Raw genomic sequence first — 66,868 nt, forward strand, 5'->3', positions numbered from 1 at the left:
AAAGATATTTTGAGTCCCGAAAAAGAACAAAGGATACATTTTTATGTTTTGCGCGTAAACTATTCAATCTATTTTGATGGAATTTGGTATGGAGATACTTTGAGTCTCGGGAAAGGACAAGGAATATATACTAATTTTGTCCCGGAAAATGTACGGTTCCCGCACAATAAACTTATATGATTATCGCCTAAACTATTCAATCTATTTTGATGAAATTTGGTATGGCAATACTTTCAGTCTCGGGAAAGGACAAGGGATACTTTTTATCCCGGAAAATATACGGTTCCCGCACAATCAACATTTATGATTCTCGTCTAAACTATTAAATCTATTTTGATGAAATTTGGCATGGAGATTGGAGATACTAATTTGAATCTGGGATAAGGAATGTTTTTTGTCCCGTAAAAATGTGCGGTTCCCACACAATATAATTTTCTTATTTGCGCGTAAACGACTAAATCGATTTACGGGAACAACGGTAAACTAAAGTCCACGCAGACGAAGACGAAGAACAGCTAGTCTATACTAATATTATAAAGCGGAAGAGTTTGTTAGTTAGTTTGTTTGTTTGAACGCGCTAATCTCAGGAACTACTGGTCTGATTTAAAAAGTTATATCAGTGTTAGAGCCCATCTTTTATCGAGGAACGCTATAGACGATATTATTTTACCACACTAATACTAATAGGAGCGAAGAAATACATTCTCACACTATGGCCGCGATCCCGCGAATGAATGACCAAAAAAATAAAAATAATAGTTTTTGTTATATCGATCGAGGAAATGGCAAAAACCGGTTAAAACCGTTTTAAGGATCAAAAACGAAAATATCATAATGTTCTCAAATAGTGTTCCGAATAGCGTTCCGTTCCGAACGAAACCGAAATATAATGTTCTTTAGGTATTTAAGGCGATAACGTTTCGAAAAATATAACGTTTTTCGAGCCCTGCCTAGGAGACAAGTGGCAAGCGATTATCGTTAACGCTAACAAAACGTAATGCGATTTGACATTTAAGTATATAAGCCATCGCTTCGCTAGCGAATACTAATGTCAAATCCCATACATTTTGTTGGCGTTTACGATAATCGCTAGACACTTTACTTGTTTGTTTACGTGTGAACTGACATTCATAATATTATTATCTTAAGACTATTGTGTAGTGCCGCGAGCGTAGAATTAGGTATTTGGAAAACCATTCTCTGTCGCCACAGCGCTCGGCCCCCGCGCAAACGTGCGATAGAGAGAGTTGCAGTTTGGCTGTGATTCTGGGTATTTTTAGACAAAAATCGCGTTTCGGGGCATAACGTTTTGCATCCCCTACACTGTACTAAAACTAATATTTTTTGGTATTAATCTTTTCAGCAGAATCTAATCTACGCTTGTACGTTTGGCTTTGTTTGAAATTTTAAGTTATTTTTCAAATACAAACCATTTAAAATGAGAAAGATTTGAGCCTAAAAACCTAGATTTCAGAAGCTCGTAACTTTCAAACTAACAAAAATTTTGATAAAAGGATGAAGCATAGTTTTCACTAGAGGCAATAACATAGTGAAAAATCGTTGAAATCGGATAAGTTTTAGGGGTAGCAAAACATTATGGCTTTTTGTATGGAGATGGAGCCGGTAGTCGATCCTCTTAAATTCTAATTAAATACAACACGAGTGTAAATTGATTTATTTTAATTTTTTATTAAAAAAAGTACAATAATACCCAAATTCTCATAAGATACAACTAGTACGAATCTATCTACGATTCTACTTACGTTACGCTACAATCTACGTGTTCGTGTAGCCCGTAACTTTGTGGGAGTTTAAGCACATACCACAGAAACATAATTTATTTTTCTGTAAAAAGTAGTTCTTGAGTGCAGCTTTTTCCAACTAGACTAGCTAGACGACTCTACGACTGTGCTTAATTTGATCAAAGTCAGTCTAGTAAAGTAAAGTAGACATTTAACAAGACAACACCTACCACACCCACTCAAAAAGTATTCCTATTTTCTGGCTAATCACAATTCGTAACTTTTAAACAGACAGGACAACATACGCAACGCCTGCTGCTGCAGGTCTCATACTTTTATTACAAACTGCGATAAATTGGATAAAATCCATAAATTTGCTTCATAATAGGTTGGGAAAAAGTCTTTTCGCATTATAGTATATCTATGAACTTTTCATAAAATCTCTTGGGCTGGATTACCAATTGTATCTGGCTGATTTTGGTACCTATCATTAAAAAGTTTTAATTTTACAGAAGACAGTTCCAAATTAAAAATTATAATAGTTTTTCTTATACGAGAGTCGAGATATACGGCCTTTACACTCGCGCTTCGTCCCTCGCCTTGTGGCTCGCCTCGTGCCTGCGAGGCTCGTGTTGATCGATGGTTAATAAGTTGCCTGTTTACACTCGCGTGCCGAGTTCAGTCGTCTTTGAGCTAGCAACAATGGAGGACGTCGAAGTTTTAGCAGCAACAAGTTTGTGCGTACTTCGCTTATACTGCTACGTGACTAATTTAAATAAAAGGAAGCTAACTTTTTGGCTGTTCTTGTGGCATTTATGTTTTGGGTCCCAAATTATTCGTTCTTCTTGAAATAGTTCTATAAACTTAAATGTTTCGTCTTCCGACCAATCCATTATTATTTGACGACCTCTGTGGCTCAGTGGGTGGGCTGTCGGTAGCTCAAGCCGGGGGTCGCGGGTTCGAATCCCGCCGACGGAACAAAAAGTTTTCAAAGTTCCTGGGTCATGGTTGTGTATTAAATATGTGTATCATATAATAAAAATATATTATGTATAGTATAAAAGTATTAAATGTATTTCCGTTGTCTGGTACCCGTAACACAAGTCCTTCAGGTACTTAGCACGGTACCAGACTGACGTGGTGTGAAGCGTCCATAGATATTATTATTATTATAATACGATGCATTTTTGTTTTTGCGTATTTAAAACTAAACACAACCTGCGCGGCACGATGTAGAAGCCAGAATAAAGCGGGAGGGCGAATGTAAACACCCACTCGCGTGCGACGCGAGGTCCTTTGACTCGTGCCCCAAAAACCGCTCCGGACGCGAGCGCCGCGAGGGACGAGGCGAGCCACGAGCTTCTGTTCACACTCGCACCTCGCCCCTTGCCTCGTCCCTCGCTTCGCGACTCGTACGCGAATGTAAATGGGCTATTATTGTTAAAATGAGTGATTCCAATGAAGAAATTATGCAACACAAGCCGCGAAAAACAATTATGATGTTTATGGACCTAATGCAGTATCGATGAGAGTAGCGCAAAGGTTTAAAATTTTTTCAATCCAGAAATTTTGATATCAAAGATGCACGTGGCTCTGATCATCCTGTTACGGACAAAACTGATGCCATTTTTGAAAAAGTGGAGCAAGATCGGCATATTAGTAGTTACAATGTAGCTGAAGAACTGGGGATTGACCACAAAACGGTTTTGGCGCATTTGAAAAAAGCTGGGTACACAAAAAAGCTCGATATTTGGGTGCCTCATGAGCTTACTGAAAGAAACCTAATGAACCGTGTACTCATTTGTGATTCTTTAATACGACGTAATAAAACCGAACTATTTTTGAAGTAAATGATAACTGGTGATGAAAAGTGGATAACGTACGACAAGAACGTGCAAAAAATATCGTGGTCAAAGGCCGGTCAGGCTTCACAAACTGTGGCGAAACCCGGGTTAACTCGCAACAAGGTGATGCTGTGTGTGTGGTGGGATTGGAAGAGCATTATTCATTATGAGCTGTTACCGCCGCCATCGATTCTGAACTTTACAGCGAACAACTGATGAGATTAAAGCAAGAAGTTGAGAGAAAATGGCCGGAATTAATCAACAGAAGGGGTGTGGTTTTCACCATGATAAAGCTAGACCTCACACATATTTAACCACTTAGCAAACATTACGGGAGTTCGGCTGGGAGGTGTTAATGCGTTCGCCGTATAGTCCTGACCTTGCACCTTCAGATTTCCACCTGTTTCGGTCGCTGCAGAATTCCTTAGGCAGTGTCAGGTTGACATCACAAGAGGACTGCCAAAACCACTTGTCGCAGTTTTTTCATCAGAAGCCCCAAAACTTTTGTAGCAATGGGAACATGTCCCTACCAACAAAATTAGATAAGCTAAAAGTTATCGAACAAAATGCCACCTATATAGTATATACTTTGGTCAATTGTAAATAAACGTTTATGAAAGAATGTTTTGTATTTTTTTATAAAATGCGAAGAAACTTTTTCCCCAACCTAATATTATTGACAGTAATAACAAATATAATATTTAACAAAGTGCCGTACCACGGAAACAACGCAGGGTTTATCTGTGATCCAGCGTTAATTTAGCAGTTAATTGTTTAACTCCATCATTAATTTTAAAAATTAATCTTATATCTTTAAAAGAGCAATATTTCCATACTAATATTATAAATGCGAAAGTGTGTATGTCTGTCTGTCTATCTGTTACCTCTTCACGCTCTAACCGCTGAACCGATTTTGCTGAAATTTGGCATGGAGATAGTTTGAGTCCCGGGAAAGGACATAGGATGGTTTTTATCCCGAAAAAATGTACGGTTCCCGCGCGATAAACTAATTTTGGCGCAACAGAGTTGCGAGCGTCATCTAGTAATATATATATAATTGGAATTTATATATATATATATATATATATATATATATATATATATATATATATATATATATATATATATATATATATATATATATATATATATATATATATATATATATATATATATATATATATATATATATATATATATATATGTATATATATATATATACATAAAATATTGGAACTTCGGAATCGGCGGCTCCAACGATTTTCATGGAATTTAGTATATAGAGGGGTTTCGGGGCCGATTACTCCATCTATCTAGGAATTGTTTTTAGAAAATGTCATTTTATTCGTGTTTTATCGAATACCGAGCAAAGCTCGTAAAAATAGTCAAATAGCTAGTAAAAATTAAAAGAGGAAGGGACAAAGAAACTGCCTTGTGGTAGTCTCTTTGCCCCCCACTACTTTAAATCTTTACAATGGTTCTGTTTGTAAATAATATTTTTAAGATTCAGCAATAATAAGCTTAGACCTTGACTATTGTTAGATGCTGCTTGAAATAACAACAGGAATCATGAAATTATTCGGACTTTTGAGGAAGTTTTAACAGGTTCTCATTTACTTATATTTTCACACATTCAAATATTTTTTTCATATAGTGCCAAATAATATTTGTTGTTTTTTTATATTTTAGTATATTGAAAAGTTGAAGGCAATTATTCGCCTTTAGATGTTTATTCATGTTTTTCGTTTGTATATAGTCAATATACAGTGTATTGTATATCTATGTTCTATGCTACGAATAATAAAATGTAAGGAAGAGTAACTGTGTCAAAAAAATTGTTCCACGACTCTACAAAATGAGACCCGAATACATGCATACTTTATGCATGAATTCGGGTAATATTTTGTGTAGCGTGTCATACATTCAAAGATCTCTCTTAAGCCAATGAATATAATATTATACAAGTGACAATTATTGTCAACGGCTTTGTTTCGGAGAGTGTACGTTTATTTCGTAGAGTATCTCGTTGCTATTGTCACCTATTGTAATATTTTAGTGTGCGAAAAGGAACCAAATTCAAAACGGTTGAAGTAGTTACTTTTTGTTTATTTATTTATTTATTTAAGTGAGGCATCTTGGCCCATATTATAAATACCTTATAGACTAACATACATACAATTATACTAAAGCTAACACAAACACTAAACACGTATTGTCTGCGACTTGGGGCACGACGTGTTCGGAATTCGTCATCGGAACCTCCTGTAGACGACTCCAATCGGCCAAAATTCCTCCTTCTCGAAGGTCGGTAGATGATGCGTCGGAACCCTCACCACAAAAGAGCTAAAATTCACTTTGTGGCGGTTCTCGGCGGCCTCAAGTTGAAGTGGGTCTTGCTCCTGATGTAGTCCACGATCTGCTCGGCCGTCGTTACGTAAAATTCCGTTTCCTTAGTTTTTATTATTCGAAGGTTCTATGCCTTAGATGTGTGGTAACTGCACAAGACATGGGGGAACTAAAAATTATTTATTTCTTCCTCTTTTCAAACCTTGCTGTATTTTTTTTAAAGTTTAGATTAGGAATGTTTTAATTTCATTTTAGAAGCTGCAATCCAATATGGCCGGTGATCTTCCAGAATATTCCAGGGAGCGATATTAATTGTCTCCATTGGTTCCATTGAGTTGGGCGACTTCTGACACGGCCAATTATTTATTGTTGGCGCGCGACCGCTCGCACCGCAAATTGATGTTAGCAACAACGCGAACGTAAAGTCCATTCAGTTGTAAACAAATATTTAGTGAAAATTTCATATTTCTGACTGCATTCGAATGAAAAATCTTATAAAGACGATCGATCTCCTCTAATGTGATGATGTTGATCCTACTCAATCCTCGGATAATATTATTGTCTATTGAAATAACTAAAGTTTTAGGAAATTAAACGTTAATACTGTCCGTATAAACCTGGATTGGAATTGTATGCATAAATTGGTTTATTTAATAATTTGGTTTATATATTTGCACCTTTCTGCAACTAGCTTCCGATTGCATCTACGGTCGTACAATTTTTAAAAGTGTAAAGCTAATATATAAAGCTAAGTAGGTATACTGTATTATTCTATGCACACACTTTTGATGATGATATTTATCCCGAATTTTTTTTAGCATTCTATGTGTAAATTCAAGGCCCCAAGCACTAACATAAAGTTTAATAAATTATGAAAACGTGGTGAGTAAAATATATTTATATATATTTTACCTTGAAAAATCATATTTCATATTAAAAATATTTATAATATTGTTAGGATATAAATATAAACCTAGACTGAAAACTGTAGCACTAATGGTAATATACTAATAAACTTATAAGGCAAGGACGGAACTGACATAACCGACTTTATAAGAACAGTAATGGAGATCAGTAGACCTACGTTAAAATAGTTTCCTCAGAGTGAAGCAACAACAATTTAATTAAGAAATGTCTAGAATGGTGATTCAAATTATAAGATTGTCTAGCCCTAGTATAGGTACACCTACGTGAAAATAGAGTAGAATAAAAGTTTATTAATAATCTAATCCTGAGAGAAAATTGATTATCATATCTAAGATGTGGGAGCTAAGTCTTAAACCCCCAAATCACAAACCACTAACGGGCTGCTGATGACGAATTATATATAGTAAATTTCAGTTACGTCAGCTATAATTTTATTTATACCATGTCAAAATTAGTTCATTTGTTTTAGAAGTAGACAGATAATTCCTTTTATTCTGTTAAAGGGTTAACATTTCCTTTCAGGTTTCGGCAAGTTCAACGTGGTGCTGACGCTGGCGACGATAAGTGTGATCCTGAGCATGACCTTCGAGATCTTCTCCGTGTCCTACCTGGTGCCCGCTAGCGCCTGCGAGCTGAAGACGTCAGTGCCGCAGCAGGGGCTCATGGCCGCTGTTCCCATGTTAGGTATTTATAACGACGAAATATGAGACCGCTCTAGGCGATACTAGCACACAGTCAAGTATTCTTTGTATGAACGCCGCACCGAAGGTGAAGAGTACGTGACACTTCATCTTCGGTTCGTTCACGTTCCGTTGCTGCATAGTGTCACCCAGTGTGGTCTCGTCTTAAAGGGACTTAGAATACCTAATATGAAACCAATTCCTCTTTTAGCAAAATTATAGTGGGACCAGAGAATAATCAGTGTATGTTTCGCAATGCTTACCAATATTTATACACTTGTAGACCCGTACAGACCCGTATAAATACTGCTTAGTATTATAATTTATACGATATGTATTTGCATACCGTCGAGATAAAACGGTAAAATTTATATGAAATAGCACTATAGTAAAATCTGTCGACTTTATACTCAAAAAATCCACTGATCAATCATCATAGGAAATCTCAGTACGAAGTAAATATATTACTATGATTACACTTCAAAATGAATTTAAAATCTATTAAATTCAAAGATGTGACTTGTAACTTTAAAATATTATTATGTAAGTAGATTCAAAGGTTAATATTAAATATTATATGTAATACCAATATTACTTTTAGGTATAATCGCCACGTCACACATTTGGGGATATTTAGCGGACACCAGAGGAAGAACGACAGTTCTCGCCTGGTGCATGACATTAAGTTTCATCTTTGGATCTCTTAACACATTGGCACCTAATTGGATAGTTTTTAGTGTTTTGAAGTTCTTCTCATCATGTGCGTAAGTAAATTTTTAACCTGTATGAAGTACTGCATTAATCTTTTGTCAGTAATTTTAATAATTTATTTACTTTCAGCATCGCTGGAACATATGCCTTAGCTATAACCTTGCTCAGTGAATGCACTTTAGAGTCTTGGAGATCTAAAATGGTGGCACTAACAAGCACCGTCTTCTTGGGAAGCACAGCGACTATGGCAAGTAAGACCTTTAATATGACTAAACTGAATGCTTTAGCATTAGATGTGATTATGATGGTTTTGTTCTTATGAAGTCTATTTAGCCTTTAATTAAACTTTCCTGTGGTTCGTCGTTTACTGCTATGATCTTCATTCAAATTATCTTTTTTTGGCATTGTTTTAGTACTCTCCGTCCCAGTTCTTCAGTTGAACTTCTCTTACGACATACCAGCTCTGGGCATAACCTTTAACTCTTGGCGTCTACTCAACCTGGTGTACGCTTTACCATGTGCCATAGGGACCCTCTGTATGTACCTGTCCTATGAGAGTCCACGGTACTTGGTGATGGTTGGAGAAGAAGAAAAAGCTCTGGAGGTGCTGAGAGGAATATTTTCAATAAATACTGGAAAACCGAAAGAGGAATATAAGGTAGGTTATAATGGTTAATTAGTTTTAAAGTCTTAAAATAGCATTAGAAACTGACATATTTTTAGCCAGGCCTTCCAATGAAGTTTGTAAACTGAATCAAACAGTGATTGGTGCAGAAAAGATGAATAATTTTTAAAACTAAACTTTCAGGTTGAGTCAGTAGCTCTAGGTGAAGAATCTGGCAAACCCACCAAAGGACTCATAGCATCGATCATATCCCAGACCGTGCCACTATTGAAGCCTCCTTTACTCAAGAAAACTATCCTACTCTCGATCATGTTCATCATAGTTTATTTCGGGTAAGTAGTTACGTTTTTGTCGTACTCTAGTTTTTGTTAATCGTCATTAGCAAATATAGTTTTTACTGTCCCAGCATTTAATTGAAATTAACTGTCGAGACAGTCTCAAATTACGCATAATTGCAAACATAATGTGTGTTCGTATTCTTTCTGCTGAACAGTTGAACAGTATAACACAGTATATCTAAATCTGGTATATCATTATGTTTATTGTATTGTAATTTATAGATGAAACTAGTATTTTGTATAGCTACTACTAGTATTTTGATTTCATAATTAATTAATATGCATAATATTTGAATTATTATTTATGCCGCGATTATGGCTTTCAGGATAAATCCTTTCATTGTGTGGCTGCCATTCATAGCCGATGCCATTATGACGTCCATAAGGAATGGTGATAAGGATTTCAAGATGTGTGACATGATACGATCGTCACAGAATGCTACTGCTGTTGCAGTTGAGGCTGAAGTAAGTAAAAGAGGATAATAGAGTCCATTCAGACCGCAACGCGACGCTTAAATGCATTTATTTTGTATGGATTTGACAGACTTGTATGTTGTCTCTCCCAATTGAAAAATGCATCTAAAAGTCGCGTTGTGGTCTGAATTGACCCCAAAGGTATAAATACTTTAAATTATTTATATTCTAAAATATCAAGAAATGTATTTAATAATCTATGTAATATGAGCAATAAAACGTTAGTAGTTTACTTATGTATGTACTTTACGTATGACCAATATCGACAAAAATGAAAACACAATATTACATTTTGAAGAATTCACTGATGACCCAAATAGGCAGCGTGGCTTTTAAATTTTCTTTTACGCAATTTATGACGTAAATTACGATAGAAGTATTATAATTTAAATACCGCAGAATAATTACAGTTAGATATGCTATCTGACATAATAAATTCAATTGCAAAGTGTAATGGAGATATAACTGCTCTTCATGTTTGGTTTGGTTAATATCACAGTAAACACGAGTATTATTATGTAGGTATATCTGTATTTCGAATTATATTATAATAATGTAATTTAATAACTCCTGTTATCTATCTAATAATAAATTCTTAATTTCAAATCCCTGATTTTATGGTTCCATATTGTGTGGAGTCCAAAGAGTTAGATATAAGTATTATGTTATTATTTAACGGCCATTTTAACTAAACCAATTATTATTTTATTTTCAGAATCAAGACTGTAGTTTAGACTCGTACGCAATGATGGCCGTCTTCGGGACCAACACTATATTGGCTACCTTGAATATTGGTCTCAGTTCGCTCATAAACGTCGTCGGAAGGAAAAGAATGTTAATTGCTATTCAGGTCTACCTAATAATTAATTTACCTATTTACTTTCTTTCTTTAATTTTTTTTTTAATATTTTCGTTACGTTTACACAATTTATCTGTTCATCAATATTTTAGCGAAACGCAACAAACCTATTTTTAAGCGTCTTGCCAACTGGCCGTCCTCTTTTAGGAGGCATATCGTAAATCTACGAGCCTATAGATTTCGCCTCATATTTAAATAGCAACATAATTCAGTTTTTTGCAGGTGCAGCGGGTCTGTGCATCAACTTGAGCTCTATCTGGCAGCTCAACGCCGTCCTGTTGGTCGGCTACGTCCTCGGTGTTCTCAACTTCGGATACATATCCACCATCTGCGTCGAAGTCTTCCCAACATACGTAAAGTAAGTCTTCAACTTCACTTTTATATCTGTTTAGTCAAGTTTTTCATTACTGCTTTAATTGGATGATATTCTATAACACTTACAGACGTTAAGTTAACCTTATCAATTTCCTCACTAATGTTTTAAATACGGAAGTTTTTGGAACGAAGTTCCTTATCGCGTGTTGAGAAAGGGGCTAGACCAAAAAAGTTGTAACGACATGACACACAAGTGTCGGTTTATTACAACTAGAGCAAAAATGCTATAGTTGTAAACCGTGCGGTAGCGCGTGTCTCTCTCTCTTTTTTTCGTTTTTTTTGTATAAATTCGTTTCATCCGGGTGTCCCTTGACACCTCTCATGTTTTTTTTGAGTGTAAGTATACAATTCAATTCAATTCAATTCGTTTATTTGCTATAAAAGTGGTGAATACAGTAGGTGGTAATGATTATTTTCTTAAGATCTAACACTTTTAGCTATGTATAAAATAGCATGCAAATATATATTTAAATTATAATCATGTACAAAAATATGTTTTACACTAAAAATATTCAAATCAATTTTATACATAAGTTATCAATCATCATTAATAATAGTAATAATTAAACATATTATCATAAAGTTATAATATAAGTAATTATAATCATACAAAATATATTTTACGCTAACAATACCTATTCAAATCAATTTTTACATACTTAGTAATAATTAAACATGTCATGAGAGTAATGAGAAATCTATATATTTATGTCAAGAAATTAAATAAAGTAAAAATGTCAATTAATTTAAAAACTATTGTCATAAAATAAAATAAGTTAATGTCAACTGTCTAAGAATTCCTTTACATCATAATAAGATTCATTTATTAGCATTCTTTTTAGTTCTCTAATAGACTGTTTACTGTGACTGGTGACTGTTACAAGTTTTTTGTACATAAGAAATAACTTGGTTCCATCCGGGTGTCCCTTGACACCTCTCAAGTTTTTTCTATCTGTCTCCAGCGGGGCTAAAATGGTCGCTTTGAAGAATCATGATATGAATCATAATATGATTCATTTTTCTAAGATCGCAAAATGCATTTCTGCTTGCAATTCATTTCTGTATTTTTGTACTGATTTGACATTTGACAGTTTGACAGTTTTGACAATTCATTTGCTGAATTGATTGAGAGGAATTGCTAAATGTGACCATTTTAGCCCAGCTGTTCCTCTTCACACTTAACTTAAGCGACTGAATAGAGACGGAGAGAGACTGAGAGACGGGAAGTGTCATAGTTTTTGTTAGATTATTTAATAAATGGACGATAGATACTTATTTACATAACTTATTTTTCAGGGCTATGGCAGTGTGCCTGACTCTCATGGTGGGTCGAGGCAGTTCGGTGCTGGGCATCAACGTTCTAAAGAACATGATGGTGTCCAATTGTGAAGCAGCCTTGTACATGTTTCCCTCTCTAACTTTTGGTACGTTTTTGTTTAACTAACTTATATTGTTAAAATGGACACTGCATTATGCAGTTATTACTATGCAGTATGCATTTAACATTTTACCTAACTATGTTGTAAGTGTACCCCAGGCCTCTTCAGGAGATAATATATATATAATAATAAGAAACGAAGTAGACTGCAGTATGATTGAGTAACCTAATAACTGGAATTTTCTTTATTATTATTGTAATTTTTTAATTGTTTCAGCCGGTGGTATATTCGCATTTTGCCTTCCTGGGGACAACGAAAAACCACAGAAAAAAGTTGATGACGCCGAAACATGAAAAGCAGTGGCTGTCATAATATTAGGCATTTGTTCATAGACGTAGGCGTAGGAAATACTCAAAATTATTTACAGTTCTCATAGCTGATCTCAAGGCAAGCGTTGTCTTGATAAATGTGACTACATTATCCTTTAAATAGTATTATTAGTAGAATTATTAAATATAGGATAGTTATATTATCATTCCAAGTATTTATATTGTAAACTCTGTACTAAAATAAACTTAGGGACAGCTAATGCTTTACGCATGCTGTCTTTACCTGTCTTGAGTTTTAAATGGAAAACATATAACATGAAAGATAATAATTAATAATAATATCTATGGACAATTTAGATTTGTGCAGGCGTTTGTAAAAATAGGTTTGATGATGAATAAAGTGCACGTGTTCACGCCCACCCATAAAGTTAATATAGGTACCTAGCGAAATAGAGGAACAATCTCGAGCTGTCAATCGAAACCGAAATTGACTTACGTCTGTGTGTAAGAATTTGTTTACTTATACACTTACACAAGCATCTTTCAAAGATATTAAATTGTCAACGTGCCGATAAGTGCCGACTGGACGTAAACCGATGAAAAAATTTGGTTCTGCTGTCATATATATCACACGTCTCTTTTATTACCACGCAGTGCTGATAGTGACATCTAGCTTGCTCAGGCATTTGTTTCTCTATTTCGCTAGGTATATTACCTTTAGCGCCCACTCCACCCCGTAAGAAGCTTTTATCACAATGATAGGGACCTTTAAGAGGATACACCAGGGGCGAGAGAAATTGAAAATAGGTATTTGAAAATGTATTGCTGTCTCACCAATCTCAAGTCTCCCACCGCAGAGCGCGATAGAGACAATACGACAAAAGTTCTAATAAAAGAACAGAAAATCTTCGATTCGTTGTCCGCTGATTCCTTCTCCAAAACTTAACCGATTTAAGTACTTTTTTCATTACGAATTAAAGCAAGGCTTGAGCTGTGTTCCTATGTTTTATTTTTTTTGTATATTTTAGCCAGTTTTGTTTTCTGGGTGTTTAAACACAGAGGAAAATCTTGCCATTTTTTTGGGTTTTGGGACGTTCTTATCTTTTTTAATAATAAAATTATGAAAAAAAAGAAAACATAGGGACATGCTAATAGTGGCCATAGATATTCAGGAAAAAAATTATAACTCTACCGGCATTATCCAGGGAGGAAACAGGGGACAGCGTTTGTATGGAAAAACGGCGGTGTGAAATCCTCTTAAACATACTTGAGAATGTGATTATCAGTAAATCTGGTAAATTAATAACACTTCGCAGTCCGAAGATGTTACAGATACGGTGTTCTATGCCGAGTACTCTGGTGCTACTTGCCGAAACATATTGTCGGCGTCTGCTGCTACTTATGAATAACGTACCATCGAATAATTAATAATTGATTCATAGGCAGATGGCGGATCTATTGCGGATTATGGCAATTCAATATTAGTCGCGATCAGTTTAACATAACGCGACACATATTATGTAGGTTCGCAATCTGCCTATCAACTTCTCTGATAGTACCAGCGAGGAAGTTGATTCCTATGCAATTGGCAGACCAACGTTATTTGGTCGAATATGTCAATTCAATGTTAAAATTTGTGATCTGTCAGCTGGGTTTGACGTAACGCAACTACTTAGGTCCCCGATTTGCATAGGAATCAACTTCTCTGATAGTACATTGTGAATAACTTAAATATTGATTCTCTGTATTAAAATAGCTTTTCTAACTTCTAACGTATCAGACAAGAATAAAACCACGGATTAACGTAAACGTCGCGGAGAAAATATGAATGTGGTTAATGTGCGCTTTTATAATTCGGGACGTCACATTATCGTGGACGCCGGTCGCCGATTCCCATAATAAAACGTTTGGTACGTTAAATGCCCTTTTGATTTTACGCATCGCGGACGTTTTATGCGGTTCAGGAGTGTAGGCATCGTGATGTCCTCTAACGTGCACGTTAAAAAGTTATCGTTGACGGAAATTTAAAAGCGTTTTTATATTATATTTCTCATCGTTTTACCGCGGACGTCCACGATATTACCGCCACTTCCAAAATTATAAAAGCACATATTGTCTTAAGTACTCTAAACTGTGATGTTAATTAAGATGAACTGTACTTATGAAATAAATATTTCAACCATTTTTTAGTTTTATATTTTACTTTCATTGGGGCATTTCTATTTAACCGCCTTCAAAAAAAGGAGGAAAGGTTGTAAATTCGACGCGTATGTATGTAATATTTTCAGAACTGCCCAATTTTCGTCTATAATATGATAGTCTGCGTCTGAACAAATGTGCCAAATTTCAAAAATGTATGTATGTATGTTTTTACGTTTGTGTTCGCTACGTAGCCTTAGAGTCCATCGTGTCAAACTGCTGTCATATTTAATATGTCACGTGGGCACGATATAGGTGTCATGTGTCACGATAATATGTCTATTTGACACGATATACCCTAAAGCGGGGAATTCACTAGACGGTCATGCCCGCGGGCAGTCTGTCCGGGCAAGTCGGTTGCTGCAATACACTATACAGACTTATCAGTTTGTGTTCGACAGCGCATGTGGAAAGTTCTATTTTGCGTGCATATTACGATGGCAACAAAACGAAGAAAAATCACATTAGTTGCTGGTGCTGCATTAACATTATTTGACGAAAAGAAAAAGAAAAGAATTTGGTGCAAAGATTGGTACAAAAAAGAAATATGTATAGCCATTATTCTCTTTAAAACTCATTTTGTACGGTAACGGACGTGTGTACTTGACGCTGTCGTTCTCGAGTCTGAGAGCTCAGAGCTGACGGTCTCCGTTGAGCATTCACGTACGGACATGTCTGTGCCCGGGCAGACAAAATGAGATTGCGCGGGCGAGCGACAGACAAGTCTGCCAGACTGACAGCGACGGTGCTACACTAGCAAACATTGCACAAACCTATAATAGCGAGGTCCGACAGGTATGTCTGCAGACTTGCCCGCGGGCATGTCCGTCTAGTGAATTCCGCGCTTAAGGCTACATAGTGGCACCTGGTGGCAAATAGAATATCAAACACCCTCATTGATACCTTTGTCCTGGCGAGAGATAATATTATAATATTTGTCACTAAAAGAACACCTATCTTATATATTTTACAGTAATGAGATAGTAAATAGAACTAGAAGATAACATTGGAAGGTTCTAATACAGTAGCAGGTGAGGTCCGTGATAATACTATCTACGCAATCTAAAGGTGGCTTTCGGATCTTTGCCGCGAGCGACCGCGACCAACGAAAATTCAAACGAAATGCCACTTTATGACATAGGCGATAGGTTTCATTTTACTCTACCAACTAGCTTTTACGCCGCCGCCGGCGGCAGCGTGGGTCGCCACCAAAATGTCAGTAGAAAATGACACTTATATTCTATGTCATAAAGTAGCATTTTATTTGAATTTTCACCGGTCGCGGTCGCTCGCGGCAAAGATCCGAAAGCCACCTTAAGACATTGTTATCATTAAATTTGCAAAGATAGTAAATATTACAATCAGATTCTATAACATTATTAAAATTATAATCAACTAGATGACGCCAGCAACTCCGCCAAAACTCGTTTATCGCGCGGGGGAACCGTACATTTTTCCGGGATAAAAAGTATCCTATGTCCTTTCCCGGGACTCAAAGTATCTCCATGTCAAATTTCAGCAAAATCGGTCCAGCCGTTTGGGCGTGAAGAGGTAACAGACAGACAGACAGACACACTTTCGCATTTATAATACTTATTAGTAAAGAATGGATGGTATCATACGGCTACTTAAAGATGCAGTAAATTTAAAAAATTGAAATACATAATTGCTTATTTAAACTTAGATGTATTAAAAACGGGTGTTTCAATACCATGGTGCCCACTGTATTAAAATGTCTCAAGCTTCATTTAAGAGCCTTTTAGGAGCTAGAAGTCTAAAGACAAGCATGCCAAAGATAAATATTCATAATATTCTGTAGGTAAATCAGAAAAACATAACATCGTATCACAATCGGGAAAAAATGTACAGTTCGACAAGGCTTTAATTGAATGTGTCAATGTCAGTCAATGTGCGCTGCTGGTAAAGGGGAGCAGGTTTTTGTATGATGGAAGCGTTAGTTCCTTTTCTTGCCACGTTCATAAACAGCCTTGTCGAACTCTAGGAGACTACTGCCTACATGTCTTCTTCTTTACTAATGGCTCCTTTGTGAATTGTAAGTCGCCAGTGGTATCAGATACTGCTACATGAACTTGACTTTCTTTTTCCACAAGTTTTGTTACCGTGACAATAAAAAATCACATCTACCCGCAATGAGTATTATAGCTCGTTACGTGGGTAATTTCTGTCTTTTCAGTTTCTGCTAGGGAAGGATAAGTTTGTAAATTATTATTTTTAGTTTCTTCCATGTTGTTTTTAGTTGATAAGTGTAATTATTAAAGGTTTCAAATGCATAATCAAGGAATATTATGTTTTATAATTTTTTATGTAATTTTACTTCATCATGTTAAGAATGTTTTACCAGAAGAATATGGAGACACTATAACTAAACATTTTAAGAATAGTAATCGTAAGTACATAAAGTTGATTCGTTTGTCTAAAATGTTAGAAACCTCTATGATATTATGGATCATCATGAAATTTCAAGGAAAAATAACCTAAAAGCTTGAAGGTCAAATGATTTTGTACATTTAAGGTATGGATTCAAAATGGTGTTTACGTAATTCGTTCGTCTTATGATGTTACAACAGCTAAGTAGGAAATGGAATGTCACGAAAGCTACATACAAATATGTAGCTTTCCTTTTAAGCTCCCTGCTTTAAAATAGGTGTAAATACTTGACACAGAACAGAGCCAAAGCCCGTTCGTGGTGTGCCCGCGGAATGGCGCCTGTGTACCGAAGGTGCAGTGTCCAGCGCACGTCAGGCCGGGCTCCTATAACCCCGACTGCTACCTGCCCAAACAAATTGTCGGGGTCTGCTGCTACACGGGGAGTAGACATGCAGGTATAATTAATTTAGAATAATTATTTTCTAAGAGTGCAGGTATGTAAATGTATCTTTCCTAAAACATGGGCGATTTAAACAAAGTGACGAAAATCAATTAAGTCTTGCGATTAGTTTCTCACCAAGGTGATAGGTTTAATCAGGACTGGTAAAATACTAAAGCTTAAGGGTCAATTCAGACCGCAACGTGACGCGTAGATACATTTCTAAATTTGTATGGAATTGACAGATTTGCAAGACGTCTCACGCAATTGAAATCTGTTATTTCAGTACAAATTTAGAAATGCACAGACCTACGCGTCGCGTTGTGGTCTGAATTGACCCTAAGTGTGTTACTGCTTAAAAAAATCCATTAATAAACAGGTGAAATGGACTTAATAATGCATATGAGAGAAGGAAATTTAAATGTAGAAGATCTAAAAGCTGCTAACAAAACATCTAAACGTAAACTATCCAAGTGGCTAGAAAAGGCAGACATTCTTGCGTCGTTAACAGAAACTACAGTTGATGAGAATTCGCCAAGTTTTGGACATCATTTGGTAAGTAACTGATTAAACTAAAAATTAAACATAGGTAGTTTAACGCTTTCAAGGTTGAGCATGTCACATTGATTACACTATACCTAATTTTATTTTTGCCATTCTAGTCCCTCGTTAACTATGACGCTAAAATACCAGTTCTTGGAAACGGCGCGTTGCAGAATCTGTATGCCACAAAGGAATTAAAATCTCGTGAAGCTATTTTAACTGAAGAACTAAACTTGGGTTTGACTCAACACACGAATAGTGAGTATGTTAAAAACTGCATAAAAACTGAAATTATTTCAATGCTGTTTAATGTCATTTACGAGTACGTTAAAGATTTACATTTTTGGGATGAAATACATGAAATAAATGGTTTTGCAGGTCCATTTTGTCCTGAAGAGCCAGTGTGTTTCGAAGAAATTAATAGGTATAGAACGGTTGATGGAGTGTGTAACAATCCAAAATATCCAAAATGGGGAGCAGCCAATAGTGCGTATCAGAGGTTGCTGCCACCTGCTTTTCATGATGGTGAGTCTAGTTTAGTTACATTCGTTAATTTATTGTGATAAATGAGTACTTATTTCTTGTGATGATGAATATTATTACTTAATAATATTGTAATAAGTGAGTAGTTACTCACAACATGATTCTCAATATAACTACTAGGAACATGGTCGATGCGAAGGTCTGTGAAGAACAAACCACTGGCCAGCCCGAGAGTCATCAGTAGGTTGGTGTTCGACGACAAGTCTCGACACAGCTCCGCTCTCAACCTCATGTTCATGCAGTTCGGCCAGTTTATAGCTCATGACGTTAGCGCTACGGTCATGTTTACTATCGGTAAGCTTATAAACAAGGATTACCCTTGCACTAATTTTTTATCTGATTTAAGTCTTTACATGCAGTAGATTCATTTGGTATGAATACGAGTACGCGTACCTTAAATTACATTTATATCTTCAGCTCCAAATAGAGCCTAATTAAATTAACTACGTTAGAAATAAATCAATTTCAGGCAATGGCAGTTCAATATCCTGTTGCACTAAGAACGGCGAAGAGATGCTCCCAGTGGAAAAGCGGCATTATGCCTGTGCGCCTATATACGTGGATCACGCTGATGACTTCTATGGGCAGTTTAACCAGCGCTGCCTGAACTTCGTGCGGGCACAGCTCGCCCCTAGCAGTGATTGTAAAATCGGTTATGGAAATCCGGTAACTCATATTATTTTATTAAAAATTCTTGTAATGAAGTAGATAATATTTGTAGACAAAGAAATCCTTGCCATTTAATCTCAAATGAGGTATTTTTTCTAGATGAATGGCGCAACACATTTCTTAGATTTATCTCATCTATACGGTACTACAATGAAGAAGGTAATGGAATTGAGGGGACCGAAAGGAGAGCTTAAAGTATTCAACGATTACGGAAGACACATGCCACCACTCACTCACAGGAAAGAATGCGTAAATATGCAAGAAGATTCAGTATGTTTTAATTCAGGTTAGTCTTAGAAAGGCTTAATAGATATAATTTATTCTCAACTTAATCAGTCGGTTAGAAATTGGATTTTTTTTAAATTAAATAAGGGGGCAAACGAGCAAACGGGTCACCTGATGGAAAGCAACTTCCGTCACCCATGGACACACTCAACATCAGAAGAGCTGCAAGTGCGTTGCCGGCCTTTTAAGTGGTAAATAGGATTACAGGGTAGGGGAGGTAAGGAAGGGAACAGGGAAGGGAAGGGTAGGGAATTGGGCCTCCGGTAAACTCACTCACTCGGCGAAACACAGCGCAAGCGCTGTTTCACGCCGGTTCTCTGTGAGCCCGTGGTATTTCTCCGGTCGAGCCGACCCATTCGTGCCGAATTGTAATTTACGTGGCAGAGCCATCTACCACGTAAAGTACAATACGAATTACAATATTTAAATACGTATATTATAATAAATCCAGAGCAATTATATTATAGGGCATAATAACTATGCCCAAATCTTTTAAAAGGCAGTAAATAATCGATATGTTGTAGATAATTATGTATGTAGGTAATATTCATACCATTCCAGGAGATCACCACGGAAACCAAGTAATATCTCTAACAATATTACACACGATATGGACCAGGGAACACAACAGGATCGCTCGGGAGCTTCTACGCATGAATCCAAATATGGATGAAGACGTGGTGTTCATGGAAGCCCGAAGAATAGTACAGGCGGAGTACCAGCACATCGTTTATAATGAGTGGTCACCGCTGTTGTTAGGTTAAATATGTTTTTACTGACTATGACTACATTAATAAGCCAAGTAGTAGATGACAAGAAATAAACGGATCCTAATTTGAAACATTTGCAGGTCCTTCTAACATGGAGTTGTTTGATCTGGAACCAACGCAAAAAGGTTATGCTAAAGGCTACGACCCTGAGGTAGATCCATCCATCACCACAGAGTTCGGGTCAGCAGCTATGCGCTTCGGACATTCGACTGTTGATGGAAAAATCATGTGAGTTTTGTCATATCATTGCTTCGGATTTAGCAAATTATTTAAACTAGAGATCGCCCAATGGTCGAAATTCGACCTTAGTTACAACGATATTAGGACTACTACCTATATTTTGTAAAAATATTGACTTTATAAATTTTTTTTCAACTCTTGTCTCTGGGACTTACCTGATCTCAGTCTGGCCTTGTAAGCATTGTCTAATAGTATCTTAGATTCAATAAAAAAATTATAATCCATTTTCAATTTGTCAACTTGTTGTCAACAGACTTTAACCATAAATAAAAGAGTATAATTCGTATGTATAGGCTTGTCACTCAAAAATCTGTCATTTCTCATGTGTGTGTGTTGTAGTGTGTGTAATGTTTTATTTGTTAAAAAAAATGTATGATAAAAGCATAATTTCAAAATAATGTTAGTTCGATGCACTCCTTCATCATATAAAGTATAACTGTGCAAAATTTCATGCACCTACGTTTCCCCATTTTTCGTAAAAAGGGTTACAAAGTTTTTCGTTCGCGTATTAATATTATGATGATGATTATGTAAATGAGAATTACAAAAATTAAAAAAAAAAACTATTTCAGGGCACTAAGTTACCACAAACGCCAAATGATCGAAGCGGTTCGTCTGCCAGAGGTCATGTTCCAACCAAACAGACTGCGGATCAAGAACTATTTAGACAGCATGTTGGTTGGGCTGACCTGGCAACCGATGCAGGAGGCTGACGTGTTTATTGATGACGCTGTAGGTATTTGTAAACTTAATTTTTTAGGCGAAGCAACTAGCATATAACATCTATAATGCCTCTATCTATTTCAGCTAACAAAATACCTATTCCATGGCGTCAAGCCATTTGGACTGGACCTAGCTGCGATCAACATACAGCGCAGTCGAGACTTCGGCATCCGTCCGTATAATGATTACCGACGCCTCGTTGGTCTTCAGCCGATATTGGACTTCGGTGATCATCATGAAGAGGTATGCAAATGTTACTCATTTTTTTAAACCACATTCGTTGCCTGAAATGATTGTCTCATTTACTAAAAATATAAGTTTACTAAATTTCCCGAGGCTCGTTCACCCAAACTAATTCACGGAGGCGTTTTCCTAAAACATTCATTTATTTTGGTAGGATTCCTACATGGGGTACGATGATCCCGACGACGTGGACCTATTTGTGGGTGGTCTCTCGGAACCCCGAATAAGTGGTGGGGTGGTGGGTCCGACCTTCGCCGCCATCATCGCTGACCAGTTCTCCAGGCTGAAGAAGGGTGACAGATACTACTACGAGTACGGTCCCTCTGTTAATCCAGGAGCTTTTACCCTTAGTAAGTTACAAATTAACAAGCAAATCAATAGAAAACATTCATGCATCGCGCTATCGAAATATTCGTAAATGAATATGTCTCTTTGCTAAAACCCCAGTTTTTTACACGACTTCGGTGAAGCGGCTTATACATCTCAATTCTTATATGGTATCCGATTAAAGAATAACTTGCCAATAAATTGCCAAAATCGATTCGACATTTGATTAAAGTTTGATAGAAATTATGCTTTTAATTTTGCTTGTTAGTATCCTCTTTGATTTAGCTGAACGCGTTGAAGTCTTTTTCTAGGCGAAATCTCAAAAAGTAATTTTAATAGTGTAAATATCCATTGAAATTGAATTATTTTTTCAATGTTTGTTACTGAGATGTCTTATTTTTTTATTTCAGGCCAGCTGCACGAGATCCGGAAGGTGACCCTCGCGCGTGTGCTGTGCGACAACAGCGACGGCCTGGAGTTCGTGCACCAGGCGCTCTACAGCTTCCTCAGAACTGATCACTCAGGGTAAGGATGTTCATATTTAGAATCTACAGCGTGTTCTTACGAGTACAACACTTGTCGACAAGTGCCGTTCGTCTGCAAGAAGCCTGAGTTGCCATCGCTTTATACAACAATGAAGTTAAAAAGTATGGAATATGACATAAAGACCTACAAGGGTATTTCTGCTTCTGAATGTTTGACTTAATTGTCTTCGCGATGATGTCTATTTAACAAGTCCTGCTTCGCGGAACTTATTTTGAGAATGGCTAATGTAGGTAAATTACTTTTTTTATTACAGAAATCCCTCGATTCACTGCAGAGGCGACAGAAATTTACCTGAAATGGACTTGTCTAAGTTCATCACACAACCCAGAGATACTGTATAGACTTATAGCTTAAATACAACCAAACGGAAAATTGTCTACAAAATATTATTTTGATTTTTCTACTATGGGGTGAGGGAGTTAATATATTTTGTTTTTTAAAGGTAATTTTATGATAGAATTCATTAGCAAATTTTCTTTCACCCTTCCTTGTCTGAATAAGTGACACCAATTTTCAGCGTGTAACACTTTTTAATTTTATTGTAAGAGTGAGTCATTTTTAAGTCATTCCACCTGTTACAATAAAATTATTTAGTGTTATTTATTATGTTACAAAAATTTATATACGTAATACGATTTTCTTTGCTTTTAGTCTTATCTTTTTTTTCTTTTCTTCATTTGCAAATGAATTTTATTATATTCTAGTGCGTTTTGGACTCGGTTCAATGATTTTTTCGTTAATAAAAAATCCAGGAGTCGAGAGTGTACTGTTTGAACGTCAAAGTAGAAAAATGCAAAATTTTATTTTTTGGCAGTTAGTCACAACACGTTTTTTTTATTCAGCCTTTTTGTAGTACCTATTTTGTGTAAATTTCCCTGTAAATTTAAGAATTATAGCAAAAGTTTAGCTGTATGTGTGCGGAACCCTAAAATTAGCGTCTTTTGTACTGTCGTGCGATCAAGTGAAAACATTTTTTACATTGTTGAATTTTTACACTATACAATGGTAGATCATAATTATTATTCGCTAATTGCATAATAAAAGTAGATTTTAAGGTTTTTATACGTAAAATGTTTTAAATATTTTAATAGTTAACTAGTGGGTGCAGTTTTACAAAATGGGCGATGTCGCCATATTTTATTAATAATTTGATAAGTGGTATTTTATATTAAGTATGTAAAAAAATCAGTTTCGCTGAGATCATGTTTTGAAGGATGTGTGTAATAGTAGTGTAAGTATATTTTAAAGAGAGCTACCATAATTGTATGTAAATGTAATTTTAAAATATTAATTAGATTTAAAAAAGTGATGGTACATTTATTTAAGTGTATAAAAAGTGTACATAATTTACAATTTGAATTTACATTATTGTAAAACAAACTTTTCTTAAATGTATGAAAGTATCATGTAAGTAATCATTTTTAATGTTTATGTTTGTAATTTTCTCATATTATTGTATATAAATAATTTAAAAATAAATCTTGATCCACCGGGCAGGCGCTATCTATAATAATGTAAAAAGTAATAATAATAAAATTAATTGATTGCAGGGCGCAAAAATTGTTGATTTTGTAAGTGCATGTATAATTGAATAATTAATGTGAGAATAAAATATCATTGTAAGCAGTCTATTTTATTTGAGAATAGCAAAATAAGACAAAATTAATCATTTTTAGTATTGATTTCATCAACCCAATGTGTTTTTTATAACTTAGATTTCTTCTTTTCAAATAAAATCTGACCTGCCAAAAGAATTCAAATTCATGAATATGTTTGTAACATTGTAATAAAATGGAGGAATGTAACCTAACCACGAGGTCTTCTCAGATAGCAATAAGAAGCCTCAAATTCGCGACAGCATCCTCGAATCTTTTTGACTCCTGTCCGTTCGGAGTATTCAAAATAAATGTTGGTGTTTGTTAAAGTTGCTTCACACTGAATGAATTTTGCATCTGGTACTAGATGAAATAATGATTAGCATTAAAATTCTTCTCTCTTTCCAAAATTTTAATGACATGAAATAAGGATAATAGGGTAGTTTTAATTGACTTTAAGTTTCTGGACCTTTCTATAATAAAAGATGAAATTTTTGTCAAAGCTCTTCTGGAGTAGAACAAGTACCAAAAGCACTTTCCTATTATTCACGTAAATATTGATTTCACTTATTAGCTTAGGTCATGTTGACGCCCCTGCGTCAAGGACGTGTGAAGGCCCCTTAAGTGTACACTTGACATACAGAACGTACGTTATATTTAGGACGAAGGCATATACGCGTATTAGGGTTGTCCCAACAAATCTAAATGCGGGACAAGAAAAGGCAGCTCAGTGAGAAATATATTTTGTGTAAAAATTGTAAAAGAAGGCCGGACACCCTGCTATTAAGGACTTATAGTATCACGTGGTATCACTAGTATCAGCTGTCTCACTTATTACATCAATAGGTTCAGTATCGCGCATATAATCTTTAGTAGCATTTTCATATGCAATTACATTATATAGCCGCACTTCTTTTAATTTTGTTTGAACATGTATTACAAACCTAATTATAACTCACTTCTTCCGAACGTGTGGCAACCCTAGACCAAGGCATACACGCGAAATTATTTCTTCTGTTCCGCGAAAGTCCCCTGCAGGTACAGTCATTTGTAAAAGTGTTTTGGGTCATAGTTCAAATTGAGTTTTGTAAGTGCAACCTAATTCGTTTGAGGAAGACGCCATTTATCAAATTAATTAAGTAGGTTACCGCTTCATCTCAGCTTTTAGGTGAGTCAGTATAGTTAAAGAGAAAAAGTGACGGAATGGTCCCAATTTTTTATAGTCGATTATTAACCAAATATTATGAACTGTAACTTGATTGAACAACACAACAAGCAGAATACTAGTCACAATAGTATGTTATTGACAGATTTACTTTAGAGTGTTGTGTTTATTATAGGTAATATTTTAGGTTGCCTACACAGTACAGTAAGTAGGCAGAAAAATTGCAAATCGAACCTTGAATCATAATATAATTTTTTATCTCATTTTCTACGTTTCCTTTAAAAACAAAAAATGTCCTAAAGAATTGGTAAACATTCATAATTTTATATAAAAAAGAAAAAAAACGTTGAATGATTTTTTTTCTACAGAAAAAAAAAATTAAAAATTATTGGATTAATCTCTAATATCGCATTATATAATTAGCACTTATGTACGTGAGTGTCCACGATCAAAGTCAAGGTGCGCCTCGTACGTTACATCGCTCCGTCGCTGTCGGTCGCATGATTTATGAGTTGACTCGTGTGTACACACTCTGTACGCGAGTGTACCGACGTTATGTATAGTCAGCGAAAACAGTGTTTAGATTATTTTTTGCAATAGCGTGGTTTTGAAAATAACAATAATTCTAATACTATGTTTTATAACACAACCTTTATATTTTATTAATGATATCAAATAATTCCTTTAAAAAATCCTATTTAAAAACACTGCTATCGTGCCGTAGATTTCATCTGTCTTTTCGAAAGGAACGTAAAAATAAAAAAAATATTTTTGGTTTTGCACTTTCTGCTAACTTAACATTCTGTGCAACTGTACTGCAGAGTACAGTACTGGTTTTCGATTCTCGGATGCGTCTGTATTCAGTAATCGCTTTGCACTTTTTACGCGAGTATTTTTAATTTGATTTTGACATCGCTTAGGCTATTTTTGGATTCGGTGAATTTCGGTGCTACAATTTTGAAGGTACGATTAAGTTCGTTGTACTTACAACAAAACTATGTAACTCATTATTAAAATTTACCTTTTGCCGGCAGTAGTAGCTAAATTGTTTACGCAGAAAGTAAATGTTACGTCTTCATTTGCATCAAATAGACTACGACCGATTTTGATATACAGGAAAAATCTATATAGTTCGGGAGCCCTAAAACATTTTTTTATTACGATCAAGCAAATTTTTTGTTAGTAGCTACATTTTGATAATTAAGACGAACAACATTTTTCACAGTAATAATATACACTTTTCATGCACTTTTTCCACTTTTATTAATTAACAATTATGTTTTAATAAATAAAAGTGGAAAAAGTGCATGAAAAGTGTATATTACTGTGAAACATGAATTTCCACCAAGAAGTTACGGTACATTCAATATCATAATATATGAACAACATTTTAATCTCCGAAAAATCTCGAAATTGGTAGCTAACAGAAATAGAAAGGATTTCATACTTTGACATGATGGTCCTAAAATATGGATTGTTCTATTTGTAGGACAATGTTACTCTTAAATTATATAACTTTTAACCTATCAATATCAAAAAATCAGCTTGTTAGGGAACCGTTTTAGGGTTCAGTAGTCGACCAAGTTTTATTGATTTGTTCTAGGGCTATTTCTTAATCTAAATTCCTTAAAAATCCAAAATTCATAATAATCTAGAATTCTAAAGATCTAGAATTATTCTAGATCTTACGCATGCGAAGTCGCCAGAAACATCTAGTCAACATCCATAGCCTCCGGTTTTCTCAACAAATTCTACCTCTAGCTAGTTGCAACTTGCAGCTATGCGACGTAATGATTTATTATTTAACAGGCGCCAGATATACCAGGCGAGTGCTAAAAATAGAAAATCTAGTTGTTTCTAGTAAGCACAGTTATTAGTTAATCTTATTTTAATGTTCAGGAGAAAGTCTACGGACCTAGGCATAATAAATTACATGTTCTAGAATTTATAATTATGACCTGTAGTCTAGACAGATGGTAATCATAAGCTTCGAATCCTGCTTCCCTTATAAGTTGTTATTCGAGACTTTGTAAAGAAAATACTAGCTTTTGAATGAGAAAATGGACCTACTTAGGTAGTTTATTGTAACGAGGGGATTTGAACTATTGTTTATTTTATTATGTTTATGACGTTATAAACAATAGTCTGCAAACAAAAATCTTGTAGATATACCTACAATATACTATCGGTTTCTTGACTGCATGTATTTTTATAAAATACAGTAGGGCCTCGATAATCTGAACACCCAAAATTGGGTGTTCGGACTATCGAGGTCCTACTGTATTTTATTACCCCTGTTTGCATATACGCAGCGTTCGGATTATAGTTTGTAAACATTTTTAAAGGCCTTTTTAGGGTTCCGTAGCCAAATGGCAAAAAACGGAACCCTTATACAGTGTGTAACAAAAATAAGTGATAATACTTTAGGGTGTGTACGTCTTCCTTGTAGAGAGTTTACTGTGAAAGTGGCAGCGCTGAAAGACAAATTTTTTTTTTCACTTTTGTATGGGCAAGAGCCCGAGCGTCATGAGTTTCCCCATACTAAAGTAAAAAAAAAAATTGGTCTTTCAGCGCTGCTACTTTCAAAGTGAACTCTTTGCAAGGAACACGTACACACCCTAAAGTATTATCACTTATTTTTGTTACACCCTGTAGATTCGTCATGTCTGTCTGTCTGTCCGTTCGTATGTCACAGCCACTTTTCTCCGATACTATAAGAGCTATTTAGCACTAAAACAACGCTATAAATAAATACTATATTTTAATCATGCGAAACTCTTATACAAAACTAAAAGTATTTCTTATTTAAACTTTCTTAAAGAATTCCAAGTACTCCGACTACCAGTATTTAGTGACATTAAAAACGCTTTATCCCTTAATTTACGCAAAGGCATTTTTTTCGAAATAGAAGTATCGACTTCTGCCCATTCTGGAAGCAAGTATTTAAGGCAGACATAGCTTATGTAAGTGGCATCTTTGCAACCGGTTCCGGAAGGAAGTTCGTTCGGATTAGATGTATTCGGATTAGCTGGGGTGGGTTCGGACTATCGAGGCCCTACTGTAGTAGTTTTGTAAAGTTTTAGGGCAGTAAAAACAATGTAAGTGTAATTTCTGTGAAACTACGCATTTCCCAACGTTTGACAACGTTACTGTCAATACTCAAATATTACGTGTCTGCCATTTTGTTCGGGTTATTTACTGTTTGTGCTAGTAGCGCCCTCTGCTCCGACATTTGCGTATTCCTCTATTTGCTTGTTTATGTTCTTGGTCTGTTGTACTCAGAAGTATCCTAGGCATGACAATTCCCGTTTATTTTTAGACCGGTCCTGGGATTAGGAATCAGGAGCTGCGCCTAAAATAGATGCAGAGTCAAGCACCTTCGCGAGATTGCTTTTTTGCAAAAACCCGGCGCGCTGTGCAGACGCATGCTCGAAGCCTCATAAAAATGATTGCAGATCTCTAAGATATAAGTATAAAGTTCTTAGAGTCCTCATAAGCTTTTTAAATTAGGGTAAAAAAACTATACATTATTGCTATAAAAAACCTAGTTACATCCATAATATATTATAGTACAGGTTCCCTAGAACATTATTTTAATTTGATTACTATCAAGCTAATTTTTCGTGACTAGCAAGTCCAATAATTGTTGACTTGAACCATAAAACGAACCCTAACCAGCTGATTTTTTACCGACTTCCAAAAAGGAGTAGGTTATACGTTCGGCTGTATGTATTTTTTTTGTATGTTCAACGATAACTCAGCCGTTTGTGATCCGATTTTCAAAATTATTTTTGTGTTGTATAGGGTTTAATTTGAATTTGGTACCATGTTCACAAAAGTGGTGATCTGATGATGGAATCCTGGTGGAATCGAGGGGACTCCTTGAAATTTGTATGGAAACATATTATAGTGATTTCAATTTTTCTGAAGCATTCGAGGTAAATGCTACCAAAAAGTAAGATTTCGCACCAGGTTCAACCCTGGATCCGAAGGTACCCAACAGAACTTTTGAATCCTTATAGATACAGGTTCGGGGATTTCGGCGTTGCTTAAACAACTGAAAGCATAAGCCAACATATCAATTTATTTGATCATCATCATTAAAATCATATTTATGCCATGAGTCATCACATTATGACCCAATTATTAATGCTTTTCGTGATATTTTGCATCGAAGCAGATGTTTTTGATGATTATTTCGCTGTTTGTGGACCGATTTTCAAAATTATTGTGTTGTTGTATAGGATATAATCTTGATTTTGTATAATAATTACGAAAGTGGTGAGCTGATGATGGGATCTATGAGCAATCGAGGGAAATCCTTGAAATTTATCAAAAGACTCTAAACATATGTTACGAATAAGAGAAAGTTCATACGAAGGTGTCTCTTGGTCCAAAGGCACTGAACAGAACTCCTGAACCTTTAAAGATAAAAGTTTTTAAATAGCAGCATCGCTTAGATAACTGCAAGCATTTACCACAATTTCGTGTACAGTAACATAATATGAATAGTTAACATTCGTAGTGGTTATTTACGCATAAAGCCTTATCTTGTAGATAACTAAAAAGAGTGAAATCATTATTTTTAACATATCAATATACAATTATTATTTTTAACAAAAAATTAAAACTGACTTCCAAGGTAAAAACAATAATAATATGAACTAAAAAGTATTAAATAACTCTTATTCTATAATAGTGCCTTTTTCAGAATTCGTCTAAATCTTGACTATTTCTGTACATACTTCGACTTCAAAGTAATGAAGACTGTAGTCTTCATTACTTTGAAGTCGGTACCAGTCCCAAAAGCTTCAGATATTCTGACATTGACTAAACTCACGATATAATTAGCTGGTACCGACTTCAAAGTAATGAAGACTGTAGTAGGTATGTATAGAAATAGCTTGACTATTTAGACGAATTCTAAAAAAGGCACTAATATAGAGTAAGAGTTATTTAATACTTTTTAGTTCATATTATTATTGTTTTTACCTTGGAAGTCGGTTTTAATTTTTTGTTAAAAATAATAATTGTATATTGATATGTTAATATTTATATATAATTAAACAGTAACATTGTCTTACAAATAGAACAATCCATATTTTAGGATCATCAAATCGAAATATTTAATCCTTTCCATCTCTGTTAGCTACCACTTTCGAGAATTTTCGCAGAGGAAATTGTTGTTCGTTTCTTTAAAATGAAGTTACTCACGAAAAATTAGCTTCATAGTAATCATTGAATGAAAAAAATATATTCTAGGGATCCTATTACTAGATTACAATAAAAACGCTGACTAAACTGATAAAAATCACAGACTTATTACAATATATTATCCCAGATTGTCTGTCCACTGTGTGTGACCGCCCGGCATGTTCGTAGTGTCCCCTAAAAATCTTAATTTGGTTTCAGAGGCCAATGGCCAACTCATAGCCACCATAAGTAGCCGATTTGGACCTTGTTTTCAGGCTTGCTGCACTTATAATCCCCATAAGTATGTGTCCCCATAAGATGAGTTAATAAGATTTTTCAGATTATTCACTAATCAATTAGGTTTTTTAGAAACCTGCTGTGTTGAAATTCGTTCAAGATTTTTATTTAACAAAAGTAAATACTGAATAGTATTAAGAAAATTTCTAAATAATATTTGATGATTGATAAGTTTTGATCGCAAATTAACAGTTTTCTGCGCAAACTTTTTATACAACATGCTGCGCGCAGCAGATTGTAAAACATGCTTGCAAGTTGTAACAGTGAAACAAATCGACGCTGCTCAAAAAAAAGCGGCATCCAGACCTACCCAGCCAGGAAAGGTCAATACATCCTACCAACTATACATCCTACTGCCTCACCATATACATCCTACTATCACCGTACCTACGTCCCTACCAGATGTACGTGACCATCGGCGCTGGTCACTCAGTACACCTCCGACTGTCCGCGCCTGTGTTTGTGTGACGATGGTGTGCAAGGTGGCTCCGAAACTAGAATATTGTAAGCATTCATATTTTACACTGGCAGAAAAAAAAAGGATTTTTATGGAAAATAAAGTGTGAAAAACTTGCGCGTGATCCTGGTCTACAATTGCATTTAGGGAATTTTGCTAAAAATTATACAAGTAGCTTTTTTATGGGTCCCGTACTCATTTAATTTAAAGATTTTTTGAGTTATATGGCAGCTTTTTCTTTATATTTTATATTATTTTTTAAACTTAATTCATACCAAAACAAGTATACATTGCGCTTATTTTTCATTCAATAGTGTAGCTTACAAAAAATAAACAATAGATAAAAAGGAAACAAAATTAGCAATCTTAAAATTACACAAAAGAATTAACCTATAATAACAGTTCGGCCCTTAATTTCTATTTAATTAAAAGGCCATTAAATACACTCACTAAAATAATGTGATCGCAATTCGCATGTAAAACAACGTGCTAGATTACGATAAAATTGTTCGCAACTTTAGTTCGTTCGTACTGTAGTAATGATCCATATTATTAAGTACTTTTAAATGTGACCCTTAACATTTTTAATATTAAATATTTTGAAAATTATGAAATTTATGAAAGTTTTCAAATAAAATAACAAACTGTATAGAAGAAAGTTTAAATATGTTGCTTAATTGAAATTATGTACTGCCAAATCTACAAGTAAACATTATAAAATCACAATAAACAGCTGATGTCCGTGACTTGGTACGCGCAAAGAAAACCTAAAATGCCGCTGCGGGAACAGCATTTTCCCGCGCCAAGCATGCTACTAGAATGGTCTGGAAAAGCGTCTTTCCGGCTGAGTATTTACTACCTTTATATTTATTATATAAAAAACTACATCTACTAACTTATATCCACTCCAAAAACCAACTATATGTAACTGCTGCCAGCGTAGAACTTATATTTGTAAGAAAGTTATCTGTCATGATTCTGATCAATTTCATTTTCTATTAAATATTATAGTGTATTTTAAAAATTATTTACATTTTTAGTAATAGGGTCTTGTAACCCTATGAGTACGGAACACTAATAATTTCACGATAGTACTGATCTTATATATAAAAATGGATTTTCAAATGTGTTAGTCGCGCTAAAACTCGAAAACGGCTGAACGGATTGGGCTGATTTTAGTATTAAAATATTCGTAGAAGTCCAGGGAAGGTTTTAAAGTGACACGAAGTTCACCGGGACAGCTAGTAAGTAATAAATTATATCTAACAAGATGACGCCTCCAACTCCGTTGCGCCAAAATTCGTTTATCGTACATTTTCCGGGATAAAAATATTCTATATCCTTTCCCAGGACTCTAAGTATCTCCATACCAAATTTCATCAAAATCGGTGCAGCGGTCTGGGCGTGAAGAAGACAGACAGACACACTTTCGTATAATTTATAATATTAAGGGCCTGTTTCACCTCTTCTTGATAGGTGCCGAATAGGCTATCCACCACTTAACTTGACAGATAAAGTATGGAGAATCTGTCAAAAACCTGTGAATAGCCTATTCAGCACTTTATCAGAATGTGGTGAAACAGGCCCTAAGTATGGATAATAATTAACAAATGGCTAAGGTATAAATTATAATACATACCCAATGTACAGTGTGTTTGTGTAAACACCGTTATCCTTGAAACCATCAAATGAGCCCGTCAATTTTTTTTTGAATTCCCAGCATTGTTCTCAATTCTCATAGAAAAAGTTGTTCATTTTGACGGGCTCATTTGATGGTTTCAAGGATAACGATGTTTACACAAACACACTATATACTTTGAACTTTCAGCGCCCCGACGGAACGATGGTCAGGATGGTGCGGTACATGAGGTAGTCGACTATGAGACCGCCCTGGACTCTGCTGGTAAGATGCAATTTATTTTAGTATGGCATTAAATAATTCTATTGTTTTACTTACCAGGACTAAGTTGGCACTTACGGCCGAACTTTTTAAGTACCTACTAAGTAACTCCATACGTTATCTTTCAAACGCTTCATTAATGTTTTAAAGTTATCATAAAGTTCAGCCGTTTGTCCTGGAAAGTAAAAAGTAGTTAATTGATTACCTATGGTCTTCTTAGCTTCCGGTACCTCCAACCACAAAGTTTTCTGCTGATCTTCTATGAGGCAGAAGGTACTCGTTCGAATAGCCAGTTTTTCATTAGAAAATGCACTCCTTTCTCGACTAAGGGCCGGGGTAACACGCATCGTGATTTTCTACGACGCGACGTCGTGCCGTGTGTCATGGCACGTTACGATGTCGCGACGTAGTTCTTTACGATGCTCGTCGTAGATTCCCATGTCGCATTATGAAACGACGCCGCATCGTGGTACGACCCGACGTCGTATCGTGTTTATGTGTCCCGAGTCCCGACTCCCGGCCCTGCTAATATTAATCTGCTGAGACGTTCAGTGTTAACCAGATTGTAATTTGTATGTTACTTGGTTGGAAGTATTATAAAATTTCCATAGCGTTAAATATTATGAAAAGTTGCGCTTACATTACGTATGTAATAAGTAGTGTGAACGCGTAATACGATTCGGACGGTCTATACGTGATTTATTTGGAATATTTAAATATATTATAATTAGCAAAGTCATTACACGTGCTGTTATCAGTTGCAGTAACTGTATGTCGTATCCACATATCGTATGTAATGAATTTCTAATAAAATCTTTCCAAAAATACAACCTTATATTGTGGGAGTCAGTTTAAACGCGATGCCTTAGAATTCTGGATATGATATTTTTTATCTCTATATTATTAAAAGCTAAAAAAATTAAGGGCCAGGAGCTATCCATATTTTGCCACACAATATCATTTTTTTTAACCCAAATGTCACGTTTTTTTCGATACCTTTAAAATGCATTGTCCCATTTACATTTAGTATGACGCCCCCTGCCTACCCCTTAAGCTGTAAGTTGTAACGTAATATGTGGATGGACCCCTCTAGCTTTATCGGTCGCCAGATAGAGAGAAATTTATCATTTTTGAAAAAAATATGTATTGACCCGTCAACATCCTCTGTTGCATCATAATTCATACATCATGATAATATACAATTTTAGCTTTTATTCAGCAATTTTTTTCGTGTAATTTAGAACCGGTTTGCAAGTTGCACACAGCGGCCCATTCCTCTTAGTCCTGGATGATGCAACATTACATCAACCCTTATTTACTTCTATTTCTAAGAAAACTTCCATCCAATTACACCACAAGAATGTAGGGACATGTTTTCATGTTATTTTTTCTGGCACGCTCTAGAGTGGTTCTTAACCGGTGGCCCCTGAAGGCATTCCAAGTGGTCCGCGAGGCCATCCTAATAATATGTGAGTATTCAGAAGTTGGCAAAGAGTGTGCAGTCACAGAAATCACATGGGTATCGCAGACACAATAGATTTTCAATTGTTATGCGGCAGACGGCTGCCGCTTGGGGATTGATGGACTAAATTAAAATCTGTAACTTTTAAATTTTTGCCAAAAAAAAAGTGCCTATTATAAAGTTGTGCTTGTTTTTTTATCAAACAACCCTTAATTTAGGTAAACCAACTGGGTCGTCCCCGACACATTTTTGCTAAGATTGTCTCTATGACCTATGACTAAAAGGTTAAGAACCACTGCTCTAGAGTCTAGACTCTAGAGCCTCAGAGTCTCAGAGCTATACCTAGTACAACAAAAAAAGAATTACTGAAATCGGTACGGTAGCTCCAGAGATATGCGAACACAAACATAAAAACATACATACATATACATACACTTTTGAAATTTGGCACATAATATGTCATGTGGATATAGACTAACTACGAAAATTAGGCAGTTGAAATATTACACACACGCGTCGAATTGATAACCTTTTATTGAAGTCGGTTAAAAACAGAATAGTTTACACATCGTTATAATTTCGCTGCCATCGTTCACAATTTGCAAACGATATATAAATGTTTGTCTGACTATTTCGATACGTCATGATGGTCAGGTTCAGAATAATATTGACAAACCCATTACATAGTTCATCATCGTCTAGTGCCCTCTTCATATTGAAGTTCGGCGTTCAGCAGGTTGAATTTCTTCCGGTCCTGGGCTAGTTTTTAGGTTTCCGTACCCAAAGGGTGAAAACGGACCCCTATTCATGAGACTTCTATGTCTGTCTGTCCGTCTGTCTGTCTCCAGGCTGTATCTCAAGAACCGCTATAGCTAGACTTCTGAAATTTTCACAAATTGTTATAGTTTTCATATAACGAGTATGATAATAAATAAGTAACTGTATTTTAAAAAGATAAAACCGAGTTCAACTTTAAATATTAATTTTATTTTTAGCAAGTATTTGTTGTTATAGCGGCAAAAGATATACACAACACACAGTAGGTAAACTCAAGAGCGTATCAATTCATTGACTAAATTTGTGAGCTCTCGCTGTAACAGGTCTGCTTTATATATTAAAAGTTTGGACACATTTTTATGATAGTACATAAGATAAAATTTCCTAATAACATTGTACGATCCACGAAACTTAATAATATGTTATTTTGGTACATATAAAAAAATTGCAAACTATAGCCAGTAGACAGATTTTTGAAATGACGTCACACTGCTCTGTTTTGCACCATTGAGTATAGTAAACTTACTAAATGGCTGGAAACTAGACTAATAAGTAATGAAATGACGACGAAAGGATAAAGCTCATTACCGAGAGACTGATGTCACAAGACAGTAATGACTTCAACTGACTAATTATTTTGTATCAATTGGGAACATTTAAATTATCTAGGAAAAGCGGTTGGCGCCTATTACTCAACTGAAATAATGAGATATTAATAACTAGCTGCTACCCCGGCTGCACTCGCGTTGAAGAACGAGTTGAATTAGCTCAAAATAATCATACTGCTCAAACACAGATTATTTAGCTGAGCTCTCATCTTCTAGCTTTACAAAAAATAAAAGAAGCTTTAGAACAATGTACCACCACTCTAATAAAAGTTAGCTTAAATATAAGGGTATCTCATTTGAAAAGGGCTGCTGGTGCTCTAATTAAATAAAGGCTGTAGCTAGTCGTCCGGTAATCGGATGAATAAATTAAATCTTAGTCGTCCGATTACCGGATGAATTAAAGAAAATAATTCATCCGGTAATCGGACGACTAGACACTTCGTTAAATAAAAGCCCGGAAATTATTATAAGAGAGTTCTTACATCGATTTTACTAAAACATAGTCAAGATAGCTACTAAGTTAAAAACCGTCAAATTAAAGAATCCGTATAGTTTGAAAAAAGCGTTTAAAATTTTTACAGAATAAAATACAATTTATACGTGAGTGTTTGATAGTTATTAATTTGATATTGTAGTTGTTAAACAAGTGTTAGGAATTGAATCAACATATCGCATTGTGTTGGGGTTTGAACAACTGAACGGTGTTTATACGGCCTACTGATTCAAATGTGGCTTGTAATTACACGTCATATTGTAGCACATAGGCGTAAGAAATCAAATAAACAGCACAAATATAATCCATTAAACAAATGAATGCAACGACTGAAAGCGTGGTTTATAACCCCCATATCGACTTCGGTGACGATGGCCAAATCTATGTCATACTGTACAGATTTGGTATAAAATAATATTTCCTGTAGTGTAGCCACCGTAACTCAAATCCTTTGGGTGCAAAGAACGGGTACAAACGGCAAATAAGCGGAGGTATTTTATTCTATTTTATGACTAGAGAAAACCTTAAATTGTTTTCGAAACCTACGTCACGCAGTAGGTAAACGCAAGGAAAAGTTAATATTTCATTGACTGACTAAAATGTGTGCTACCACTGCATTTGATAAAGATTAAAGATTTGATAAAGACTGTCAGAAAAATGGATCCGTAAGTTGATGACAAGATCTAAAATTTCGTAAAGCTGAGTATGCCCATCTACTTAACCGAAAAACAATGAGGATAATGGATGGTAAACAAAGGCGAAAATGGGGTTGATACTTTGTTTGATCTTGACCTACGTACATGACGTATGTAAAAGTGGTCGCTGAGGAAATTAATTCATTACAAAAATAATATAACTGATAACAATTTTTATTGGTTTTTATTTTTAAAGGTCACTTAATGTAACCAAATTACTGAAGTAATTATCATAATTAGCGAATTAAGAACGAGTCGCATGCATTTAGCTACGTTCTAGCGAGATCTGACGAAGTTAGAAACAAATGCAGGTTATGCTGATTTTAATGATGAGATAGATGTTGATGTCACAGATATGGGCGGGGCACATGTCGTAGATTAAGCATGGATCGCAGATAGTATTATTCAAGAAATATTATATTTTGGAATTTCAATGAGACTTTACGAGATTGAGTTCTTAAGGTGTCGATATAATTTTGGGTGATGTTATAAGGCCGATCGATAAATCCGGTTGTATCCATCCCAGGTGGATATCAGACTCTCAGGAATGTACAAAACTAGACCTGTCAAATCGGTCTATGATCAGTCCGGCCAGATCAATCGGCCTCCCTGTATATGAGCCCCGTAGGTAACTTAATTATTTTCCCGTGGTGCTTCCCCATTTGTTCGGACATTAATGTCATTAAAATTTGACTGTCCCGCTTTGCTTGGGGAGGGAAATTAGATTTCTCCTACTCCTCCTACCTTTCTTCTGATTATTTTCGTTGCGGCTCCCAAGACAGATTTAGCTTGTCTCTCGGGCATCCCTGAGATCATATCAAAGGGTTTTCGTGGTTGGTTACCACTGTTGATCCTGGCGACACAGGAGTTGTAATGGTGTGAATGTGTGGTGGGCCATTTGCCCGTTTAAAACTATGGAACCCTAAAAAGCCCCGTAGGTAGCATAAGTGTTATTGGAGTGTACCACGGAAGAAATTGATTCATAGACAGATGGCGGGCCAAGTTATGTCATTGTGACATTATGCCAATTCGGTCATGACCAGTTGGCTAGCTTTGACATAAAGCGACCAAAGTATATATATTGTAGAATCAACTTGTCTGATAGTGCATTGTTGCAGGCTACGGGCGCTTCAGCCGGAGCGTGTTGGGCGCGTGCGCGTGCGCGTTCCTGGCGACGGGCGTACAGAACTGCGTCATGTCGTACGTGCTGCCGGCCGCGCGCTGCCAGCTCGCGCTCACCACGTACCAGGCCGGCCTCATCAATATGGCCTTCATGAGCGGTAAATACATCTTCTCTGCAATATTCTGCTCCTAGAATTACGACTTTGATAGTCTCTCTTTTGGCATTTGACAAAATACGTGTTTTATACGTGGGAGAGCCATGATTCGGCACGAATGGGCCGGCTCGACCGGATAAATACCACGTTCTCACAGAAAACCGGCGTGAAACAGCGCTTGCGCTGTGTTTCGCCGAGTGAGTGAGTTTACCGGAGGCCCAATCCCCTAACCCCTACCCTATTCCCTTCCCTACCCTCCCCTATTACCCTATTCCCTCTTAAAAGGCCGGCAACGCACTTACAGCTTTTCTGATGCTGCGAGTGTCCATGGGCGACGGAAGTTGCTTTCCATCAGGTGACCCGTTTGCTCGTTTGCCCCCTTATTTCATAAAAAAAAAATACAGTAAAAATTATGCATGTTCATGTTCTTAATGATCCAGTTGTCCATAATCCGTAACTTAAAAATGCTTATTGGAATGACTATTATGTCAAAACATACGTCATGCACAATTACAACACATAAATTTTTAGTAGGTACTGCGTATTATCTGAAGTAATAACAGATTTCGGCCATTTTGGGCTATGAACTCATTATATCCAATCCTTATAAGATGCCTTCCGTCATTCCTAGGAATTAGCGCCCTTATAATATGCCATAACAACGACACTTTTGGCCAACAATTATCATGTTGAGTGTCAAAAGCGTCACATTAGAATTCTTGTAAAATTTTGTATTTATTGAGGTTTAGTAGGTGTGTTGATTTGGTCTACTTTGCAGCGTCTAGACCACTTGAACTTTTTAGATGTCTTAGAATCTAGATAATTGAATAAATAATTGACTTTCACGCCTAGTACCTACCGTGTTTATCTATTGTTTTCGATATTCTGATTTTAAATCTTGTTAATATGTATATTGAAATAGGGCTGAAAATCCGAAATTCCTACTTAGAAACATAAGTCTTTCAATTCATGGTTGCCAACACCTTAGTCTCTAATATACATAATGATGATGACAAATTGACGGTGTGACGGAGTGGAAGACGCAATTAATTGATTGGCTACTTGCAATTAAAGTCAATTGTTTGACTATCGGTTTAAAGTCGCGCCCACGTGTATAAAAAATACGTTAATTGATATAGGAGGGTTGTTGTCACATTTTCCATTCCCTATCTTTTCCACTGTTGAGATTAAAATGTTTGTTGCTAGTTCTTTTTGCTGTTTTGCTGCATTTTTATGCATCGTTAGACGTTTGACAATGCCGTGTTTTTTTTCTAATATTTTTTACTTAGTCCAAACTACTCCTCAATATTCATGTTTCTCGTTTAATAATTCCAGGTGGTGTAGCCAGCGCATTTTTCTGGGGAATAGTGGCTGATGTTTTTGGCAGAAGAAATATGCTGAGTAGCACATTATTGGTAGACTCGGCAATTCTCTTGGGCCAAAGCTGTATATCCGACTTTAGATTGTTGTTAGCGGCTAGATCACTGGACGGATTCTTAATTGGTAAGTTTTCTATTAATCCATCACAATCCCCAAGCGGTCGGCTACCGCATAACAATTGAAAATCTATTGTATCTGCGATACCCACGATGGAGGTGGCATTAAAATACGTTTTCTATTCAGTTCGAATTAGCCTGCCCGCGGCTTCGCTCGCGTTAAGAAGTATTATTATTAATTAGGTATCAAAGTCTCGGACCCGATCGGTTTAAAATTGACAAAGTTTCGTACAAACTTTCATCCCCTATTTTATCCCCTTGAGGATAGAATTGATCATTGAGGGTAGAATTGATCAAAATCCTTTTTTGAGCGGATGCCAACGTCATTACATCTATCTACATGCCAAATTTTAGCACTATGCCAGTCAGTCAGTCACCTTTGATTTATATTTATTTACTAGCTGTACCGGCAAACGTTGCTTTGCCATAATATATTTGCCATATTATTTTATTGATGTGACTAAATAAGAATGTCACCATGGCAACGTCCATCGCTATCCCGTCGCACAAACAATGGTCACAATAGACATAACTATCGTCGCAGTCAGTCTCAGGTTGTAATAATTGACTATATTATTTATTCAACAAATGCACTTATCAATATATAAAGTACCCAGTAGCCGATTCTCAGACCTACGGAATATGCATATAAAATTTAGTAAAAATCAGTAAAGTCGTTTCGGAGGAGTACAGTGACTAACATTGTGACACGAGAATTTTATATAATATAGCGGCCCGCCCCGGCTTCGCACGGGTGGACATTGATTTTTAAATATTTTTATTTCAATCTTTATTTCTTAGTCAATCTTTATGTTAAGCAGAACATAAAAATGGTTTACACTATTTAGCCTGTAACTACTATATTATAATTATTATACACATTTTTATTGTATTTTTTTTTTATATTTTAAGTGTTATGTTTGATTTTTTTATGCTTACCTACAGAATATACTATTATTTATACTATTTTGCAATTTCTAAATGTATTTTTTTTTGTTTAAAGTATTTTATGTTTTTTTTGTAGTTTTATGCTTTATTATTTTATGCTTACCTACATGGGTAAAAGATTCCATTAAAATTGGGTTAAAGCTTCCCTGTAAACGATATTTGATGTTGTTTTATTTTGTGGCAGCAAAATAAATTGATTATCAGCAGCTCCAACTCGGGATAGGCCAACGTATAGTTGACCATGAGTAAAACATTATTTTCGTAGATCGATACCTACTAATTTGAATTATAATAGCAATCAAAAATAATAGTCATTCAAAACGTTTTGAATTAATGAAGCCCTATAATATTATCCCATCAATGAAGCGGCACCCGGCTGTCGCATAACTATTATATTATAAATCTATTGTGTCTGCGATTCCCATGATCGAGGTAATAATAATTAATATTTACGTGGACTCTCCGGGCGAGCACACCCGCGCGGCGCGCCTTGACGACGCCCAATTCGCAACGTGCAGCAGAAATCGTAGTATTTTAATTTCGCCATAACATTAAAACCAAACGTCCAATTTTAATCATTCAAAGACCAAATATTATCTACATTAACTGTACTTAGTAATGAAATAATTTATTTTTATAAGAATTAATGCCACGAGTAAAATAAAGGCATTTAAATGTAGTCCAAAAACATTTCAAGATTTTTTAATAAAAAAATGGTTATTGTGCCTCACTCAACATAGATAGGTATAATGTGTTGCGGACTTTTTTGTAGATATTTAAAAGATCTACAATTACTTAGAACATTTTATGCTTCTATCTTTTATAGTTTAGGCAGCGTACGCGAAAAAAGTAACATTTCTGGTTGATTTTTTACACATTGCGTCCGAAAATCCCAAATATCTTACGGAACCCTATTTTTTTCCAAAATAAAATTTAGCCTATGTTTAGCAGAATCAATGTAGGATTCTAATGGTAAAAGAATCTTTCAAATCGGTCCAGTAGTTTCGGAGCCTATTCAAGACAAACAAACAAACAATCAAATCTTTCCTCTTTATAATAGTAGTGTAGATGTAGATATGGATAGATTGAAGACTTTTAAATCCATTGTTGAAGTCACTTTTGTCCGGCTGTTATGATTTCTTTATTAATAATTTCTTTATTACTACATTGCTATAAATAAACTTCAACTTTCAGAAATAAAATTTGTAATTTACTTATTACAGGTGCAACATCTACTCTTGTATTTTCATATTTGTCTGATTTGGTCGGTGAGAAGAAGCGACAATTTTATTTAGACCTCGTTGGAATGAGTTTTGTCGCAGCATGGCTGATTTTACCAGGTATATCGTATTTTATATAACTCAAACATTCAATACTAATTATATTGTCAAAGTTACTATTTATTACTATTGATTAAATGAAATCACTGTGATTGAACAATTACCATCACAGCTTTTCTACAAGACAATATTTTATTAGAGAACAACAAATTTAATAAAAATGTTTTTTATTTACAGCGTTGGCTTGGTTGATAATCCCCTTTAACGTTGGATCCACTAAATGGCTGCCAATACACTCTTGGAGGCTGTACCTCGCTCTCGGAAGCATACCTGGGTTTATAGCAGGAGTCTGGGTGATGTTCCTACCGGAGAGTCCAAGGTTACTCTCTGACACTAACAGGGGTGATATGGCTGTGAAGATCATGGAAAGGATTTACAAATCTAACAATGGTGACACAACAGAATTTAAAGTAAGCAGTAAAATGTTCATAAAGTTAAAAAAATCTAAAGTTTAAAGAAATCAGAAAACATTATATACTTTAATAAAATTGTATGGCGGCTTGTAAGCCGATCGTTCCACCCTATCATCTTAATAAGAAATAATAAAAATATTCTTCTTTTCAGTTGGATTAATAAAATGGTTATTTTATTTCCAGGTAAAAAAAATCATACCGGATAATATTTTTGTATCCAAAACTCAGAACGGCGAAGAAAACAAAACAAAAGCACTATTTATATCCGTTTTGAAGGACTTGAAGTTATTCGTTTCAAAGGCCTACGCGATGAAGTCGAGTCTCATACTTTTTGTATTTTTTGCAAATATGGCTGCGTTAGTATTTATTTCATTCTTCTTCTGCTAGTTCTTTGTCTACATTAGGTATTTATGTCATTGCCTAACATACATTTGTAGAAAATTACAGTTAAAATAAATTTATGTCTTCTAATTTGAATTACATATTTATATTTATTGACACTTTCAAATATTTCAGTGGTTTCGGCCTGAACCTTTGGATTCCTGAACTTCTTCTTCGCATGCAAGGAAAAGAGTGTATGCAGCACAGTCAAACAAACACGCCTTTCAATGCCACCCTTGCTTGGAGAGAGAGGGTTCCAAAAACTTACGGCGTAGACGCCAGATTGGAAGTTGGACAATATAATGAGACGTTAGAAGCGCATGATGGGACAAAAGTGCCTTGCGACCAAATCATTGATGATTCGGTAAGCTGTTTAACGAAAAATAAAATACGCATCCAATTTACTACAACAAAATGTATCTTTAGAGCAATTGATGATGAGCAAAGGCCTATAATTTGGTCTGGTAATTACAAGTCAACGCTACTAGTGATGTTTTAAGCTTCACACAACCCGACTGAATTACGTAAATCTGCCATCAGCGTATTACCGTTGTTCTCTTATAGTAGGTACATGCGAAACTATGGTTCTTTTGTACATTAAAACGCCTTAGCTGCAGAAGGTTAAATCTCAAAAATATACTTTTCCAGGTGTTCACGTCAGGCCTCATAGTGGGCGCGTGCTGCGTAGTCGGCAACATAGTTTGCGCGGTGTGCGCTCGAGGTGGAGCGCGTGGCGTGCGACTCGCTGCGGTACTCTGCGCGTTGGCGTGCGCGCTCGCGTGCGTATGTCTCGCGATCAGCGCCTGCGCGTGCGCACGAGCACCGCTCGCGGTCGCTGCGGCCGCCCTGCTGAATGCTGCTTCACTAAACGGAAACGTGCTGCTCATTCGACTGATTCTCCATGCGCTGCCGGCCAAGCTCAGGTGTGTTGATAAGAGATTTAATTTGTCGACTAAGCTCCGCTGAAGATGGTAAGAATGCGATATAGATAGTTCACCCACTAATAGTCTATACACATATTTAGTACATTTTCTTTTACATTATATTTTTATCTGGATTTTATAACGTTTCGCAGGTGCCATGTTACTTGGCAATGCCATTGTTAAATCTCATACATTTTTGATATCTAAAACTGTCGCAATTTGAGGACTCTGTTCTGTGATTAAACTGTGCACTCTCATCGTTACTTACATATACCAGAGTCCAGATTTTCCTTAGTCTATGCTTATACCTAAATCTTAGACAATTCGAATGACTTCTACTTTTATATGAACTTCCAGTGGTCTGGGTGTATGCTGGGGCGCGTTCTGGGGCCGCGCTGGTGGTGTGGCGTCAAACTTGGCTGTGGGGACGTTGCTGGACTTTTCCTGTCAGGCGCCGTTCATATCCGTCGCGGCTCTCCTGGCGTGTAAGCTTAAATTTTAAACACTTTTTTTGTGAAATAAGGATTATTAGGACGGAACTTTTGAGTGTGAAAGACTGCGTAGCTTATAGATTTTATATTAATAGTTACCATCGCCTCACGCTTCCTGATGATATTTTATAACAATAATTTTCTCAGAAGCAATTGCTGTATTCGACTACAAGAATTACCAACAATAAAATTTAGTAGTTTAAAAAATACTTTTTGTTTCAGTGTCAATAATAGCGATCGTCATGATAAAATTAGAAGAAACGAAGACTGTGGATGACGAGAAGATGGAGGTGGAAGTCCAGGAAAAGCCGGCTGCTTTAGAGAGATATATTTCCACACACATGTAGGTGATTTTTGAATGCGTAATAAAGTGGTGAGACTTTGGTAAAAGAAAGGTTTTAAGCGTAAGCCTGCGATCAATTAAATTTTAAAATATGACTCCAAAAAGAAAAAATAATGAGTTACTAAACTATTATTAATATTGAAGGTATGGATTTAGGTACAATTATATTATGAGCTTTATTGTGCCCAACTAAACTAAACATTATGGTTTCTGTAAAAAAATTGTATGAAATTCTATGCGTAATTATTTTAGTAATAGGTATAATCATGTGAGGCTGCTACCTGTTTTTTTTTATTCAAGAGCTAGCTTATCGATGTTTGTTTTAACTAGAGCCAGTTCTACCATCATCAGTATTTCATAAATCAGGCGTTTGATTTTTATTTTACAAAAAATCCAATTTACTGTTATAGATAGACACGGTAATTAAATTTTATCTGTGGTTTATCTGCTCGATACATTGATAAGTTCTGGTAACACTTGAGTCTGAACTAGAACGTGCAACAATGCAGATGAAAATAGTATTAAGATGAATGTGCCTTCGATGTGATTTTGTCTATTATTATCTTTTTATTGATAAGACGTATTGCGATATGAATTTTAAGCTATTTGTGTTCCTATGATTTAAAATTTATACTCATGATAAATTAAGAATTTATAGCAGAATTGTTTTAATGTAATTATAATTAAAATCAAAATGCATTTATTTTACATTATTACGAAATTATCGAAACGGTAATGTTTCGAAATAATTTTTGTAAGTACAATCACATAAACGGCCATTTTCCAGTAGGCGGTTATTAAAACGATGTGTTTTAAATTGTTATTTTTATTATAAATTAATTGTATTTCGTCTGCAGTCTATGTGTATATTTAGCTGTCAGCAACGGAAAAATCTTGTTTCTATACAGATTATTATGATAACAGGAATTTTAAAATTAATAATTATTTAATTTATCTAGAGAATACTAGAAAATTTAAATGTTTTCTGATATTATTAACATAACAAAATACGATTGGACTTAAGTGACAATGATTAAAACAAGGTTTAAACTTCGATTATTACTGTCGTAACAGTGGCCTTATATTGTATAATTTTTATACGTATTTTATCATACTGTCTCTCCGAGGACGATCTCGTAAAAATAAGATTAGTTATGTTTTAGAGTATAGACTATATTAAACACGTCTTATAATACAACAATATTATATTTTGATATAAGATACTATTTTTATTTACAGTGATAAGTATGATCCTATGTAATTCCATAAGTTAATAATTTATACAGAACATTTATCGTAATAAAATATATTAGGTGATTGAGACGATGACTGTTATTTTATTTTGGTGCCTATGTCATGAGTCATGTCGTATACCATACAGTACACATCGACGGAGAGCTGGCGACCAAATCGGTCATGTGCCTTCAGCTGTGTTAAAACTCCGTTAGCTACTTCCCTGAACAACCCTTTCTGATAATCTGCGTGCTGGCATCAGAAAAAAAGCATAAAGTGAAACATATTTATAAAGTTTCAAAGTGGAATAAATCGTTAGAGTCCAGTGTCTCCTCCTTCAAAGCTAAACGGTTGCTACTGGAAACGTGAAAAAGTTCACGGGAGTAGTTGAATTTAAAAAGAAAATTATCGCGGCTAAGGAGACTTCATAAGTTATTGAGTTGATCAACTAAAAAAATTTTCAACCAAGTAAGGAAGTAACTGAAATGATGTCGTAGTGTACCTTAAACACGTTACAAATGTACATTCATTGACCATACAAAAATTATCAAAAACTAGCGGTACTACGGAACCCTATATTACGCGCGGCCCGACACACACTTGGCCGGTTTTTAATTTGTCAAAAGACCGATCTCACTGAAAGGCATCCCCGGAGCAAACGACCTTGACCATATTACATTTGCCGCGTTGCCGAGATCGCGCCAAAATCCTATTTTATTTACTTATCTTAGTTCAAAATTGACCTAAACAAAAATTCAAACGTCCAGTATGTAGTCAATGAAATTGTCGATCTATTGCCGTGTGTTTCAAATAACCTTAATATTTTGTAAATACTAGGGATACTGAAAGTATGCTTGAATTAAAATAAATTGGTATTATCTTGGAAGCTGATATCATGAGTAGGTATAACAAATAAAAAAAGGAAATTAATAACTGTGAAAGAACGTTCATATACTGAAGATTATTGCTGTATTTTTATAAAAAATTGTAGCTTTCAAATTATGAGTTAATAAGGCTCTAAAAACGGTAAATTACGGCATCTCCGTAGGGGGAGCGTCTTAAGGAACCTGAAAGAAAATCTAAGAAATACTTAGTGAATAAAAAATCCAAGTCAACATAATATATTATAAGTACCTATGCATTTTTATTAACATTTTAATAATAATATTATAATACAATTAATAGTAATCCTAAATAATATTAGACAGTCCTTTACAAAATACGCAGCACAAAATGTCTTACTCAAAATAATCTAATATCTGTCATAAATCATAATATTAATATTATATCTATTATATTTACAAAATATTAACTACATACATAACAACATATTTTTCTTACTAAATTTATTATTGCCTACCTAATCAGAAACGGCTGAAACTCAAATACTAACAGTCTCAGACCAAAAAAACTGTGACTTTGCCTGCTTCTAGCCAAACTACAGCCAGAAAACTTTGCACATTTTTTAATGGAAATGAAAGATATTATAGTATTAATAATTATTAGGCAAGGGTTTTTCATAATTATAATGGAAAAACCCTTGCCGTAAAATAATTTTATATTATTATACGGCAAGGGTTTTTCCCTATTTATATTAGCTATTGTATTCATCGTATTGCGATCCCAGACTTCCAAAAACCAGATGGCACTATTAGTGAGCCCAATTTAATATTTCCGTACAGTAACTATTATCTCTTCTATACCTTCGGTCTGTCTGTCGGAAGAAACCAGGCTGCTACTGCGCTGCCTGTAAATAAACTCCAGTCAGTTGTTGCAAAAGTTTATTTTGGGTCAATCCAGACCGCAACGCGGCGCGTAGATGCATAATATCTAAAGGGGTACGAACCTTTGTGGCATAGGCCATCTTGATTTTTTTTAAAGCGTCACGTTTCCGAGATATTTAGACGTAAAGATTGCCTTAAGAGTCCAAAGGACACAAATGGCGATCTTTACTTCCAAATAGATATTTGAAACGTGACACTTTACGATACCATGTTAAGTACATAACTTTTTTTGTTTGTATAAGTGTCCTCTATTCAAATATACCACTTTTATTGTGCTCGGAAATTTTGAAATAAAAATCAAAATGGCCGGCGGCTAGATATGTATGGCTCCATACAAAAATTTTCGAACCCCTTTGTATGGATTTGACAGACTTCAATTGCGTGAGACGTCTTGCAAGTCTGTCAATTTGCGTTGCAGTCTGAACTGACCCTTAGAGGTATATTAACTCTTTAAATATCTTTATGTCATCGAGTTAAAAATAATAGATAGAAACTTCGAAACGAGTGAATTAGGATGCTGAGAAAATAAATGGAAATATATGAAAACTTGTGTGATACACAATATAACTACAGCTAAGCAATGATTATACCATAGTTCTTCCAGATCAATAATATTATAGTCGATGTGCTAATTTTATACTACTTTTAATAAAGAAATACTCACCAAGTACAAGCAATGCCCAGACGCTAAGCGTCGCCTGACAGTGGGTGAATATCAGGTTCCCAGCGACGTTGATCCCCACGAACGTGCTGGTCCTCCCCACCATGATGCTAAGGCAGGCTACCATCCCCCTGGAAAATAAATAGCAGCAATAAAACACTTTGTTCAATTTTCTGTTCACTTGATGGAAAAAGTGTAAGGAACGAGAAAATACGCCAAGCTTTGTTTTGTTCTAGCAACATAATGCAATAATTATTATTATAGGAAGGGTTGGTAAGTTGGTGCTAATCTATAAGCATATTTTTATAGTACAAAATCCAAGCATTGTCAAAGCCCTCTTCTCTCGCTTCTAGTCCACCGAATGCTCTTGCCATTCGTTACTCAAATGTAGTAGAAAAAAAATCTAAATGTCAGAGGCAAACTTACCTACAAGACGTCGGATACAATTCAACAAAATAACTAGCCATGATGCCCATAGCCAGGCAGGTGCAGGTGAAGACGACGAAGAGAACAACACTCGTCACTGGGTTCGGCACCAGCCCCAACAGCAGACCGCTGAGGGACGACAGGCAGAGGATGATCAGCAGCACTATCCGTCGCCACCGCATCAGGTAAGACAGTACGAAGTTCAGGAACGAGTACGTGCATTGCGATATCACCAGAGTAATGATGACGTTGTCCTCGACTGTGCCCTTGCAGATTTCCGCCTAGAAGACATAAGAAAGTTACATTATTTCATACACATTTTGGTTGCAAGTAATTAGTAAGCATATAGTCCTATTTGGTCTTTAATTTTTCAGATATTACTAATATTATAAATGCGAAAGTGTGTCTGTCTGTCTGCCTGTTACCTCTTCACACCCAAACCCCTGAACCAATTTTGCTGAAATTTGGCATTGCGATACTTCGAGTCCCCGGAAAGGACAAAGAATACTTTATACCTGGAAAATTGTACGGTTCTCGCGTGATAAAAGAATTTTGGCGCAACGGAGTTGCAAGCGTCATCCACTTTTCATCTGAAAAGTAATTGTACTAACTCAAATGTTCGAATCAAATTCAAGAGTTTAAAGACATTTTTGGACACTTTTTAAGCCTATGTTTTATGGAGACGCGTGAGATCTCGTGAGATCCGATGAAGATTTGAATGGAATTCTATTGTGTTAGAAATGCTTTAATTAAGTTATGTTTTAAAAATCTGCTTCGGTACTTACTACTGTAACGTTCCCTGCTGTTGCGTTAACGGGTGAGTTTGTGTAGGCGATCAGCGTACATACGTTGCCTTCAGAGGTGGGCTCCCTTTCCAATTCCAGTCTGACTAGATTCAGTATTTGAGGAAGCCATATCAGGAAAGTATTATTGCTGAAAAATTTAAAAATAATGTGTATTTTTTAATTTTTCAGCATGCTTTAAAAACTTCACCCTTTTAGTGGCAGCGGTGGGATACAATCAAGATTATGAGCGAAGTAAGTAAGAATAATTTTTACAAGAAGGATCGGGTAGTTAAAAATTATTTTTGATTTAGATTTTTTTTTCGCTTCTAGTTTGATATTAAAATTAATTCTTTTACTCACGTTACGTAAATGACACTGACAATAAAATACAGTTGTACAGTCTTCCACAGTAGAGGTTTCCTGAACATCGGCGCGCTCTGTTCGTACATAGTGCGCATGATCGACATCTTCTTATGCACTGTGGCGTCTTCTAACACTAGGGATGTTACCTGGAATCAATTATTACCTTCTTTGAAATGGGCTACTAACACTCAATCATGAATTTTTATATAAAGTTTTATTATATTATTATTGTAATCCTTAAGTATTCAAAGTTTAAATTATCGATTGTTTAAATTAATATTTTAATAACTTTATCGTTATAATCTTACAAACCTCATTAAGTACAAGTAATTACATTTAAGAGAGTATATTTATTTACCCCTAATTCCTCTTTAGAACATCCATTATTGGTCGCATAGATTGACTTCAGAACCTCCAAAGCCTCCTCATTTTTGCCCACATTAGCCAGGAATTTGGGTGACTCATGGCAGAAGCAGATGGCTATACCACCGAGCAGAGACGGGATCGACAGTACTATAAGCAGCAGGCGCCAAGCCTTGAACGTGATGCCCAGTGCAGGCATGTAGTATTCGAAATTCAAAAGAAGCGTTGGATACGCCACCACTAAAAAAGAGTTAGGAGTGTTAAGGTTCAAAAGTTTATAATTGTTCTTGTGTACTATCAGAGAAGTTGATTCCTAGGCAGATGGGGGACTTACATAATTTGGCCGTATTATGTTTAAGCCGACGGATCACAAATTGTGATCCGTCGGCTGGGTTGTGATTCACAATTAACATTAAATTGACATGATCCGACCAAATGACGTTGGTCCGTCAACTGGCTAGGAATCTATTTCCTCGATGATACATTGATATTATGGAAGGCATCATTATCACTGCAGTTGGCCATACCACATTGCTAAAGCAGCTCAGCCCTAGTAGAAAAGTGGCCAGCGATTATCGTAAACGCTAACAAAATGTATGCGATTTGACATAAGTCATTTGCAAGCTTCGCTAGCGAATGAGTTATAGGTTAGGTTTTTGTGTGTATTTCTGTCTAATTTGATTTATTGGTAGGATTAGGTACCTGAAGCTGCAGCTGGAGATAGTATGATGAGGCAGGTCATGAGCAGCATGTACTTGCTCCTCACACTCTGGATACACGACTCCCCCACCAGGGTGTAAGTGGCAGAGTTCGCGGAGCAGGAGCTGATAAAAGGGTTACCAACAGTCAAATGCATAATATGTAATAGTAATTTTATATGTTATGCTAAGGTTTAGTTCCTGATTTATTTTTAATGAAATAAGGAATAAGGGGGCAAACGAGCAAAAAGGTTACCTGATGGAAAGCAAGTTCCGTCGCCCATGGATACTCGCAGCATCAGAAGACCTGCAGATGCGTTGCCGGCCTTTTAAAAGAGAATAGGGTAATAGGGGAGCGTAGGGAGGGGAAGGGAAGGGAAGGTAAGGGATTGGGCCTCCGGTAAACTCACTCACTCGGCAAAACACAGCGCAAGCGCTGTTTCACGCCGGCTTTCTGTGAGAACGTGGTATTTCTCCGGTTGAGCCGGCCCATTCGTGCCGAAACATGGCTCTCTCACGTCATGATTACATTTTTCTGACACATTATTGATTCGTTTCATATTGGATCCAGACCAATAAATTTTATGGATATTAAAAACTATAAACGTTACCAATTTATTGTGAGCAATTTGTACCATCGAAGAAATTGACTCATAGGCAGTTGACGGACCTACGTCATTTGGTCGAATTATGTCATTTCAATCGTGGTATCTGGACCATAAAGTTAATATACCTAGCGGAATAGAGAAACAAAGGCCTGAGCAAGAGAGATGCCACTATCAGTAACACTGCGTGGTAAAAAGAGACGCGTGATACATGACAGCAGCACTCTTTTTGGCGTCCAGTCGGCCCGTGCCACACGTTGACAATTTAATTTCATAGAATTCATGTTCAATCATGCTTGTGTAAGTGTATACGTACACATTTCACACAGATGAAAACAATTTCGGTTTCGTTTGACAGCTCGAGATTGTTGCTCTATTCCGCTAGGTACATTAACTTTATGGTTAAAAGTTAGAGCTCTTTCTAGTTTCTGTTATAACTTAAGTAATAGCAGTAGCTACCATCGAGCAATAGAACAATGTTTATATCTTGTTGATACAAACGATACACCAAGCTCGTTCGTGTTTTTTACCAAACCACAAAATAGTTCTCTCTATTCCGCTAGATATATTAACTTTATGATCTGGATTCTGGACTGGGTTTGACACAACGCGGCAAAATTACATAGGCCCGCCATCTGCCTATGAATCTACTTCTCTGATAGTACTTTGAGAGATAACGAACTGAATCGAATAAGGAATGACTTTATTTCCTTATTCATTTGTATATCAAGTATCAAATACCCACAGAGCAAGAATACGTCAAGTTGCCGGGTTATCCCTATTAAAATGACCCCATACAACATTGTAATTGCTCGAGCATGGAGTCGTTTGACACGGGTCATATTAATATAAATTCATCTTATTGTGTTTTACTCCTCTTAAATTATGCGTCTTTATTACAAAGAAGCTCAGTCAACAAAGTAGTTGTAGGATGCGTGAGCTACCGCTCCTGTTCTTCATTGTTCTGAATTTCTTAATTTTTTTCTGAGCGTGTAGTTCGAAAACGGATGAGAATTTGGAAAAAATGTAAAGAATCCAATTTATAAAAAAATTAATAACTTTAATGTCGTCATAAAATATTTTTTGCTACAACGCATAGTTTTTTAGTTATTGACGAAAAACCAAAAACTTAGACCTTTGTCGCCCTCCCCTCCCTCCGGCTCACCTGTCGCTATCGCTTAGGTTCCCGCTCACGCACTCTATACCCTCTTTTGAGTCATTCGTTAACCGGACTAAAGTCACTGGGCTCATTTGACTATTAAAATATAGCATACTTACATTTTTTAATACTACTCGTCTACTGACTGAAATTTACCCGTGGTACGCAGATTAGTAAATATTTTTTGAAAGACGAAATTACACACCGGCTAATCAAAGACTTTGCTAAAACATCGTTTTAGCAAAGCATTAAATTTGGGTCATTTTATTGCACTATTTACAGGTATAGGATTACCAAAATACCTTGTAATATACAGGGTGTAACAAAAATAAGTGATAATACTTTAGGGTATGTACGTGTTCCTTGTAGAGAGTTTACTGTGAAAGTAGCAGCGCTGAAAGACGAAAAAAATTTTGCACTTTTGTATGGGCAAGGGCCCGAGCGTCACGAGTTTCCCCATACAAAAGTGAAAAAATTTTTTGGTCTTTCAGCGCTGCTACTTTCACAGTAAACTCTCTATAAGGAACACATACACACCATAAAGTATTATCACTTATTTTTGTGACACCTTGTATAATATGATTTACATATTATACATTACATACTTGCAATTAACAGAAATTAGTAAATTATATTGACGTAAACTTGAGGAAAACATCAGGTGTTCAAGAAATCAAAAGTTACAGAAATTGTGAAATTTTGTTAAACTTTCAGACAAATTGGCTGGTTAATAAAAGTTTCGATCTCCGGCTTGAGAAAACCTTTCATTAATATAATACCTCTATGTAAGAACACAATCCCACAGGGACGCACATTTTCTCAATAAAAATAATTGTATACCAATCCAGAGATTAATTTACGTTTTTTAAAATCGTCCAAAAATATCCACCACTTCATCAAACATCAAAGTTAGTAAATACCCACTCGTCAGTACTCCGTCAATCCCACTATATACAATACCCACTCGTCAGTACTCCGTCAATCCGACTATATACAATACCCACTCGTCAGTACTCCGTCAATCCCACTATATACAATACCCACTCGTCAGTACTCCGTCAATCTCACTATATACAATACCCACTCGTCAGTACTCCGTCAATCCCACTATATACAATACCCACTCGTCAGTACTCCGTCAGTAAAAATGTGTATGAACACATTCTTGAAAGTACTCAAAAACATTTAAAATACTCACAAACAAACGGACAGAAACTTGATGAGGCCCAGCACGATCCAGTTGGGGGACAGGCTGGCCAGGCTGGATAGCGCGAACCCCGCCAGCACTGACACTATGAGGGACGACTTCCGACCCTTGGTGTCCGATATGTAGCCCCATGGATAGGACACTATGAGTATACCTGGAAAAATATACAGACAACACAGGAGGAGGTTATCTCCTCCTTTTAGGACGTCGCTTAGTGAGAAAATTATTAGGAAATAACTATTAGCAGAGATGCAACAATTAGTGATGGCACTAAGAAAGTTATAAATGCATCTCACTGGAATACCGTACTCTGTCAGAATAAAGAGTAGCCCATTGTATAATTTATACAGATTCTAAACTTGCAATAATTTAAAAATCTGTGCAATAGTTTTGCATAAAGAGTCTGTTGGTCTGTCTGTCTGTTACCTCTTCACGCCGCTTAACCGATTTTGCAGAAATTTGGTATGGAGATACCTTGAGTTCCGGAAAAGGACATAAGATACTTTTTATCCCGGAAAATGTACGATTCCCGTGCGATACACGAATTTTGGCGCATCAGAGTTGCGGGCATCATCTAGTTACTATTTTTTTTTAATACGGGCAAATGGCCCACCACACATTCCCACTCTGCAACTCCTGTGTCGCCAGGTTCAACAGTGGTAACCAACAAGAAGGTAGGAGGAGTAGGAGATCATCTAAGTTACCTATAAAAGGCAGCGACGTCAGTATGCCCTTCTGCGAGGTGGTGACGTGAAGGTCACAGGCGGCGACCACCACCAGGCTGAACCCGAACAGGTCCATGCCGATGGCCAGCAGGATGAGCCCGCACGCCGACACCACCAGGTAGTTGTAGAGACCATTGCCTGAAAAAAAAATTACCTGAAACATAGTATACCTCTAATCAGTAGCGGCGTTAGGGAGGGGGTGGAGAAGGGGCGATGTTGGGCGACTGCCCAGGGCACCGGATAATTAGGGGCGTAGCCTTTTTTTAGAACTATCGGTACCGTGGTCACCGAAGAAATCTCGCCCAGGGCGATTTTCCATTTCTCTGGTCTATAGTCTGTCTTGTTCTACTTGTCTTGTTGTAATAAAAGAAAGTGTACTTTAGGGTGTGTATGTTTTCCTTGTAAAGAGCTTATTGTGAATGTGTCAGGGCCAACGCTAAAACTCGCGCGGGCGCACGCTCGCGTGTGTATAGTGAAAAATAGTATGGGCAGCGCAGGTGCGTGTGACGTAGCGCGGACGCGGGCGACGGACTATCGCATGCGCGGCGGACGGGCGGGCATACGGCGCGGGCTCACGGTTTTCGCACTCGACGTTGTTTCTGATGACGTCTTTTTGCCAAATAATAAATTAGTAAATAGTCCATGGTATTCTACTCGACATAACTGTACACGCTCGAGATAAAAATTATACTAGCTGCCAGTTCGCGGATTCGCGGCCGGCGGCGGTCTACCGACGCGGGCGCGGGCGCTCTTGAAAGAGCATTTTTTTTAACTTTTGTTTGGGCAAACTCATGCCGCTGGAGCGCTTGCCCATACAAAACGTCATGTTGTATTTGTATGGTTCCATTAGTCAAAAGCGATTGATGAGCAAATCAAGACCAAGACTGGCCGGCTTACATTATTCCATCCACTGATCCAAACCAGCGCTGGATTACTGTGGATTATTATTATCTATTCAAATATTTTAAACGTGCACTGGAATACACTTGATGCTATTATCGGCACTGGATTGATAATATGTAAACCGGACATAAGACTTGGACAGTCTTGATCATAATCGTGGCCTTGCTACAAAAGAAAATGTTATTGCTTATTGTGAATCAATTATTATTATATAAATTATTATAAATCTATAATTTTAAATCGATTATTATTTTAAATCATGTAGTAACTGTGAGTAAGAATTTTTAGTTTCAGTCTAGAGTCTTGGTCTTGTTCATTCTATCTTGGTCTAGTGTAGCTGTCTTTGCTCAAATACATCTTCTAAATTATGCAGGTTACCTTTCATGACCAAACATAGAGAGGACCCGAAAACGAACGATCATTACAACATTATATCGTTATGATATTTGGCTGGGCCGCTACACACGCCAGCCCGTCTGTCGCCAGCGGCCAGACTATTTTCCTGAATTCCCATTATTTTGCTGATCGAAAGTGATCTCAATCGCAAATCAAAACAAACAAATTACATATTATGATTAAATACGCAAGTTTGTGTATTACTTTAGATATAGGTACTCACAGATTTTAGAAGTAAATATTTAGCCACTGAAAAAATGATTAAAATCGATAGCCTTTGATCCTTCACGTGGTCTACTTCTTATCTGTGACAAATAACATAAAAATTGCTCCAGTAGTTCGCGAGATATGCCCTTTCAAATAATTTCCCCCGTTTTTTCCACATTCTGCTATTAGCTTTAGCATGATAGAATATAGCCTATAGGCTATCTAACACTGAAAGAATTTTTCAAATCGGACCAGCAGTTCCTGAGATTAGCGCGTTCAAGTTAGACCTTTCAAATAATATTCCCCGTTTTTTTTCCTCATTTTCCTCTATTTCTTCGCTCCTATTAGTCTTAGCGTGATAAAATAAAGCCTTCTTCGATAAATGGGCTATTTAACACTGAAAGAATCATCAAAATCCGTTGCGTAGTTTGAAAGATTAAAGGGAACAAAGGGACATGAGGGAAAAAAGCGACTTTGTTTTATAATAATTATTATATATATATTTGCTCACTCAAATATTTCGTTAACTAATAATTTAATAAACTAAAGTTAAGATTTGCTAAAAAAGCTACTATTTTTCCTGGTCAAACGTTTTCACGTTTTCGCAAAATTTTTATTGTGTGTAATACTAACCAGTGGACCACAGAGTAGTCTGCAATAAAGATATTATTTAGATTATACAGTACCAAATATATTTCATATGAAATAAAAGCAAAGAATATATACGTGGGAGAGCCATGCTTCGGCACGAATGGGCCGGCTCGACCGGAGAAATACCACGTTCTCACAGAAAACCGGCGTGAAACAGCGCTTGCGCTGTGTTTCACCGAGTGAGTGAGTTTAACGGAGGCCTAATTCCCTTCCCTATCCTCCCCTATTCCCTTCCCTTCCCATCCCTACCCTCCCCTATTACCCTATTCCCTCTTAAAAGGCCGGCAACGCACCTGCAGCTCTTCTGATGCTGCGAGTGTCCATGGGCGACGGAAGTTGCTTTCCATCAGGTGACCCGTTTGCTCGTTTGCCCCCTTCTATCATAAAAAAAAAAAAAGAATAAAGCTCGCTCGTTAAAAATAACTCTACCTGGCGCATGCCAGGTAGAGTTATTTTTAACAATACAATATTAAAATCAAAATGTAAACTATGTCTATCAACGAATTTGAGTTGACTATTGACTACTGTGAATATGTAAATATTATAGTACTCTACTAAATAAATAAAAAACGGGTATCTGAAACCGTTGTGAGAATTTATAACCTTTATTTGTTTAAATAGAATTCTTTGTTTATAAAATAGAGCCTACATAGAGCACAGTTTGCCGATTTTCTTACATGTTATTGTATTTTCAATGAGAAAATTCAGGCTAAATAAATTATTCATTCAGTCAAATAGGAAATGTGAATACTGTAAATCTATCAAAGTCAAATTAATTCCACTCAAGCCAATGCATGTCGCAGAGGAGAGAAATACGGAACCCTAAAAATTGCCATAACTGAGTCAAAATTTTGTTACTCTGAGCTTCTATAGACAAGTTAATGAGACTATAATATTTTTCTGAGATTTACTTACCTACACTGTTTCGAGAAATATCTCTATAATTGTAAACTATCGTTAACAATTATATAGTTTATAATTGTTATCAATTATATAGTTTATGGACTACTATATAATTGTTAACTATCGTTAACAATTATATAGTTTATGGATTAGCCAGAAAGTCTTATTTGATTTGAAACGATTTAACTGTAGCTAATTATTTACATTATTAAGGAGACCAGCTCTAGAATTAAACATGAAATATTTAATTTAATCGCATGTACTTCTATCAATTACAATATCGGACGTATTCTAAGTTCTAACGCATCTTATAATATACATGCTGTAACAAAACTAAGTTATAATACTTTAGGGTTTGCTTGTGACCCTTATGTAGATTTGAAGCGCTGAAAGAACATTTTTTTTAATGATTTGTATGGAATTGCATTTAAGAGTTTTCCCACACAAAAGTTAAAAAAAAGTTACGATCTATTAGAACAGGCGGCTTTCAACATACAATGCTTAATAATTCATTGTCGAAAGCATAAAACAATTGACCTTATTACTGGATGAGTAAAAGTTCCATTATTTCATACGGGCTTATGGGCTAGCTTATATTAAAACGCTGTGACTGATACACCACAATTTGATCTTATGACTACTTTGACTGATATATTACACCAAATTTTAAATCATGAAAATTGAAAATTTCAAATGCTATAGCGGTTCTTGAGTTATACGACGACACGACGTTGAGTGACAGACAACGAAGTCTTAGTAATAGGGTCCCGTTTTTACCCTTTGGGTACAGAACCCTAAAAAACAAATAATAGATATTATGGTTTTAAATCTTCAATAATGGTGAAGTTTGGCCTGAAAGTGATACACTTAAAGACTTCACTGCTTTCCGCGTATTATTGGTTGTTATAAAACCATTTTACAGCACTGATTGACTATAAACACATCGGGAAGTCGTACAAATCACAATGAACAATTGAAGCTTATATTCTATCAACAGCGAAACAAATGACACACAAACACTCTGTGTGACAAATGATGATATAGTTTTTAAGGGCCTGTTTCACCACTCTCTGATAAGACGTGACGAATGGGCTATTCACCAATTAACTTGACAGATGAAGTATGGAGAAACTATCAAAAAAGTTGTGAATAGCCTATTTGGCACTTTATCAGAAAGTGGTGATACAGGCCCTTAAAATTTTTTAATAGCATAAACATTAGAGATATAATATATTTACGAATCTCAGAAAGGAATTGGTAAAGCTCCTAAGCTTGTACTTTTAACTTCTTATTTATTTTTAACTTGTTATTTTATTTCCTTGATCCGAATTAACAACACAATAATACATAATATAAGAATGAACGCTCACCACAAACACAAAACGTAAACACAAAAGCAGAACGACACTTTCAATTTTACTGAAGTATATTCTCAAAAAAAGTATTTCTAAACACTCTTTTATATCATTCTAATCACGAAAATCCCGGAAAAGTAAGAAATTTACCAGTTCTCTCCAATACGTCTTCGAAGGGAGTGGGACCGTTCTTGGCAAGCGCCGCCATGACGTCCCCGCTCGCAACTGAAACGTGCCGTCCGACACTGAAACTATTTCAAAGTCACGGGCAGGTAGAGTCGGCAAAGAAATGTTATGACATGAAAGTTTGATGACAGAAAAGTTTATCGCAAAAAATATGACAGTAAATAAGTCTGAAACGTGTCATTATCATGAGATATTCACAGCCAACTTTGGAAAAATTTAATGATAAAAAAAGCACAATATAATATAAAATGTATGAAAGGAAAGCTGCGTAACAGAAAAGTTGTAATGTAGTAGCGCAGAAAAATTCAAGTCAGAGATGTTACGTAACATTTTCATGAAATAATCACAGTAAAATTTTAATAATTAAATATTTTATTCTTTAGTCTTCATTTTATATAGTCAAGTTATATTCGGTAGAGATAAAAGAGATTGCGCAGACTTTTGTGTACTAGAGAATTATATAGTAAATACTTTGAATGGGAAACATCCACTTACTAAATTTTAACTAAAAATTATTGTATAATAGCTATTAACAGCAGCTATTAACATTAAATTTAACACCAAACAAAGGAATGTAGATTTTTGTTTTAGGGTAAAATATTAATTGGATTTGCTAAACTAGATAGGCAATTGCGATTTTAGATAAAGAGTTAAAAATTATCTATCTCTGTCTGCTGTCATAAATGCAAAGAGTGAGAGAACTCACATGATATTAAACTCGGGGTCAATTTTAATCTAGATATGCGTGACTGTGCCCTAGACTCTTTTTATTTTCGAAATAAACTTCACCTTAGAATAATGTATAATAATACTCCCCACACCGGTTTCGGTGACGGTGGCCGGTTTCATTGAAACCATACCAGGTACGCAGGAGTACTTTTATAGTGCCCAAGTGTGTGCGCAGTACACAAGAGCACTCTCTATTCCTTTACTCTCATAACCCAGTGGGACGGAAGACCGACACGACTGGCGAGAGATCAGGCGCAGGACCGACTTTTTACATGCCCATCCGACGCATGGATCATCTTACTTGTCAGACAATCAGGTGATCAGCCTGCATTGTCCTAATCAAACTTGGAAATAACATGTTTCCAACGCGGGATTCGAACCCACGACCTCCGGAGTCGAGAGCGACGCTCTAACCACTAGACCACGGAGGCGTTAATAAGAATAATGTAAGCGAATAATGTATAACAAAGCAGTTATTTTTTGCTGACTATAGTTAAAATCGACGCGCTTTTACAACCTTTACACCCAGTTTTGTTTGACTATAGACATTTCCATTCATTAAGATTGAGTACAGACACTAACTGGGTAATTATCATTGAATTAAAGTATATAATTATATTAGTGACAAAGGTAGTATAAATAAAATTAATTATAAAATAAATAACGAAACTTTTAATACTTAATCTAGAAGAAGAAGAAAATGCAAGATACCTCGCATCATTTTCTCTTATTTTTCTGGTACCTATTATATAATCCCTGGAATATAACCCCAATTTTTTTTTTCTAATTTTTTGATTTTTATACTTACTCGTTTATCGTTTGTTCGTAATTGTTCGTTATAAATAATTGTTTGTTCGTCACTTGTTTATTTTATAAAAATTAATTAAATATATTATCCTTTTAAGTTAGCCGCATTCTAATTTTTAGTAAAGAACAAGGAGCATTTTTGTATGAAAGCCGTACCCAAGCTGTAGCCTGTAGCACATCCACACAATATAATTATATCAAAATATGAAAGGGCTTGAAAAGTTAAACATTTTATTATATGACGAAAAATTTAGAAAAAGCTGAAAATATCAGTGCACCTGAATGTTCTGACCGGCCGGAATGGCAACAATTTTGCTAATGTTCTGTGGCAAAATGCCAGACACGTACACAGAAAATGACGAAACAATTAATGACGTTTGCATTTGTAATGAACAATGGCCGATAACCCTTACACCTGGAGTAAACCCTTAATACTACCCTTATAGCTACTCTAAAATTACATAACTATTAACCTACCAATATACAAAAAGTCAGCTGGTTAGGGTTCCGTTATAGGGTTCTGTAATCAACAAAACTTGGTTGACTACGGTACCCTAAAACGGAACCCTAACCAGCAGATTTTTTGTATATGGATAGGTCAATAGTTATATAATTTAAGAGTATTATATTTATACGTCTGTCTGTCTGTCTGTCTGTCTGTCTGTCTGTCTGTCTGTCTGTCTGTCTGTCTGTCTGTCTGTCTGTCTGTCTGTCTGTCTGTCTGTCTGTGGCATCGTAGCATCCAAACGGGTGGATCGATTTTGATGTAGTTTTTTTTGTTTGAAAGCTGACTTAATTGAGAGTATCTTAGCTATAGTTCATCATCATCAGCCCGCTTCGTGCTGAAAAATCGCGGTTCATCTGGTTCGTGAAGAGCCGATTAGCAACTTGCAGTCGTTTGGTGGGCTTTATTGCATTCTAGTTCGTGACATTTATGAATATTTACACATTAATAGAAAGTTGACCTGGTGCTGCAGCATCACCTGGTAATCAATAGGATACCCAACTCCTCACCAACTTAGAGCAATGTTTTCGTGTTTCGGCTCATTTTAATTGCGACAACTAGTAAGACGCAGATAACCAATAAATTTTTGCATGCTGCTACTGCAGCATCACTTGGATTCTATAGGAGCCAAGCTCCATATGAACCCAAAGTTTTCATGTTTGGTCTCATCCAAAAGGACATTCCTAGATGGTATTCATTGGGATATAATATGATCCTGTTGATAGGAATTATTCTGCACTATAACCAACACAAGTTTAAAAAGCATGAAATAAAATTAAATTAAGAATTTTAAAAAAACTCCCGCCAAACAACTTTAAAAAGTAATGAAATAATTTATTTACTGACTTTAAGTTTAAATAATTCCTAAGAGTAAAGTGATATTTTAGTCCATAATTGTTGTCAAGGTGTGTCGGGGGACCGCTAACGTAGATGTTTGATTTCACATAATATTATAGTCTAAGGCTCAGTTAATCACAGTAATAATATACACTTTTCATGCACTTTTTCCACTTTTATTAATAACAATTATGTTTTACACGACCGGTTTCGATAAAATCATCATCAGGTGTAGTGCAGGCACAGATTAGTGCAGGTAATTTTAAATTTTTAAATAATTGGTAAACAAAAATAGGGTTGTCAGCGTCATGAAAAATTTCTACCATTTAGTACAATTTTCTACCAAAAACAATACTTTTCTACCAAAAAAACAAATAAAATTTTAAATGTAAATATGATATTGAATGTACTGTCACTTCTTGGTGGAAATTCATCTTCAATTAAATAATTATATACTTTCCTTGCACTTATTTATTAAAAATTGTTAAATACACGACCGGTTTCGAAAAACACGTGATGATGATTTTTTCGAAACCGGTCGTGTATTTAACAATTTTGTAATAAATATATTAAAATAAAGTGGAATAAGTGCAAGGAAAGTGTATAATTATTTAATTTAAATGTAAAACCTTTCATTTAAAATTTGATTTGTTTTATTATTATATGTAATTATTATATTATTTAATGTAATTATTGTTTTTTAATTTAATGATTTTCTGACCAATTTTATATTTATGTTGCTATTTAAGTACAACTCCTATTTAAGTCATTAATTTATCAATATCAAAGGTTTATATGAAAGGTTTTACATTTGAAATTTTATTAGTTTTTTTTTTTGGTAGAAAAGTATTGTTTTTGGTAGAAAATTGTACTAAATGGTAGAAACTTTCATGACACTGACAACCCTATTTTTGTTTACCAATTATTTAAAAATTTAAAATTACCTGCACTACGCCTGATGATAATTTTATCGAAACCGGTCGTGTAAAACATAATTGTTATTAATAAAAGTGGAAAAAGTGCATGAAAAGTGTATATTATTACTGTGAAACATGAATTTCCACCAAGAAGTTACGGTACATTCAATATCAGTTAATCACAGCGAACCGAATCGAGACAATCAGTGACATGGCGATACAAAATGCAAAAGACGCTGTTGGCGGTCCCCCGACACACCGTAACCACAATTATGGACTAAAATATCACTTTACTCTTAGGAATTATTTAAACTTAAAGTCAGTAAATATATTATTTCATTACTTTTTAAAGTAGGTATCATTGACAGATTGGAGCAGTCAAGTGTTAGAGTGGAGACCACGCTTAGGCAAACGTAGTGTAGGACGTCCCGCAGCACGGTGGACCGGCGATTTGAAGGAAGTGGCTGGCAGCGGATGGATGAGGGCTGCCCATGATCGGGATGGTTGGCGCTCATTGGGGGAGGCCTACGTTCAGCAGCAGACATACGTAGGAGTATTGGGATGGCTAAGAGTACCACGTCTCAAATGCATAAAACCTGGCGTGACAGGAAGATTTCGCTAAGAACCAAGACGAAACTTGTGCACACGCTCATATTCTCCATCTTTCTTTATGGATCCGAGATATGGACTCTGAAGTCTGCAGACCGCAGACGTATCGATGCCTTCGAGATGTGGTGCTGGAGAAAAATGCTCCGAATCCCATGGACTGCATTCAAAACCAACGCATCCATTCTGGCTCAACTAAATATAAAAACAAGGCTCTCTACCATCTGCCTCAAACGCATTTTAGAATATTTCGGACACATAGCCAGAAAAAAAGGAGACAATCTTGAAAAACTGATGGTAACTGGCAAGATTGAGGGAAAAAGACCACGAGGTCGCAGTCCCATGCGTTGGTCCGATCAAATCCGCACCACACTTGAGTCCACCGTCTACGACGCTCTTCGAGTGGCCGAGGATAGGAACAGCTGGCGTAAGACCATTAGAAGGAAGGTCATGGAAGGGGGAGGTCACGACCCTCAGACATGAGGAACACGACTGGAGGAGGAGGGACGTTCAGCAGTGGACGGCAATAGGCTGATGATGATGAGGTATCATTGAATAAACTGCCTATATATACTTAAAACATTTTTAATTTAAAAAATTTGATTACATCATAAATAATAATGTTTAACTGCCGTACTCAGAGACGCATAATATAAACAACTTAATAATTGTAATTATCTGTCAATCTCTTAATTTAATTACAGTTAAGTAATGAATATTCGTGTCTGAGTGTGAGAGTTTTTAACCGACTTCCAAAAACGAGGAGGTGATACGTTCGGTTGTGGATATATTTTTTATTTTCTAAAGAAAGCAGTCACGTCCGCGTCATCGCACTTGTGACGAGTTTCGTGTACCACTTTTGAAATAATATTACGAGCGCCTATGTATTTTCAAGAGCAAAATGTTAAGCGTGCCATTGCGAATCTAAAATATTATAGGTAATGCAATATTTTTATGGTTTAGGTTCAGCTTACATTGCAACGGGGGCAGGTGCTGAGATACTTTTGTAAGTGAGCCATAAATGCAAATCTTTCAAAACTTGGATTAATAATCTTCATAGTGTTCATACATAAAAATAGAACGGTTATCTTTGTCAATTTTCAAAACCTCAAATATCAAAATATCCACAAATAACCCCAATGTCCAAAATGATGCCATGTAACGACGCTTTTTGTTTTTAACATGGGCACTTATAAAAATATAATATCTATGTAATATGTATGCCTTAAACACAAAATATTATGTCATAAACTAGATTTTTTCCGTAATAGGCTAAACGAAAATATTTCAGGAGGGTGAGCCAAGATCTTTTCTTTGTCGCTTCTTTATAGAATCGGCCATCAAAATGTATGGAATTGACATAAGACGAGTCGAACGTCAACGTCATATTAAAGAAAATTATCAAAAAAGATAAGAACGTCCTTTTGGACCCAACAAAAAAATCGCCAGATTTTCCTCTGTGTTCAAACACTCCGAAAACAAAACTGGCTAAAATATACAAAAAAATAAAACATAGGAACACAGCTCAAGCCTTGCTTTAATTCTTAATGAAAACAGTACTTAAATCGGTTAAGTTTCGGAGAAGGAATCAGCGTACAACGAATCGAAGATTTTCTGTTCTTTTATTAGAACTTTTGTCGTGTTGTCTCTATCTGCGGTGGGAGACTTGTAATTGGTGAGACAGCAATACAATTTCAAATATCTATTTTCAATTTCTCTCGCCCCTGGTGTATCCTCTTAATGTGTGAAATATTAACAGACTCACGGAGTACACGAAGGGTTAAAATACAGTATAGTAGTAGACTATATTATGTAAAAAGTATGGATTATCACAGTGCAGTGATTGTTAAACTAATATTATGTATTTTTTTATTTTTTTATGAAATAAGGGGCCAACGAGCAAACGGGTCACCTGATGGAAAGCAACTTCCGTCGCCCATGGACGACGTTGCCGGCCTTTTAAGAGGGAATAGGGTAATAGGGGAGGGAAGGGAAGGGAAGGGAATAGTTGAGGGTAGGGAAGGGAATAGGGTAGGGTTAGGGGATTGGGCCTCCGGTAGACTCACTCACTCGGCGAAACACAGCGCAAGCGCTGTTTCACGCCGGTTTTCTGTGAGAACGTGGTATGTATCCGGTCGAGCCGGCCCATTCGTGCCGAAGCATGGCTCTCCCACATGGTATTCTGTGGCAGTGATCTAATATAAATAGTATTAATTTTCTTTAACATAGTTCTCTAAATGTTGCGTCTCTACATCCGTCCTCGGCAGATCAAAGGAAGGAGAACGGAAGCGTCGAGGTAGGTTCTAATTTCAGTCAACTCTCACTTAAGAGCCCATCAACTTATTAACCATCAGGAAACTATCGTTAGGGAATTAAGGTTACCCCAAATAAAGGTGAGCTTAACATGGACATGAGAGAATTAAAAATAAATAAGTTTGGTAACTTTTGATTGTAATATAAATAACTACCGAAAAAAAACAGCATTAAATGGTTTCAATGCTTTCGAATATTAATTATATAATAATATTACAATTAAGAAAATTCATAAAATAATACAAATTAGACACAAAAAGTCGTAACTAGGAAAAAAAATGGATTGAGCTAAGAATTGGTATTTGATTTTAAACATAGGAAAGAAAACAAAAATGTGTAGGTATAATTTTTTATTACAGAATGTAGAAAAAAAAGCCTACGAAAATTGAAGTATCGATAAGTATAGAGATGAAATTCGGTAGAGAAACTAAAATATATACTATTATAAAGGAAACCTCGAAAGTCAACGAAAAAAATAGTGTAAATGATTTTTATAGACAAACTAGCTGTCCCGGCAAACGTTGCTTTGCCATAATATAAATCAAGTATTTCACCCATATTATTTTATTGAAGTGACTAAATAAGTATGTCACCATGGCAACGTCCATCGCTATCCCGTCGCACAAACAACGGTCGCCATCAGTCTCGAGTTGTAATAATTTACTATTATTTATTCAACATAATATGCACTTATCAATTATATAAAAAGTACCCAGTAGCCGATTCTCAGATCCACTGAATATGCG

At 35.8% G+C, this 66,868-nt stretch overlaps 4 protein-coding genes across 6 annotated transcripts in view; 3 read left to right on the forward strand and 1 right to left on the reverse strand.

The window, feature by feature from the left end:
• Positions 1-13,090, forward strand: part of LOC121725276 (synaptic vesicle glycoprotein 2B-like) — a 14,482-nt gene extending 1,392 nt beyond the window's left edge. The window contains exons 2-11 of the mRNA XM_042112140.1: positions 7,382-7,543; positions 8,141-8,303; positions 8,380-8,501; positions 8,664-8,908; positions 9,059-9,207; positions 9,540-9,678; positions 10,403-10,537; positions 10,759-10,904; positions 12,218-12,345; positions 12,577-13,090. Of these exons, the coding sequence (XP_041968074.1) occupies positions 7,382-7,543; positions 8,141-8,303; positions 8,380-8,501; positions 8,664-8,908; positions 9,059-9,207; positions 9,540-9,678; positions 10,403-10,537; positions 10,759-10,904; positions 12,218-12,345; positions 12,577-12,653 (1,466 nt within the window). The 3' untranslated portion in view covers positions 12,654-13,090. The remainder of the gene's footprint in view (positions 1-7,381; positions 7,544-8,140; positions 8,304-8,379; positions 8,502-8,663; positions 8,909-9,058; positions 9,208-9,539; positions 9,679-10,402; positions 10,538-10,758; positions 10,905-12,217; positions 12,346-12,576) is intronic.
• A 3,941-nt stretch (positions 13,091-17,031) lies between these two features.
• Positions 17,032-23,329, forward strand: LOC121725329 (chorion peroxidase). Its single transcript, XM_042112222.1, has 15 exons — positions 17,032-17,235; positions 17,513-17,671; positions 18,035-18,210; positions 18,318-18,456; positions 18,577-18,723; positions 18,862-19,035; positions 19,211-19,407; positions 19,510-19,696; positions 20,257-20,454; positions 20,546-20,693; positions 21,278-21,437; positions 21,513-21,671; positions 21,826-22,021; positions 22,409-22,523; positions 22,798-23,329. Exons 1-15 carry the CDS (start codon positions 17,115-17,117, stop codon positions 22,883-22,885), a joined length of 2,364 nt encoding a protein of 787 aa, XP_041968156.1. The 5' UTR covers positions 17,032-17,114; the 3' UTR covers positions 22,886-23,329.
• Positions 23,330-31,214: 7,885 nt separating this feature from the next.
• LOC121725222 (synaptic vesicle glycoprotein 2B-like) lies at positions 31,215-45,457 on the forward strand. Of its 2 annotated transcripts, XM_042112068.1 has the most exons (11): positions 31,215-31,298; positions 33,080-33,154; positions 38,305-38,466; positions 39,799-39,966; positions 42,131-42,247; positions 42,425-42,657; positions 42,844-43,016; positions 43,177-43,405; positions 43,690-43,964; positions 44,322-44,449; positions 44,678-45,457. In XM_042112068.1, the coding sequence occupies exons 1-11, from the start codon at positions 31,265-31,267 to the stop codon at positions 44,800-44,802; spliced, it is 1,719 nt and encodes a 572-aa protein (XP_041968002.1). In that variant the 5' UTR covers positions 31,215-31,264; the 3' UTR covers positions 44,803-45,457. The 2 variants fall into 2 exon arrangements, with proteins under 2 accessions (XP_041968002.1, XP_041968003.1); XM_042112069.1 differs by lacking the exon at positions 38,305-38,466.
• A 2,110-nt stretch (positions 45,458-47,567) lies between these two features.
• Positions 47,568-59,462, reverse strand: LOC121725223 (synaptic vesicle 2-related protein-like). Of its 2 annotated transcripts, none has more exons than XM_042112070.1 (10): positions 59,373-59,462; positions 54,787-54,945; positions 54,074-54,236; positions 51,116-51,237; positions 50,409-50,653; positions 50,048-50,196; positions 49,688-49,835; positions 48,903-49,183; positions 48,480-48,607; positions 47,568-47,778 (listed from the first exon to the last, which is right to left on the reverse strand). In XM_042112070.1, the coding sequence occupies exons 1-10, from the start codon at positions 59,428-59,430 to the stop codon at positions 47,729-47,731; spliced, it is 1,503 nt and encodes a 500-aa protein (XP_041968004.1). In that variant the 5' UTR covers positions 59,431-59,462; the 3' UTR covers positions 47,568-47,728. The 2 variants fall into 2 exon arrangements, with proteins under 2 accessions (XP_041968004.1, XP_041968005.1); XM_042112071.1 differs by lacking the exon at positions 59,373-59,462 and adding an exon at positions 59,238-59,313 and having other exon boundaries at positions 47,569-47,778.
• Between the last annotated feature and the right edge of the window lie 7,406 nt (positions 59,463-66,868).

Source organism: Aricia agestis, chromosome 3 (genome assembly GCF_905147365.1).
Source record: "Aricia agestis chromosome 3, ilAriAges1.1, whole genome shotgun sequence".
In the NCBI taxonomy this organism is placed as follows: domain Eukaryota; kingdom Metazoa; phylum Arthropoda; class Insecta; order Lepidoptera; family Lycaenidae; genus Aricia; species Aricia agestis.

Coding starts and splice junctions, on each gene's coding strand:
- LOC121725329 (XM_042112222.1), top strand. CDS start 17,115: ATGCATAATCAAGGAATATTATGTTTTATAATTTTTTATGTAATTTTA. Junction 19,036..19,210: donor TACGGTCATGTTTACTATCG/GTAAGCTTATAA, acceptor AATCAATTTCAG/GCAATGGCAGTTCAATATCC. Junction 20,694..21,277: donor ACTGTTGATGGAAAAATCAT/GTGAGTTTTGTC, acceptor AAACTATTTCAG/GGCACTAAGTTACCACAAAC.
- LOC121725222 (XM_042112068.1), top strand. CDS start 31,265: ATGGTGTGCAAGGTGGCTCCGAAACTAGAATATT. Junction 31,299..33,079: donor GGCTCCGAAACTAGAATATT/GTAAGCATTCAT, acceptor TTGAACTTTCAG/CGCCCCGACGGAACGATGGT. Junction 42,658..42,843: donor GTGACACAACAGAATTTAAA/GTAAGCAGTAAA, acceptor TTTTATTTCCAG/GTAAAAAAAATCATACCGGA.
- LOC121725223 (XM_042112070.1), bottom strand. CDS start 59,430: ATGGCGGCGCTTGCCAAGAACGGTCCCACTCCCTTCGAAGACGTATTG. Junction 51,238..54,073: donor AAGTTTCTGTCCGTTTGTTT/GTGAGTATTTTA, acceptor CCCTTTTATCAG/CTCCTGCTCCGCGAACTCTG. Junction 50,654..51,115: donor ATCTCCAGCTGCAGCTTCAG/GTACCTAATCCT, acceptor ACTCTTTTTTAG/TGGTGGCGTATCCAACGCTT.